General features: G+C 41.2%; 1 protein-coding gene across 1 annotated transcript; it reads right to left on the bottom strand.

The window, feature by feature from the left end:
* Nucleotides 1–11,606: 11,606 nt before the first annotated feature.
* PDC (phosducin) lies at nucleotides 11,607–56,502 on the bottom strand. Its single transcript, XM_073591424.1, has 4 exons — nucleotides 56,376–56,502; nucleotides 22,905–22,986; nucleotides 13,974–14,134; nucleotides 11,607–12,916 (listed from the first exon to the last, which is right to left on the bottom strand). The coding sequence occupies exons 2-4, from the start codon at nucleotides 22,969–22,971 to the stop codon at nucleotides 12,395–12,397; spliced, it is 750 nt and encodes a 249-aa protein (XP_073447525.1). The 5' UTR covers nucleotides 22,972–22,986; nucleotides 56,376–56,502; the 3' UTR covers nucleotides 11,607–12,394.
* Nucleotides 56,503–72,089: the final 15,587 nt, after the last annotated feature.

The following is a 72,089-nucleotide window of genomic DNA, read 5'->3' as shown; positions in this document are numbered from 1 at the left end:
GTTCATAAACAGATCATAATGTCTTGGGGCGGTTTTCTAGTTAATTATGCTTTTTATAACTTTTTCCCTGTGATCCTAAGGGTTACAAACATGTCGTGACACTAGGGATTATATAGAGGGCATTATATATGGAATCTTATTTTTCCATATATTCAGGGCTTCAAATCTCCAGATGATGTATGCGTCAGCTATTTTATTGGTTATGATACTGAGAGCTCAATTTTCATATGTTTATTTTTAATTTTATATTTGTTTTTGCGTTTTTATTCTTTCCTATATGGGATGTTTATCCAGTTCTTCCAGCCTATTTTTGGCTCTATATATGCATTTACAGCGTAAATGTCAGGAGTGTATGTATAAATGCACCATATAGCCAAAAGTTGCTTTACATCTACACTTCTATAGACACTAGTGTGGGACTTCTCTTATGCTCACATTCCGTTCGATGCCCAAATACATCGTTTTTGTTTCAATGTTCCTCTCACCACGGTTGCAGTAGCGCTGTATACACACTTCCGTAGACACAGCAGGTTGCTAGGATACGAGCGCTTCGTTCTGGCACGCAATGATGCCTAGTTATGGTGAGTGGGTGTGGTTATCTCACTCCCAGCCGCATAATCACACTAGCTCCTTCCTGTAATGGTAACGAGGCTTGGAGCGCTTATGCCGATGCGCAATGACATCATCCATTACAGCGCTAGCATGTGACTTCGATGTGGAGGTCCTGATTGGCTAATACTATCACATGTTTCAATGATGCGGTTTGTGAGCAGACAAGTTGTCCCTGATTGGCTGTTGTGTCTGCCCAGCGGCGGCACACACAGCTGATCGTTACTTCTTGTAATTTCAATGTGTTTTTATGCAGCGTGGTGCCACACACAAGGCTGTATGCCCCAGTTGAAGGACCATTGTCTGAAACATGTCGGGTTGCTGAGCTGTCTGTGCCTTGTCACCACACAATTTTTTTATATCTATTTGTGATCACTGCTATTACCTATCAAACCTGGTGTTTGTATATTTTTTCTCCTGGCGTTTTTTAATAAACCCCTTTTTTACTGGATTCCATATGTTCTAGTCCATATGTTCTAGCTGTTCGCTCCCCGTAAATGCGAATCCATCTATCCACTGGAGGTCTAAGCATCATCATCCATCCTTGGTCGCTTTTGATGGAGCCATTGAAATACACCACCATTGCCTTCTATCAAGTACCTTCAGGATCGATTAATCCACAAGCGTGATTGACATACCGCTGTATGGTGAGTGTGTCCACTCGTTTTGGTAAGCGTATTCATTTCTTTTACCATTGTAATCTGTACGAGGACCCTGAATGCATGAGGACTACTGTTCCGTTCACCTATTGATTGAAAGGCACCATTTGCTTATACCCCTTTCTTTATGGAAACAGCTGCGTTTCATTTACTGATGAACTTTCATTCCACTATGGACACCTTTCTGATTATTGGAGAGTGTTTTCTAATTACCACCACTATTAATTCTTCATTATATTGAGGATGTTCTGTTGTCACCCTGTTTTTTTGTATCATTTTGCGCTGCATTTATATATATTCGTATTTCTGTGTATAACCCTGCCATGCATTATGTGTGGCATTCAGATTTAAAGGGCTTTATTTCTTTTTTTTTTTATGTATAATAAGCAGAGATATGTCTTGCTGTATTTGTTATGTTTAAAAACTGAAATTGGGAAAAGTAAATCATATTTATATACTGGAGGCATTCATCCTTAAATCTCAGTCTGTTTTGTGTGTTTGTTCTGTGTAGTAATCCAGTGTAAAACATTGTCTCTGTGCAGGAGCCTCCTGTATTAAAAAATGGTCACTGATGCTCTGGTCTTGTCGCCGCCCCCTCCTGTAGATTTCTGCAAGCAGCCTGTAGCGGGTGGGGCCTTCTAGGTCCCTCCCACAGCTCTTTATAGGATATTTGCAGCACAGTGATGTCACTATGACATTTACAATGCAATAAATGGGCTTGCAAGATACTTGGTGCTCACAAAGTAAGTTTATATACTTTTTGGCTATTGCGAAATATAGTTTGATGAAAGTTTTTGTTCCTGATGTGTATCTTTAAACAAGTAAATGTGTGTTCTATCTGAAAATGTTCTAAACAAACAAGAGAAAACAGGAGAAACAGCATTTTAGAATAGTGTTTATTAACCTATGCACAGCCTGTACATTTTTCATACATTCCAATGATCTTTCAATCTAAACCAGAACTCCCAGGGAATATTAATAAAGTGTTTCCTTCATGATGAAGGGAATTGAATGAAAGCTCATTATTTGAAAATCCATACATTTTTGACATTTTTAATATGCTGTGCAGTTCCCTTCTTATCCATTCCACTTCTTGTGACATGATCTTGCTATTTACAGGTTTGAAATGTAGGATTTACACATAAAATGACAGGACTTATTAGCACTTTGAAAATAGGCCAGTCAGCCCTCCAAAAATCTTCAAAGCTATTTTCAGACATTACTGCGAATGAGACCTTTAGCACTGGAATTTTATGATATGAATCAATTGTAACAGAAATTAAAAAAAAAGTAAATAAAACATGTAAAGATGAAAACGAATGTTTAAGAACAGAATATTTGTCAAAATCAGAATAACTGTGTGACAAGCCTCGGGTAGGCGCTGCTGTTCAGTCAGTCCTAAGTATTATGGGAAACATATGCTGTTTGAATTCAATAGGTTTTATTTACTAAATGAAAATAGGTGGTTTATGTTGAAAGAGAATGTGCACTTTGTCAGGGAATCTGACCCAGAGTTTATTGAATGTGGTGAAGTATCACAAAGAATACCCAATTATGTCCAAAGGAAATTTTTAAAAATCTGCATTTTTGCTTGCACATTATTGGATGATGAAAGTCAGCAGCATTTCACCTCATTCATTAAGCACTGCAGAAAATTATCTTGCAAAAGTGTAACTTTCCTTGCAAAATGAACAATCTACCGTATTTGCTTTTAGTAAATCAACCCCAATGTCTCATAATGGATGCAGCAGCTTTGAAAGGGGGAAAATTAATTAAAAGTCATTAATACAATGCAAGAACCTCTGCGCTATTAAAATTAAGAATATAGAGCTGCTGCAAAACATAGTGGTGTTCACAAATCAACCAAAAAACAAAGTATATGAATAGAATGATTTTGCGCAAAAAATCAGTGTAAATGTTGTTTTTTCACTCCTCTCATTTAATTGTCTTAAGAGCCATCATTTAGCTATTCAGCACTGGGACTTTTTTCACTGTTTTATTTATATATATATATATATATATATATATATATATATATATATATATATATATATATATATATATTTTATACTATTTTTTTGACCGTCACTATTTTTATGACTTTATTATTTGTGTTTTGATGCACCCACTTTGAGGGATTTATTTACACTGTTTTTTTGGCGAAATCATTCTATTCATATACTTAATTAAAAGTCATTATCGTGAGCACTCAAACCCCCAGGGGAAACCTCAGTGACAAAAGGCAAGCAAATCTGTCTTGGTTATGGAAAACTGCATTGTTCATAGTAGTTGTGAAAGCATTTTGGGCTATTGCAATGTCCACAGTATTAAAGTGGTTGTAAAGGCTTACATATACCTGCTGAAGTGACTATTAGAAAATGAATAATCGCGTCACCGCAGGATGGTACTGCGGATGCAAGATTAGTAAAGATGTGCTGTGTCCTAATAAATTGGAATCCTAAATGGAGCAAAAAAACACTGGACTTTATAGGTACCAAAATACACATTATTAAAAGTTAATATCTTTATTCCAAAAAATAAGAATGTAGACAAACATTGTTAAAAACTTAGCAACAAAGATATTGCTTAGTGAATATAGATCATGTCATTAGTTACACCAAAATAATATTGTTTCCTGAATTGTTAGGAGACTGTCTTGATTCTGACAGAGGCTTCTTACCACGTGATCAGCTGTGACCAATCACAGCTGATCATCGCGAGAACCAGGAAGTGCCAGTAAACGGCATTCCTCGGTTCGCGCTGACAGGGAGAGCTGATCAGCAGCTCTCCCTGTCAGAGGGGGGGTCTGTGCTGATAATCAGCACACTGATTATCAGCACAGCCCCCATCAAATGTACCCATAAGCTGCCAATCGGTGCCCAGTCAGTGCCCCATCATAACCCCCTGCTAGTGCCCAATAAAGTGCCAATCAGTGCCCACCGCAGTGCAAATCAGTGCCCACCATAGTGCCAATCAGTGTCCATCACAGTGCCAATCAGTGCCCAGCATTAACACCTGTCAGTACCTGCCCAATCAGTGCTGCCCATCAGTGCCATCTATTAGTGTCCATCAATACCACCTGTCAGTGCCAATCAGTGCTGCCGGTCAGTGCCCATCAGTGCCGCCTGTCAGTGCCACCAATTGGTGCCCATCAGTGTCGCCTATCAGTGCCCATCAATTCTACATATCAGTGCCTCCTCATCAGTGCCCATCAGTGCCACCTTATCAGTGCTAACTCATCAGTGCCCATCGGTGCTGCCTCATCAGTGCCCATCGGGTGCTGCCTCATCAGTGCCCGTCAGTGAAGGAGAAAACAAAATTTTATAACAGAAACGAACAAAAACTTTTTTTTTTTCAAAAATGTCGGTATTTTTTAGTTTATGTAGCAAAAAATAAAAACCACAGTGGTGATCAAATACCAATTTAATTTAGTTTGGGTACAGTGTTGTATGAGCGCAATTGTCATTTAAAGCACTGAAAGCTCAAAATTGTCCTGGGCAGGAAGGGTCGAAAGTGTCTGATATTGAAGTGGTTAAAGAAGTGGTTAGTGGTTAAAGAGACACTGTTATTTCCCCCAAAATGCATCGCTATACACTCAACAAACAAAAAGCACATCAGTAATTAGGGGTGATCAGTCCGCCTTTTGTCATTGAGGATTTCCCCTCTAATATAGAGTTGAGTGCTTACTAATGATTTTTTTAATGTTGTTTCCTCACGCTTTTTGCATTGTCTATGTACTGGTGTGCTAATGTGCAAAGCAAATTACTCCTTTGCTTTTCATTATGTTAATTTCTGTACTTTTTTGCACCTAAATATATCATTACCATTATTTGAAACCAACTAAGTGCAGCTGCTGTCTTGGATTTTTCCACAGATACATAGCCATCTTTAAAAAAGAAAACTCCTTATGTGTTGAAAGTGTTGAAAAGGGTTACACAAACTCTTTACCACATATTATATGTATATATCATTATTACATCTATGTAATGTGCAGTTACATGCTGAATTGGCTGGAAACACATGGGTTAACTGATGAAATAATCTAAAGATTTCAAACTGCAAATTCCTGCCCAGTTAGAACAAAATCCTGCTTGAACTGATCTCATCCACTTGTGATCCACTTATGACGAGCAGCTGAACTAATTGCATCAGTGGTGGAAAGGATTTGCATCAAGCTATATATTTAGACCTGGTAGATGAGCATGAACAAATGGGTGAACATGAATAAAGTTCACAGTATGTTTTAATTCCACTGCTTCATGATAAATAATTGTATGTCCATCTTGCATGGCACGGATGGAGGATTTTGTAAGTAAGAAATTGCATTTAGAGCAGGTGGTCTCTCTTGTGGAAACTTTTTATTTTAATAGTCAGAATGGAGCTTTACATGTCAAATAAACAAAGCCATGGGGGTTATTTACTAAAGTTGGATAGTGTAGAATCTGGTGCAACTCCGCATGTCCAATCAGCTTCCAGGTTTTATTGTCAAAGCCTAATTGAATAAGCTGAAGTTAGATGGTAATTGGCTACCATGCACTGCTTCACCAGATTCTGAGTGCACCAGTTTTAGTAAATCTCCCCCCAAGTCCTTTAAAAGGGGTTGGGGAAAGCAGGAGCCATTTGTAGTATTATACAAAGGTGATCCTGTCAAATAGTGTGTACATTATACTTAAAAAAAACCCATTAAAACCCAAATGAACTTTCAGCTTAAATCAGTTAGATACAGTGCCTTGAAGTATTCATACCTCTTGAAATTCTCCACATTTTGTCATGTTACAACCAAAAATGTAAATGTATTTTATTGAGATTTTATGTGATAGACCAACTCAAAGTGGCACATAATTGTGAAGTGGAAGGAAAATGATAAATGGGTTTCTACATTTTATACAAATATGTGAAAAGTGTGGCGTGCATTTGTATTCAGTCCCCTGAGTCAATACTTTGTAGAACCACCTTTCGCTGCAATTACAGCTGCAAGTCTTTTTGGGTATGTCTCTACCAGCTTTGCACATCTAGAGAGTGACATTTTGCCCTTGGATTTAGGTCTGGGCCATTCTGACACATGAATATGCTTTGATCTAAACCATTTGATTGTAGCTCTGGCTGTATGTTTAAGGTCGTTGTCCTGCTGGAAGGTGAACCTCCGCCCCAGTCTCAAGTTTTTTGCAGACTCTAGCAGGTTTTTTTTCTAAGATTGCCCTGTATTTGGCTCCATCCATTTTCCCATCAACTCTGACCAGCTTCCCTATCCCTGTTGAAAAAAGCCTCTTTTACTCTGATACCCCTAACTAAAACCTAGTGGAACCAATTGCCTTCAGAAGTCACCCAATTAGTAAATAGAGTCCACCTGTGTGTAATTTAATCTCAGTATAAATTAAGCTGTTCTGTGAAGCCCTCAGAGAACAGCATCATGAAGGCCAAGGAACACACCAGACAGGTCAGGGATAAAGTTGTTGAGATGTTTAAAGCAGGGTTAGGTTATAAAAATTATCCCAAGCTTTGAACATCTCAAGGGGAGCACTGTTCAATCCATCATCCAAAAATGGAAAGAGTATGGCACAACTGCAAACCTACCAAGACATGGCCGTCCACCTAAACTGACAATCCAGGCAAGGAGAGCATTAATCAGAGAAGCAGCCAAGAGGCCCATGGTAACCCTGGAGGAGCTGCAGAGATTCACAGCTCAGGTGGGAGAATCTGATCACAGGACAACTATTAGTTGTGCACTCCACAAATAAGGCCTTTATGGAAGAGTGGCAAGAAGAAAGCCATTGTTGAAAGAAAGCCATAAGAAGTCCAGTTTCCAGTTTGAGAGAAGCCATGTGGGGGACACAGCAAACATGTGGAAGAAGGTGATCTGGTCAAATGAGACCAAAATTTTACTTTTTGGCCTAAAAACAAAACGCTGTGTGTAGCAGAAAACTAAATCTGCACATCACCCTGAATACACCATCTCCACCGTGAAACATCGTGGAGGCAGCATCATGTTATGGGGATGCTTTTCTTCAGCAGGGATAGGGAAGCTGGTCAGAGTTGATGGGAAGATGAACGGAGCCAAATACAGGGCAATCTTAGAAAAAAACCTGTTATGCCCCGTACACACGGTCAGATTTTCCGACGGAAAATGTGTGATAGGACCTTGTTGTCGGAAATTCCGACTGTGTGTAGGCTCCATCACACATTTTCCGACAACAAAGTCTGTGTACACAAATCCGACGGACAAAGTGCCACGCATGCTCAGAATAAATAAAGAGATGAAAAAAATAAAAATTAAAAAAAAACTCTGTTCCTGGATGCTCTGGCGGTGTTTTCTTTTTCTGCCTGTAAATGCCCCTACCTCTAAAAACATCTCTGTGAATGGAAATATAGGCTAACATGCAGGGACATTTAGAAGCTGGAAAAAAAAGCCAAATGCCCCTAGGAGCAGCGTAAAAAAACATCCAGTGTGCATGAGGCCTAAGCAGTGGTCTCTCGGCAGAAATAAAACATGCCCCTGCTGAGTCAGACCTATAGATCTCTAGTCAACAGGAAGTATGAGCTTTGCTGATTTCAGAACTATAGGCCTGACTTAGTTGGGAGAGGTGTCAGACCTCTGCAGGAGATGACTGTTTGCACAAAGAGAACAAGGATCCTTCTCCACAGAAATCTGGCTTTTTTACTTAGGATGTGGGTTTCTTAAGAAAACAGAATGTAAGATCTTGCTCACATGGGCTTTAGCTTGTATGAGAGTAATGTGTACAACAAACTTTGGCAAAGTATTTCCAAAGCTTTGTTGAAGACTTTAAAGAACTCTTCAGTTCCAGTGTTAAAAACTATACTTGCCTTCTATCCAGCTCTGCTGTCTCCTGGAGCTACCCGTCAGCCACTGTTATCTTTGGCCAGATCAGCTTCCAGGTACCAATCTTCGGTCATTTTCATTGGCCCAGCTGAGATGACATCACTCCCGTGCATGCACGGGAGTTCATTAATTGCATTGCCAAAATTTGTACACTGACCTGCACGTACACAGGTCGATGTACAGGGCATACAGACAGGTAATGGAATTTTAATGCAGGAAAGACATAGTATGTCTTTTAAGCATTAAAACCCTGTCTGCTTAAGTAATTCATACTGGTAGCATAGGAATGAGGCAGCAGACAGAAATGACACTTAGTGCTCTTAATTGGGAAAAGTACACACTGTAGAGGGATATGCTTTGTGCATATTTCATGTCTGAGGTTTATAATCACTTTAATAAAAAAAAATGTTACTTTAACCAGTTCCCGACCTGCTCACGTCTATATACTGCAGCAGAATGGCACCGCTGGGCGAAACCTCGTATAGGTACGTCGTACCCTTTAGGAGTTGCTAGGGGGCAGGTGCGTGCCGCTGCATGGTAAGGGGGTCCCGATGCACGTGATCGGTGGGCGCGATTGCCGCCAGCTACCCGAAATCGCATGCGCAAGTGCCACCACGGGGATTTGTGTGTGTAAACACACAAATCCCTGTTCTGTCAGGGGAGAGGAGACATATCGTTGTTCCTACTAAGTAGGAACAACGATATGTCTCCTCCCCCAGTCAGTCCTATCCCGATACTGTTAGAAACACTAACGAGGGAACACATTTAACTCCTTGATCACCCCCTAGTGTTAACCCCTTCCCAGCCAGTGACATTTACACAGTAATCTGTGCATTTTTATAGCTCTGATCGCTGTATAAATGTTAATGGTCCCAAAAATGTGTCAAAATCTGTCCGCCGCAATGTCGCAGTCCCAATACAAATCGCAGATTGCACCATTAATTTTTTTATTTAATTTGTGGATATTTATTATAGTAAAAAATATTGTTTTTACCAAGGCCCATATCCCGAAAATACCATCGCTCTCCTAAATGACAATTTGCCCAGGTTCCCGAAGCTTACCCGCAAACTTATCCATTTTATTTTCCTGGGCGCTAAGCTCACCATAGCCAAGGCATGGAAGAAACCCAGAGTATCCCTTAAGGCGACGATCCGGAAAATTTCCTGGATCATGGCCCAAGAGAAGCTCGCTAGCATTCTCGACAACCCAAAAGACCAATTTGAAGCTACTTGGGAACCCTGGGCAAATTTCATTGGCATCTCCCTGATTCCGGGCGTACAACCATAACTCAGCTTGATGTTACGGGGTTGTGGGACATCTCCCCGCGGGCTGGCTCCCTTTCCTCTCTTCCTTCTCCTTCCCCTTCCCCTCTCCTTTTCACACTCTTCTCTTTCTTGCTTATTACTTGTCTTAAAGTTTCGAATCACAGACAGTTTGTTGATCTTAGTGTCACACTTGATCCCTGTAGGTTCCTGTTATAAGGGGTTAAAGTAATATGATGTTGTTTCACTATATGGATATTCACTTTTCAGCAATGTTTACTGGGCGGTTGGGGGGGCTGTGGGAGGTTTCGCCGGTCACAGTGAGTTCCCTTTTGGGGTGCCGACGGAATCCCTCTGGCCTCCTACTCCTACCCCAGGGAAAGCCTAGGGTTTTATCCTCTCTATAGCTCTTTTCTTATGGTAAACGGTGTTGTTCTTTCGGATTTTCTGTTAAAACCACAGGCCGGAACCTAACCCCTCACACCTATTATTGTTTTATTTTATTTTCTGGGTTTCGTTTGTGATTCCTCCTCTTTTTGAAATACCTACCCCACTGGGGTCTAACTGTATGTGTTATGTCCAATGTACATTTATGATTCATTGACTGTACAACTTATTGTTGAAAAATCCAATAAATACTTTGAAAGAAAAAAATATTGTTTTTTTTCAAAATTGTCGCTCTTTTTTTGTTTATAGCGCAAAAAATAAAAACCACAGAGGTGATCAAATACCACCAAAAGAAAGCTCTATTTGTGGGAAAAAAAGGACTGTTTGGGTACAATATCGCACGGCCACCCAATTGTCAGTTAAAGTGATGTAGTGCCAAATTGTAAAAAGTGCTCTGGTCAGGAAGGGGGTAAAATCTTCCGGGGCTAAAGTGGTTAAAGTGGAACTTTAATTTTAAAGAATGTGAACACATAGGCTTTTTAATACAGAAGAGACTTACTATGTATATTCTGCATTAAAGTCTTGACTTGAAAAATGACTTGTACACGCAGCTTGGTTCACAATTCCAACCACTACTGTGATGAATAAATAAGGGGAAGTGACGTCATCTTGGCCCAACCGATCAAAACAGCCAAAGATGAAAACCTGGAAGAAGACCAGCCAAAGATGTCAATGGCCAGCAGGAAGCATCTGGACCCCATATTGAGTATAATTCTACTTTAAAAAGCAGTTCACTTAAAAAAAATGCACATCATTTTGTAGGTAAAAAAATGAACATTTATTATTTTTCATCTCAGGAGCCTAGAGAGCATTGCACCCATGATCAATAGATCGCAGGTGCAATGTTAGGTTCCTGTAGACACTGCCTACAGCTTTCTGCCCACATCTGTGCACAGGCTTTCTGTTTAAGCCCAGGTACACACTATAGCGAGCACAGACATTGCATGTGATTCGCACCCATACTGCGGTACTGATCGTATGCAATGTCTGTGCAATGCGAGTTGGATTTGCACAAAAAAAGGTGCAGGGACTTTTTTCCCCGCACTGGAATTGGATCGCATGGGTGTTCTCATCCATGCGATCTGATTCCAGTCTGAATCCACAGTTCGCACTGCGATCTGTGAACTTTTCTGGGGGTGTCATTTAACATTGTATTGACACTTGCAGCGGTTCGCAGAGGGCAGTGTGAACTGCCTGCAGGAGAGATGCTATGCGGAAACCGGTGCTGGAATCATGCTGGTTCCCGCATCGCTACAGTGTGAACCTAGGCTAAAGCTGTAGGAAGTGTCAATGAACTACAAGAGCACTCTTCAGCACCCTTGCAGTTCATTGAGAACTACAAGCTTTCTGCTGCAATAGAAGACAGGACTTGTAGTTCATTCATTCAAAGATTTACTGTTTTTAGATTTTGATGGGGAGGAACCCCCTACCACTGTCACGGGGGGGGGGGGGGTGCAGGGACTGGTAGCATTCTATGTGAACCTAGCCTTTAAGGCTTCAAAGGCTTGCTGAAAGCTCTGCAAATGCTTTGTGTTATGCCCCGTACACACTATGAGAAAATCTGAAAAATTCTGTATGAGGCACATTTTTGTATTTTCGTATAGTGTGTACACAACTTTCCACATCTGATTCAGAGTTTGCAAGTGAAAAGGGACAGACTCCAAAATATTTATTGTATGTGAACAGAACAAATGATTTCCATTTAATATGTACCATTTTGTATGATTTTCAGATAGGAAAGACTGCGCATAATCAGAAACAAGAGAACCTAGGAGAACTTTTGTTTATTATTTCTATCCTCCGTACTGACTTGCTTTGAAACATCGGGGAAAACCAGCTGATTGTTTGCCCGATTTTTTGTATAGTGTATACCCCTTGCTGTACACTCTGCTCTTATACAAGCTAAACCTAAAATGTATTTTGTTGATTGAACCTGAAGGTGCAGTATACTATGTGAATTTCACATACTGGTACTGCTTGTGAGAAAAAGGTTCCTGCATGCAGCCAGAAATCAGAATACAGTCTTACATATATTATTCATTTCAGGTCATGAAGCAAGTTGGTCATACTGTGACCAAGAATCAACAGTTTATATTTTAATGCTATTTTCTCTCATTTACATTCACCTTGGTCAGTGCTAAGCAGAACTCACGCAGAGTACTGTAATGGAAGCATTTAAAAGCATATGTGGGCATTGAGAGTCAAGGCAATAGGGCATGTTCACTCTGTAGTAACAGTTTATGGGTCCCAAAAATCATCCATTTACAAAAGTCATTCAGCAGTGTAATAACATGAGGAATGGCAAAGCACATTATTAAAATGCATGTTTAGTAAAAGATATCCTTTGCTAGATATAGTTAATGTTTTAATATGTTTTATTGGTAAATCTATTCTACAGGATATATAGTTTTAAAAACCTTACAATCATTACAATCTAAATCCATAATAATAGCATGTTTATTAGGTTAACATAACCATAAACATGCTTCAGAAGACTCCAAAAATATCCTATTGTATTCCCATTTAATGTGAGGGGGAAAACATACTTTTTTAAGGTACATATTTGCAAAATTTTCAGTTATTCAATGTCACCTTCTCCATCATCACATACGAGGCCTTGAATTTCTTTCTCGGGCAAAAGGCCATACTCATTAAAAAAGGCCTCCACATCCACAGCAAAAAACTCCTCACTCAGATTTTCGGTAACATTGATGAAGTTACTGATAAGTTCACCTGCCTTGTAGACTAATATGGTAGGGAGGACATCTTTAGAAAACCTTTCTCCAGCTCCTGTATCAGCTGACTTTATTTTACAGAACTTCACTGTTGGATACTCTAAAGCAAGACAGGTTAAACAGTTATTCAGTGATTCACAAGCCTTGATTTCATCAGAGAAAATATGAACTATAACTGTAGTGCTCTTACGTTCCTTTTCTATTGCTTCTAAAAATTCATCCCCACTTTTTAGCTCATATAAGTACCCATATTTGGGACCAAAGCTCAGCCTCTGGTGCATGTCCTGCATACATTGCTTGCGGTATTTCTGTAAACAGTTTTCATCTTCTTTGTCATGCATTAATTCATATTCTTGCATACTCATCTGGAGAAGAAGATATAACACAGAGCATGTCATTCTAAAATTAATCACTTTGATAATTTTTGTAAAGCCCTACCCCAGTGATATTAAAAAAAAAAACACAGTGACTTTCCATGTCGTATGTATACAGATGTTTTTTGGTTTAAATAAGAGGGGGCAATGGGGTGCTTAACCACTTGACCTCCGGAAGGTTTCACTCCCTTCATGACAGGACCATTTTTGCTATTAAGTACTGTGCTATTTAAAATGGCTATTGCACGGTCATGCAACACTGTACACAAATGAAATTTGTATAATTTGTATAATTTTTTTTTTACATAAATAGAGATTTCTTTTGGTGCTAACTGCTAACACTGCATTTTTGGGGATACTATACTATTGGGGACACTAGTATAGTTCTGACTGTGACTAGGATATGGACTTGGATAGACACTATACTAGTAATGGCAGTGATCAGCGGCTTATAGTGTGACTACAATATTGTGGTGGGCATTCAGGGACTGGTACTAACTCACACTGGCTGGGATGCTAACTAACTCTGATGCTATCTGACATCACTAGTGACACTAATACAGTGATCAGTGATAATACTGTGCACTGTCACTGTACTAATGGCGCTGGTTGGGTAACAGGCGTGACCAGATGGCAATCAATTATTAGTTGCGTGCCTAACAAGTGTATGTGTGCTGCTTTTACTTGCTTACAGACTGGCTGGCTTTTCTCCCTGATTTCAAATCTGAATGGTAAGTGAAATTAGGGGAAAAAACAGCCAGATCTGGGTTGTTTTTAGTAATAGAGATGGGTCGAACACCTCCTGGTTTGGTTTGCATTGCTAAAGTTTGGACCCAAACCACGAACCCTATTAAAGTCTACGGGACCCTAATTTACGACATACGACAGGAAGTGTGGTATTCCTAGGAATGCCTGGTAAAAATAAATAAAAGAGCCTGAAAAAAAGGAAACAAATACAGCCAACTTATCTAAGGACTAGTAAGCTGCCATATACTACTTTTTTTGTTTTTTTATTTAGATATACTTAAGCTTATGCAATGTCTATTACCTTACGAGTGAATTTTTCTCTTGTGTCCTTCTCTTCTTTGCTTGGTGATTTGTACGGAGAAGACATTTGTCGAAGGATTTCTTTTTTATTTACAGGTATTGCTTCTTGGTCCTCACTGACAAGTTTGAATTTCCTCCAATCATGTATGACACCTTTAGGCCCTATGTGAACAATAAAGAATAGCCTTGAAAAACACTTTACACTTAAAGATGAAATTTCACAGCAGATAGCCCATCACTCTAGCAAGGTACACTAACTGATCCATGCTCACTCGCCATGTCCTTACTGCAGAAGCCCAACCTATGAATTTATAGCACCCTCCCCCCCCAGAGATAGTGTTCAGATCTGATGATTGCCCACTTGGACAACAGCACTAGAAGGTGTACTTTGATGAAGCAATGGAGTAAGGTTACTGCCCCCATCTGTAAGCCTTCCTTTTAGTTAGTGAGGCTTTACTTTATAATAAAGGACCAAACAGAGAATTGGGTGAGAGAAAAGAAAAAAGTTGAGATATTTATTTTATCATATGCTTCATTTTGAAATGGTTAGGTTTGTATACTTTAATAATTAATTAATTTGCGTAGTGTGTGCTACAAGCAATATGTTAGAATTTAGATTAGTCATTCAACTCCTGAGCATTAAACTTTATTAAAGTTCACAGAAAGATGAACACAGGTTAATGATTGTAAAACCAATGTTAGTAGCTTGCCGAGTATGAAATATCCAGCCAGATTGTGGTAAAGAGCTCTGGAGGATGGGAAAGGTCCTGGAGGCAAGCATGGAAGGGGAGCTAAAGAATTGGAGGTCTTGGGAGTAGCAATTTGGGCGATATTTCAAGATGAGGTTGATGATATACCTGAGCTAAAGTTGTGGATAACTGTGTATGTTGTAGCTAGTATTTTGAAGTTTATATGTTGAGCTAGAGGAAGCCAATGTAGGGATACACAAAGAGGGGTGGAGGGTAGACATGTGCAATTCGTTTATTCGTTTCATTCTGAATTAGTTTTTTAACGAATTTGGACAAATTCATTCATTCGGAAATATCCAAATTAATTAAAAATCCGTTTAACACATTTTTCAGAATATTCATAAATTCATAAATTCGTAAATTAATAAATTCGAAGTTCGAAAATCTGAAAACCCGAAAAATTTGAAAATCTGAGATATCAACTAACTATTAATAACTTAACTATTACTAACTATTAAATTATAGGTATTGGAATTTCCTTTCAAATTTGGCTGTTAGTGAATGTAATGAATACAAATCTAAAGTTACGAATTATCTGAAATAACGAATGCCGTAGCTAAACGAATGGAACGTAACAAATTAATAATAATAAATAACATCACTAATAATTAAAAAAAATTATTATTTTTATTTATTATTAATTTGTTCCGTTCCATTTGTTTAGATGCAGCATTCATTATTTCAGATAATTTGTAACTTCGGATAAATTCATATTCGTTACCTTCACTAAACAGCCAAATTTGAAAGGAAATTCCAATACCTATAATTTAATGGTTAGTTATTATTGGTTAGTTATTCTTTTGAATTTTAGAATTTACAAATTTTCGAATTGCGATCATAATGAATGACCAGAAAAATGAAAACAAAATAAAAACGAATGAAACGAAAATGAAAACTAACACATTTTTTGGCAGTGCACATGTCTACTGGAGGGCACAGATTGGTGAGTACAGTGACAAGTGTAGCATCAGCATTCATTATAAACTAAAAGGGGCTAACATGTGTGAAGATTAGGGATGAGCTTCGAGTTCGAGTCGAACAGCGAACAATTTGGGGTGTTCGCGGCAAATTCGAAAGCCGTGGAACACCCTTTAAAAGTCTATGGGAGAAATCAAAAGTGCTAATTTTAAAGGCTTATATGTATGGTATTGTCATAAAAAGTGTTTGGGGACCTGGGTCCTGCCCCAGGGGACATGTATCAATGTAAAAAGAAGTTTTGAAAACCGGTCGTTTTTTCGGGAGCAGTGATTTTAATAATGCTTAAAGTGAAACAATAAAAGTGTAATATTCCTTTAAATTTCATACCTGGGGGGGTGTCTATAGTATGCCTGTAAAGGGGCACATGTTTTCCGTGTTTAGAACAGTCTGACAGCAAAATAACATTTCAAAGGAAAAAAAGTCATTTAAAACTACTTGCGGCTATTAATGAATTGTAGGTCCGACAATACACATAAAAGTTCATTGATAAAAACGGCATAGGATTTCCCCACAGGAGAACCCCGAACCAAAATTAAAAAAAAAAAAAATGACGTGGGGGTCCCCCTAAATTCCATACCAGGCCCTTCAGGTCTGCTATGGATTTTAAGGGGAACCCCGTGCCAAAATTAAAAAAAAAAAGGGTCCCCCCAAAAATCCATACCAGACCCTTATCAGAGCACGCAACCTGGCAGGCCACAGGAAAAGAGGGGGGATGAGAGAGCGCTCCCCTCCTGAACCATACCAGGCCACATGCCCTCAACTTTGGGAGGGTGCTTTGAGGTAACCAACCCAAAGCACCTTGTCCCCATGTTGATGAGGACAAGGGCCTCATCCCCACAACCCTTGGCCGGTGTTTGTGGGGGTATGCAGGCGGAGGCTTATCGGAATCTGGAAGCCCCCTTTAACAAGGGGACCCCCAGATCCAGGCCCCCATGTGTGAAATGGTAATGGAGTACAAAAGTACCACTACCATTTCACAAAAAAGTGTCAAAAATGTTAAAAATGACAAGAGACAGTTTTTGACAATTCCTTTAGTTAAAGTCTTCTTCTTTCCATCTTCCTCGGGTCTTCTTCCTTCTTCCTTCGGTTTCTTCCTCCATCTTCTTCTTCCTCCGATCCTCTGCTTCTTGCTCCGGTGTTCTCGTCCGGCATCTTCCTCCACGGCGTCTTCTTCCCCGCTTCGTTCTCGGGCCGCTCCGCATTCATGGGAGGCTCCCGCTGTGTGACGCTTCTCTTCTTCTGACACTTCTTAAATAACGGAGGGTGGGGCCACCTGGTGACCCCGCCCCCTCTGACGCACGGGGACTTGACGGGGACTTCCCCTATGGCTTTCCCCGTGATGGCAGATGGGGACGGGGTCACCCGTTATGTAAGGAAGATGCCAGACGAGAACACCGGAGCAAGAAGCAGAGGAGCAGAGGAAGAAGAAGATGGAGGAAGAAACCGAAGGAAGAAGGAAGGATGAAGGAAGAAGACCCGAAGAAGATGGAAAGAAGAAGACTTTAAATAAAGGAATTGTCAAAAACTGTCTCTTGTCATTTTTAGCATTCTTGACACTTTTTTTGTGAAATGGTAGGGGTACTTTTGTACCCCATTACCATTTCACACAGGGGGGTCGGGATCCCCTTGTTAAAGGGGGCTTCCAGATTCCAATAAGCCCCCTGCCCACAGACCCCCACAACCACTGGCCAAGGCTTGTGGGCATGAGGCCCTTGTCCTCATCAACATGGGGACAAGGTGCTTTGGGGGCTACCTCAAAGCACCCTCCCAATGTTGAGAGCATGTGGCTTAGTACGGTTCAGGAGGGGGGGGGGCTCTCTCGTCCCCCCTCTTTTCCTGTGGCCTGCCAGGTTGCATGCTTGGATAAGGGTCTGGTATGGATTTTTGGGGGGACCCCATGCCATTTTTAAAAAAAATTTTGGAGCAGGGTTACCCTTAAAATCCATACCAGACCCGAAGTCTGGTATGGATTTTGAGGGGGACTCCCATGCCATTTTTTTTTTATTTTGGTGCGGGGTTCCCTCTAATGTCCATACCAGACCTGAAGGGCCTGGTATGGAATTTAGGGGGACCCCCACGCCATTTTTTTTTTAAACTTTGGTTCAGGGTTCCCCTGTGGGAAAATTCCATGCCATTTTTATCAATGAACTTTTATGTGTATTGTCGGACCGACAATTCATTAATAGCCGCGAGTAGTTTTAAATGACTTTTTTTCCTTTGAAATGTCATTTTGCTGTCAGACTGTTCTAAACACGGGAAACATGCGCCCCTTTACAGGTATACTATAGACACCCCCCAGGTACGAAAATTAAAGGAATATTACACTTTTATTTTTTCACTTTGAGCATTATTAAAATCACTGCTCCCCAAAAAACGGCTGTTTTTAAAACTTTTTTTTTGCATTGATACATGTCCGCTTTGGCAGGACCCAGGTCCCCAAACACTTTTTATGACAATACCATGCATATAAGCCTTTAAAATTAGCACTTTTGATTATTCATGTTCAAGTCCCATAGACTTTAACGGTGTTCGCGTGTTTGAACAAATTTTTTGCCTGTTTGCATGTTCTGGTGCGAACAGAACAGGGGGGTGTTGGGCTTATCCCTAGTGAAGATAGGCCGGTGAGAAAGGAGTTGCAATACTTGAGGTGGGAACCAGGAAGTGGATTCATTGCTTTGTGGGGTCATTAGTTAAGAAGGGGCAAATTCTGGAAATGTTACAGAGGTTAAAGGGGCAGTATTAATAAGATATGAAAAGCTCAGTTTTTGACAGAATGAGCTTAAAGACGTATTGTGACATCAATACTGATATGTAAGTTAGTGATAAGCGAGAAGGTAGAAGGGGTGAGCTGAGGAGTAGAGAGATAGATTTAGGTTTTACTGGCATACATATGATATTGGAAGCCATGGTAGGTTAGCAACTGCTCCAGAGAAAAGTGTAGAAAAAGAATAGAAGGGACTCAAGATTAGAGCTTTGGAGGACCCCAACCAAAAGAGGAAGAGGTGAGGAGTAGATAGAGTTGTAGGTGACACTGAAAGTACAATGACATAGGTAAGAGGAGAACCAGAAAATAGCAGAGTGATGGAGGTCAAGGTAATGGAGTCTTTTTGAGGAGGAGTGGGTGATCAACTGTATCAAAAGCAGTGTAAAGGTCTATTAGTATGAGTATGGAGCAGTCCCCATTCGTTCAGCAATTAAGAATTCAGCGAGTTTTAGTAGGGCAGTTTCAGTGGAATTTTGCAGGCGGTAGCTAGACTGTAGGGGGTCAAGAAGGCTGTTATCATTGGGGTAGAAGCTCAGATAGTTGCAGACAAGGCATTCAAAAAGTTTGGAGGCTAATGGGAACAGAGAGATGGGTCTTAAGTTGTTCAAACCGGTGAGGTATTTTAAGTATGGGGGTGACTAGTGAATGTTTGAGAGGGGTAGGGAATGTGTGATTGAAAGATGTGAGTTAGAGAGTATAGAATTGAGCTGGAGGGTGGCTGTAGTAGTTGTGCGGGAAGGGGGTCCAGGGAGAAGATAGAGAGGTGAGCCTTAGAATGGAGTTTAGCAACTTCCTCAGTAGTAAGCTGATCAGCAGGAAAGTATTGAGTTTGGTTGTAGACATAATGGGGGAGATTTCATAAAACTGGTGCACACAGAACTTGGTGCAGCTGTAAAAAGTAACCAATTAGCTTCTAGGTTTTAGAGCCCATTCACACAGGGGCAACATGACTTCCAGCGCGACTTTGGGAGGCAACTTGGACACAACTTGAGTATGAATCGCAGCACGACTTGGGGCGACTTCAGCGTGACTTGGGACGGCTTACAACACGACTTGAAGTCGCCTCCAGGATAGGGAACTTACAATTGGCCAATCAGAGCTTATCAGCTCTTGTGACATCATTCTTGTTCCTGTAAAGTTCCTGTAAAGCTTCCTGTAAAGTTGCCTCACTACGAACGGCGATCCAACTTGGAGGCGACTTCCATTGAAATCAAGTCGCCTAGAAGTCGGATTGAAGTAGTACAGGAACCTTTTCTGAAGTCGGAGCGACTTCAGTAGTGTGCATTAAGATGGCTCTCATTCACTTACATTGATTTTATCATGACGCGCGACTTGAGGCGACTAGGGGCGACTTCAAGTCTGATCCAAAATCGCCCCTGTGTGAATGGGCTCTTATTGTCAAAGCCTAATTGATCACGCTGATATTAGAAGCTGATCGGTTACTATGCATAGCTGCACTACATTCTGTGTGCACCAGTTTTAGTAAATCTTTCCAAATATATTGGTTGGGGATGAGAGCTCAACAGTATAAAACTCAATACAAATTGTATTAATCTTGTTTTTGAAATGATTGTCAATCTCCTGAGCAATGAGTAAGATAGTGGGTGGCGGCAGAAGGGGGTGAAGTACAGTGTTATAGGTAATAAATAGTTGATGAAGCCTGGAATTTACTGAGAGTGGTAATGTAGGTTTGTTTAGCAGCAGTTATATAAAACAAAGCTGATTTCTTGCTTGTTTCCAGAATGGCAGGCATGATATAGGTATTAAAAAGAAGAATGACTACTGAGTTGTGGGTGGGTGCAGCATGGTGCGGCAGCAATAACACACACTTGGGCCAGATGCAATTGAAAGAACTTGTATTGAAGACAAAGTAAAACTGTTCACAACAAGCCCCAAACGGGAACACTCACAGGTGACAGCAGCGTTTTAGCAGAACAAGTCAGGTTTTCTCTGAACAGTCCCTCTAGGGGTGTAATGATTTGCACCAGCATGGACTGGTACTCTTCTGGCAGAGCCTTTACCACTTTTTTTGGTGTCATCCTCCAAGGGGTTAATAGCTAGCGCCGCGATCAGCCGGGCAGGAACCTGGTACAGGCGCGCAGAGCTTTCTAGTCTCTCTTCCCACTCCGCCAGGGGCATAATGGAGGCTTTAAACTTGGGTGCCAGGGCTGATCTTAACGGTACCATAATGGTGCCTACACTCACTTCCTAACTCACTGCAAGAAGTGACATATCTTGCTGACTGTCGCCAAGTGTAGGTAGGTGCAGCGTGGTGCAGCGCCAATAACACAAACTCGTTGAAAGAACTTGTATTGAAGTCAAAGTGAAACAGTTCACAACAAGCCCATTGGAAGGCAACCCAACCGGGAATACTCAGGGATGACAGCAGCATGTAGCCGAGCTGACAACCTTTGTCTTGAGGGGCAGAATGCAGCCTAGCCAGTTGGAGCTTAAGTGGGGAGGTTTCCAGGAAGAGTGGTGGATCCCCATGGTTTCCTTACTCATCTGGAATGTCTTTCCCCGCTGCTTAAACTGTCCCTGAGAGACGGGTGACTCATACTATCTACATGCTAAATGTGCACCAAACCCAGGAGCCAGGGTCTTAAGTAGACTCTGCCTGATCCAAGATGGCCACCAGAGTCATAAGGGCTGTCAGCATTCAACCGCATTGCTGCCTTAGTGGTTAAGGCAACCATAGAGGAACCATGTTCTCCCTAACTTCCTCTCCCTCTGCACTGCCGCTGTGGTTTAGTGCCACATGCAGTGAAGAAAATAGACTGCACCTGCCTACAGAGTAGCAATGATTTGAAACCCTTGGTTTATAGATACTGTATAATATGATTTTTTTTTAGTCATGGAGAAAGGGATGATAAATGGTTATATTTTCAAACTAAACTACCAGCGTGTGCTATCTTTAATCAAGCAGACATCTACCAGTAATGCTTGTGTCAGAGAGCCTGCCTCGGTGGTCATGGTGCTGCTCGCTTTGGTGTGTGTCGGGGTGCGCTTGCGTGCGCGTTCCTGCTGGTCCTGTTGTGCGTGCTCCTGCAGGCACTGGTGTGTGCGACTCGGCTGGCCTTGGAGTGCGTGCTGGTGTTCGGGCGCGGGCACGCGCGCTCCTTTGGGCACTAGTTTGCATCATCCGGCGGGGCCTGACGTGCACGCTGGTGTGCGGGTGCACGGGCTGCCTGATCAACAGCTCTGCCGTTCCCTTGTACCTGTTTCCTGTGCCTGTAACCAGATCTCCTGACTAACCCGGCTTGTTTCCTGGACTCCTCTGAACTCTGCCTGCACCTGACCTCTGGCCTGTCTGACTATTCTTCTGCCTGCTCCGTAGTACCTCATTGCCCGCCTGTTGCCGAACCCAGCCTGCCTCCAGACCTTCCTGTTCAGTCTTTGTTTGCCTGTGTTCCAGCCTGCAACTTGCTGTTAAGGACTGCTCATCCATCAGCATCTGGACTCCATTACCACGCTCCCATACCACTCCGTACTCCTGCGCTTCCTGTATACTCTACCAGGGGCTGCGAGTCGGACGCGTAAGGGAGCCTACCCTCTGCCCAAGCAGACTCACCGGTCTGGTAAGTGAGAAGTCTGATAGCTTGTGAATATTAAGCCCTTTTCCAGTCCTTAGTGCATTATTACACCACCAACCAGCACCTGTTAATTCAGTGTATTTGGTGCAGCCAGCAGCATTATCATTGCATTAAAAGAGTAAAGGTTGCCAAAATTAAATCATATGGATTACATGACAAGTTTCAACCACCACTGCCTTGCTGCTTCATCAAGCAATTAGCACTTTGGTGGGTTTTTTGACCCAGTGTTTTGCACCAAGCAATGCTACTGCTGTTGTGTGGGAAATCAAAGATGTGGCCATGGTATTTGGCATGGTAACTGGCCAAAAGTTTCCATATACTGCCCTTAAATTGCCTGTAGTTCATATTTAACAGTTCACAAACTTTTGAAACAATGAATGGCCTTCCATACCTACAGGCTGCAAGTAATGCTACTTTTTATTCTGAAGAACACCCCTTTCACCTCCTTGCTAATTGCTAACCCTTGAAGTGCTGACAAATGTTGCTTCTCCAAATGGAACAGTGCCTGTGTGCCAGGATGGCTGCACTCCTGCATAACGTCATCCCCATGCTGGCCAATCAAGATGCATGAAGACCGGCACAGGGAAGAAGCCGGGGAGAAGATGCTGGGACCTCGCGGATATCAGACCATTGGTGCAAAGGTAAGTATAGCAGAGTTTATTTGTGCTTTAAATGAAAAATATGGTTGAAGATTACATAATATATATGTAATTATATATATATATATATATATATATATATATATATATATATATATATATATATATATATATATATATATATATATATATATATATATATATATGTATATATATATAAATATGTAAAAAAAACAAAAAACATTTTACCTGTGTTCGTAGCAGATCCTTCAAAATCAGTTTCCTCTTCGAGGCTTTGGGTGTCAATATCCCCCATAACTAATTTTGGATTCTGTAAACATTAAAAATGCTTTCAAATTATTTGAAATGCTCAAAGTGGCTATGTATGCATTGCGCTGATATTTATGAACGTTTGTTACTGTAATCTACAGAATTTGTATAAAGCAGTAGTTTGTAAGCCGCATATCCACCAATGCAACGTTAAAAACAAACTCAAACAATACTAAGAGCTTCATAAATATTCTTACACAGTTCACACAACTTTCACACAGTTTACACATTTTCCATTTTTTTTCCAATTAGATAAAATGTTGAATCTTGGGTAAGAGTTGAGCTAGTTGAGCTAGCCTTACATGGATCACAATTCAAATAGTTCAGCAGGGACTGGCCGAAATGCAATCCATGTATGGGCACCCTGGTTGGCTTTTTCCTGAATGGCTACCTGCACCCCCCACCAGAATAACACAATAGCACTGTGGGGAGGACAGTGGTGGACCTGTGGTGGAAGGAAAGAAAATTACATAACCTTTGGCCTGCCTTAGGGGAATCTTGTGTGAAAATAATTAAAATAGACTCCTTAGTAGGGATGGTCTTGATGTTCGAATCGAATGCAAGTTTGACTCGAACATCAGGTGTTCGTTTGTTCACAAAAGAACTGAAAATATGGGGCGTTCGCGGCAAGTTCGAGCACCCCATAATGCACTTGCATATAAGCCTTTAAAACGAGCACTTTTTTATTTATTTTTTTTTGTTCGTGTCCCATAGACTTTAATGGGTTTGCATGTTCATTAGAACTTTTTGCCTGTTCGCGTATTCTGGTGCGAACTGAACCGGGAAGTGTTCGGCCCATCCCTACTCCTTAGTGTTTACAGTTTTTTGTCAAATAAATTAATGTGTGCCTTGGTAGCTACCATGAGTTGTCCAGTACCTCAGTTTACTATAGTTTAAAGTACATTTTTACTTTTGCAGCCAAACTGGAATACCACCTACTTTGTATTTGTTGCCTGTTTTCATTGACATAGCATAACATATAAACAAAAAAAAAAAAAAAAAAAAAAAAGCTGGTTACCTTTTCAAAGCAAAGTTCCAGCTTGTAAAAAAAAAAAAAAATTAAAAGTCAGCAGCTACCAATACTGTAGCTGCTAATTTTTATATATAAATACATTTACCTGTCCAGGGATCCCGCAAGGTCGGCACCCCAAGCCGATTCATTCATTGGCTTGGGTGCAGGCAATGGCATTGCAAGTAAGGGAAACCAGTTTATTACTATGCATGCATGAGTCGCACTGCACTTTCTGAATGGTCCCGTCGTCTTCTGGGACACACACAGGTCCCTGAAGGTAGCAGGGGGGAGGGGCCGGACATGACGCAGATCACAGTACGGCAATATTACCAGGAAGTGGGAGCGAGTACCCGCTCCCCCCAAAAAAGTGCCAAATGTGGCAGTGGAGGGTGCAAACAAGCAAGGCTTCCCTCTTTGGTGGAGCTCCGCTTTAAGTGCGTTCTACTTGCTTAAAAAACAGTACATGGTCTCCTTGCATTTCAGTGTTTACACAGTTCACAGTTCTTTATTGGCAGCTTCAAACTAGATTTGAATGCTGTCTGTCCTAACAAAGGGTTAAAAACTTAGAAACTGCCCTCCTGCATTGTATGTTAACGAGGCATAGCTTAGTCTGTGTGGGGACAAAGACACTGTAAAAGCTGGTACAATAGTATTGTTAGCGAACATTAAGGATGCTGCTTCAGTTAAATGTAGAGCCCATTGGAATACTGACATAGGAGATATGGATGGTGACCAATGGGATATGGCCCTGGAGTCTCTTCCAGTTGTGTCGGTATCAGCTTCCCATAAACTTTCACAACTATTCTATTCTATTCCTGCACAGAACTTATCGTACGCCTGCCAAACTATGTGATTGGGGTCAGAGGGATCCCCCCTTATGTCTGAAATACAGTCCACAGAGGAGACTTTATACACATGATCTGGAGATGCCTGAAACTTACTCGATATTGGGCGGAGGTTATGCAGATTATCTCTGATTTAGCACAAACATCTATACCTCTCACTCCGTTGGTGTGTCTGTTGGGTGAGATTGATACTGAAATGCATCCTAAAGGTATCTACATCTTGGTAACTAGATTATTATATCTCTCTAGGAAGCTAATTGTCTAATTTTGGATGGCACCTAATGTGCCTACCAAGGCCCAATGGGTTACTTATGTTAAACCTATTCTACTTAGAGTACAACTGGCTTATCGCAATCGTAATGCGGTCAAAAAGTTCAACTTCATCTGGCAGAGCCGGCTTGACAACCCGAGTCTAGCTCCCGCACAGTTAGTGCTGGATAGATTGTTACGATTCTAAAACCCACCAAGAGTTTTACCGTTATTTACCTTGGGACTTTTCTTATGTTTTCTTTACCATTGTAGCTAATTTGACATTCTGTGCAGATGACCATTAACAAGTTCTGGTGGTTATGTTAGTTTTTTGTTCTATATTTGTTTACAAAAACCCTATATTTGTGCTAAATAACAGGTGACTGTCCTTTATTTCTATTTTTACATATGTATACATTATGTACAATAATTGTGTTTTGATGGATCCACACACTTTTTTTTTTTTTTTACTGTACTGTCACTCATTATCTTTGTCAATAAAAAAAGTTTTGATTAAAAAAAAAAAAGCTGGTACAAACATTGGCTGGTTCAATAGAAACCGATCGGCTTTCAGCTAGTGTATACCGCAGCCTGTCCGACAGAAGCTGGCCTAAAATCCAGCTTTCTGTTGAATGGCCGTGCTGGAAAACCAGCAGCCAATCAACATTCGATCAGCACATGCAGTCCTCTTGTGAGAACACAATAGCTCAGCGGGGAGATCGCTGTACTAATATTGCATAGTTAGTACAGCAAGATCCTCAGCTGTTTTTTTGTACAGCCCACTAGGTTGAACAGAAATTTTTAAAATCAGCTAGGACACCTTCCCCTTAGAAACATCTAAAAGGTAAGTATGTATTCTTAAGTATGTTGTGTGAGTGGGAACACATAACAATTTGACTGCAAAACTCAATATCCCATGGTGCCTTGCTGCCTGCAAGAAGTGATTCTTGTACTGACTGTACCCCCTGAAACTCCTTCTCTCAGCACCCCTGTAGTTCAGAAGGTAGGCTCTCATCTCATTGCACAACATCCAGTTACATAAAACTCTTGTGCTTTTAACTGGATGCTGCGCAATGAGGTGTGTTTCCTCTTCTTCCTGACTAATGGCTTAATCTGAGGCTTGTGGGAGATCGATAGACACAATATTGGCATTGGCTGAGCTGGATATACCTGTAGTGGGGAGTAACAACTCACTGATGCACATATCGTCCTTGAAAGGTCATAATATCCGGTGAGAGGATATCTTTACTTTAATTACCTCCTGGGGAGCATGAGGTTTAACACCTACAGTTGATTTGGAAATACATCACTATTTTTCCTTCACAACAAGGACTTTTTGGTGTTTTGGATCTCCTTTTTCACTTTAATTATCACTAAGTTTTGTGATCACATGAATGGATTTTTATTGTTTATAATTATCTGTTTATTTGCATATTGATTTTCATTATCACAATAATACCAGCACAACATTTTGGTTATTTCATACTGACTACAAGTCACAGAATTCAAGGAAGTAACTGTCTGGGGTTTTCAGAAAGTAAGTCTACAAACTTCAAGGACATTCAGATTAATAGAAGTCAGCTAGAAATATCTGAAATGCAATTTTGAAATGAATATATGATTTTATTTTTTGACCTTTAATAAGCTTTAAGTTCATTTTCATGCAGCAAAGAGACTAGAATCCCAGGGTGGGCTCAAATGACCCAATATCATCCTCAATATTTTGCCAATGTGACTTTTGGGCAAGGACTGCAACATTTAGACCAGCCTAGAGATCTATTACAAATGCCTTCAAACATAACAAAAGCTTGTGTTCAGTCACAGGTATTTCAAACTGCATGTGCACTAATTTAGTCTGGTAAATCAAAACACAAACATTCATGCTTTAGGCTCAGTTCACATCTTGGCGTATGGTGGCGGAACTCGCAGTAAAATTGTGCATATAGAATCGCAGGACACCTGTCGCCCTAAAGAAGCTCATGTACTTCTTTTGGGCGTCAGGCATCCCGCGATTCTGTTTGTGCAATTTTACTGCGATTGTCGACCAACGGGAAATTGCACCGCTTTTCGGGTGCTATTGAAATTGATGGGCAACGCACAGGGAATGCACGGCATCCTGCGTTTTGCTGCTATTGTGAATCACGGGCAGAATCGCGGCAATTCCGCCCATGATTCGGAACGCTGAGATGTTAACAGAGCCTTAGATTATAGGGAGTTGTCTTCCTATTCATTGTTTTCAGTTAATTAAAAGAAGACAAAAAAATGACAATGTCATTGATTGAATATGGACATGTGTCTATATATAAATGCACTGATGTCACCAGCAACCTGCCTCTTTATTTACGTGTTCTAGCTTTGGTATCATAGTCACAAGACACCTAGTGGCAAAGCTACAATATTGCATATTGCTACATGCTTTCTCTTTAAAAATTAAAAAAAAAAAAAAAAACAATGAGGAAACAGCACACATACTGTATAAAGAAAAATATAGAACTACCACTAGGACTCTTATGCCCCATACACATGATGGAAAATGTTCGATGGGAGCCTTTTGTCAGAAATTCCGACCGTATGTAGGCTCCATCGGACATTTTCCATCGGAATTTCCATCGCACAAAATTTGAGATCTGGATCTCAAATTTTCTGACAACAAAATCCGTTCGCATAAATTCCGATGGTGTGTACACAATTCCGACGCACAAAGTTCCACACATGTTTGGAATCAAGCAGAAGAGCCGCACTGGCTATTTTCTTGGCTCGTCGTATGTGTTGTACGTCACCGCGTTCTTGACGTTCACAATTTCCGACCAACTTTGTGTGACCTTGTGTATGCAAGACAAGTTTGAGCCAACATCCATCGAAAAAAAATCCATGGATTTTGTTGTCGGAATGTCCATCAATGTCCGATCGTGTGTACGGGGCATTACGCTGTAATGAGCTAGGAGAGTTTGTAAACGAATCACTTCAGGATCAGAATGTTTCATCCCCTTCCTGTCTAGGCCATTTTTTAACTCCATGTCTTTAACTAATGCTCTCTGCTGCCTAATCGCAGTGGCTTTAACAGCAGATGGACCAATGTAAACAAAAAGACATAGGGGTACATGAACCCGCCGTAATAAGAGTTTAGTTACAATGATCAGATGTAAAGAGGTGAAATATAATCTTTAAGATGCGTTTGCCTGCCCACTTTGCCTGCCCACACCTGCATGTTGTATTTCTGTTGATACTGACAGACCATTGCCCTTTGTAGTCACTTCATTTTTTTTATTTACTGTCAGTATCTGCAGATGAAAGGTGCATCAAAATCTTGTTCATTTGCCCTTAACCTAACCTTTTCTTCTGTTTTCTTTGATGCCCTAGATTTCTTCTCAGCTTCCTTTCTTATTCTGTTATCACCTCATAGGATGGTGTCCTAGTTTCTGCACAATTATTGCCCTTTGCCATTGCTTGTTGTATTTTTCTATTGGCTGAACATGTTTAGGATCAATTCTCTGGAGCTTTTTTAAAGTGATAAGTTCACCTTTAGTAACATGTTACATCCTTATTTAACATGTTACTAAATCACCTGCTGCCACCCCAATCCAATTTTCCATTGTGACAGCAGGCAAGGGATCTTCATCCCACACCCACTGTCACAATTCAAATACAGAGCAGCTGTGTGAGGCTCCGCCCACACAGCCACATCATTCATTAACAGGGTTCTGTGAATAAATGAACTGTGGGGGCGCTGGTGAGCACTCTTGTAGTTCATTGATCTTCCTGGACTTCAGTAACTGCCTGCCTATATCAAAGGAATGGGAAGATAGCTCTACTGACAATCTGCAGGAGCCTGGCATTACACTCAGGATTAGCTGATCGTGGGTGCAATGCTTTGCAGACTCCTAAGAAAAAAAATTATAAATGCACATTTGTTACCAGCACAAAAATGTGCATTTAATACTTTTTTTAAGGAGAACTTAGCCTTTAACTCCTTGGCTTCATTATTATTATTGTAAAATGCTTGTTGGTTTTAAATATTCTGTACACTGGCTTTACCATTATTCACAAGCTTTGGTTTCAACACAAGGCCCATAGTTGGTAATAATGACATTCTTTAAAATGTTCTGTTTTGTTATTCTTTTTCAGTACAGCTCTGTATTTATTTTATTCATTTATACAGCTAAGTATTTACCCATATTAATGTTCTCAATGTCTCTTTCTCTTTCTTTTAGGCTCTGTTCACATCTAGGAGTTGCCATTTTACAGGCGTTTTTGCAGAGTTTATGCAGCGTTTTTAACAGGCATTTTGAAGTTCAAAGATCACCAATGTAAAAGTAGTAAAACGCCTGTAATCTGCCAAAAAAGAAGCTCTTGTACTTTTTTGAGCGACGGGCGTTTTGCTTTAGGCGACAGAGCGCTCAGATGTGAATAGGGGCCATTGAAATGAATGGCCCCCTTTGTCTTTTGTGGGGTGTTTGTAGAGCTGAGGCTTAGAGTAAAAAACGCCCAAAAACACCTAGATGTGAACAGAGCCTTAAAGTGTTTAATTAAGCTCTACCCAGAGCAGAAGCAATAATAAATGTATCCCTTGTATAGTAGCTGATATAAAAGCCACACATCTGGACTCATTTTGGTGCATTTAACAGTGGTTTCTTTGTAATACTCTTCGAAGGTTTATGATTTAAATACATGCTATCCATAGGGATACTGGTGGAATTTTACAATCTCAAATCTCTGAAGCAGCACATCCTACTACAACTGCTTCATCTTAGTTTAAGTATTTGAGGGTGTCTGTGTTTTTAACACCCTTTTTTAATGCCTGGAATACTGCCTCCTGTATATCTGTCCATCCATGTGTTAACTGTCTCATAGAATCACACATATCAGACAGATGTTTACAGAAATTGAAAAAGGTAAGTAACTACCCCCTTCAAATCACATAATTCAATATTTATCTAAGGCATCTCTTGTATAGATCACACTTTTTCTGGATCTAGTTTAACTATTTGAAGTTAGCAAATGTCTAATATAAGGAGCCCCAGTCATTTTGTATAGAATTTATCCAGGTTTAGTTTGATTTGCTTTACTCTTCATCTGTGCAAAAATTGTTACATCAAGATCTTTTGTTGTTGTCACCTTCTCTGACTATCAGTAAACCGTTATTATATTTTTTCCAGAGAGTCCTTCTAGAGTTTGATTTAGCATTTACTGCAAAACTTCTGTAGCAGGACTTGCTCCTATGGGTAGTCTAAACCACCAATAATGCCTAAAAGCAATAAAAAATGTTGTCAAACAACTTGATCATCTAGTTTCATGAACCTGAATCTATATTTTACATCACAACCTGAAAAGATTATAGCTTTTGACAAATCGGGCAAAATTACTTTTGTTGTAGGCATGGGGTAAATGTTCCTTTTCAGAGGTTTATTCAGTGGTTTGAGGTTCATTCCTAGTCTTAGTTTGCCCAATATTTTTTTTTTTTTTTTGCTATCACTAAACTGCTTTTCCAGTCTGTGCATTTGTGTACTGGTGCTGGTTATACATCTGGCCTGTAGATCCTTCAGTTAACCTTTTAGCCCCAGTTCACACGAAATGCGGCTTTGAAATCACGCTACTTTCATGCGATTTCAAAGCCACTGGTCAGTGCAATTTCATGTGCGGCTTGCTGACATCTGTGCGACTTCATGCACAGATGTCAATGTATGTCGCACATGAACTTGCCAGAAATAGTGCAGGAATGTTTTCAAAGTCGGTGCAAGTCGGAGTGGCACCGATTTGATCGATTCCATAGCCAGAAATAGAATGTGAACGGGGGCTTAGTGGTTGCAATAAGAATTTGTTTTCAATGAACTGGAGGCAATTCTGGTAAGCATGTGTTTTCTGTCACCGGGGTTGATTTACTAAAGGCTAATAGATTGTGCCTTTTGCAAGTGCAGTTGCTCCAGAGCTTAGTAAATGAGGTACGGCTTCACTTTGCAAAGAGTACCCAATCACGTGCAAGGAAAATTTAAAAAAATGCATTTTTGCTTGCACATGATTGGATGTTGGAAGTCAGCAGAGCTCCCCCTCATTTACTAAGCTCTGGAGCAACTGCTCTTGTAGAATGCAACTGCTTTGCACTTTGCAAAGTGCACAGTCTTTTTGCCTTTAGGAAATCAACTCCACTGTGTCTACTTGTCTGTTTCCTACATTAAGCTGCAAAATGAGCCCTCTTGCCACAAATTCTGCATATCTGATTATATGCTGGGCATTTATCTTTAACTTCCGGCATACAGCTAAGCACACAGATGAAATATAATAATAAGCGAGCTGTTTAACCTGCCAAATATGATTTGCACTTCTGTTCATTTATAGGCCTTTCACACTGAGGCAGTTTTCAGGAGTTTTAGCGCTAGAGCACCTGAAAACTGCCTCCCATGCCACCCGAATGTGAAAGCCTGAGTGCTTTCACACTGGGGCGATGCGCTTGTAGGACTAGAAAAAGTCCTGCAAGCAGCATCTTTGGGGCGGTTTGGGAGCACTGCATATGGTGCTCCCAAAATGCCCCTGTCCATTGCATTGAATGAGCACTGCAATACAGGCATTTTTAACCCCTTTTTGCCACTAGCAGGGGTTAAAAGTGCCCCGCTAGTGGCCAAAAAGTGCCCCTTACACAGCGGTACAGCGCCGCTAAAATGAGCGGCGCTTTATTGCTAATGCACGGGCGGCCCCAGTGTGGAAGGGGTCTTAGTCCAGAGCCCTGTCTGGCAGAGCAGAAGACCTGATTCATGCTGAAGTTAATTAACACTTAAAGGTCTTATCCATCTCCCAGCCTGCAACTGGATAGCAAAAGGAGAAACAGCATACTGATGAGTTCACTCTGTTTTCTCCCTATCAGAAAGCTTCTGGTTAACACGTAAGCACTGAAGTACAACTGACCAGGTCTTTGTGCTGATTTTCCCTCTTACAGTTTAAGCTCTTTTGGACAAAGACTCCAAATTTTGATAGTGCCAACATTATTATATTTATTCCTGAACTTACCTACTCTAATTAATCAGATAGCTATGAACAGAATAAAGTGAGAATTAGTCTATGGTTCCACTAGTGCGACTTGTCAAGCGACTTTGGACAAACAAATTTGCATGACAAATCACAGCCCACTGATTTCAATGGCACCCGTTCCAATCTATTTGACTTTAAAAAACAGTGACTTTGAATAGGTACCTGCACTACTTTGATGGGACTTTTGTTGCGCCTTTGATCCAGAGAGTGTAAAGTCCCACTCCAAAGTCGCACTCTAAATTGCGTGACTTTGAGGTCGCAATAGTGGAAAGGTAGACTTAAGTAGATTTACGTATATTAATACATTTTCAGTATTTTATTTTTGCATACCATAAGCACAATATTATTTATGTATATATAAAAACATAATAAGAGCAGTAGATCATAACACAAATGGATAAAGCAGCTCAGAAAGCAAGTTCATTTTTAAGCGTGTCTGGTAGACTGGGATAAGATATCCAATGGATTTGTGGAAGAGTGGGGGTGAAAACAAGAATGTCCAAAGGAGAAACATAAAAGACAAAAAAACAAATAAAATATAATAAAATATACCCCCCAGCACCTTCCCGGTGCTTGTGCTATCAGACAACTGAGCGTGTAGAAGAGCCCATAGTACTGCAATAGCAAAGGGAGACAAAAGAGAGAAATAGGAAGAGCTCAGGGGAGAGAAAAATCTAGATGAAAGGTAAAGAAAAAAAAAAGTAGCAGAGAGGGTGGGGAAAGGAAAGGAAGCGGTGAGGACCTGGCCAGGAGTGAGTGATCACATATTTGACGGAGTCCCAGATTTTCAGTGAATGATGTAATGTAGGGTGGACAATAGGAGGTCAGAAGAATAGGGAAGGGGGGCCCAAAACAAGTTATTAATCAGTACAGGCGAGCAATACAAAATGTGAACAGAGAACCATAGCTGGAGTTCCGAGGTAGCATGGAGCTTTGTTAATGGCGCAATTTGTACTGCCTTATAATTTCTAGACCGGTTAGGTGAGTTTGCCATGATGTATAGGACAGAGGCCTCAACGTGATGTCTATGGCGTCCCCAAATAAATGTTTGTATTTTCCTCTGTTCAATACTGACTATATGTGCTGGAATGGGGATCAGAAGGACTTTGAAAAGATAGAGCATTTTAGGAAGATAGGATATTCTGAGAGCATGATGAAAAAAAAAAAAGGTTACTCAATCACAAAAAAATAAATAGTAAATAAAATGGGATGTATAAAAAAAACAATTCATTCATACATTCATACGCACGTCGCAGCTGTCCCATGCCAACTTTAACACTGAGAACTGATTAATTACATGACCACTACATGCTCAGTTATTGGTCTGCTCCGAGCGGAGAGCAGTAACTTTAAGTTACCCCTCTTCCCTGTGTACCTCCAGCTCTTACTAGAGTGCTGGGCTAAGGAGGGGGTGGGCGTAACTGGCTCTGTCTCTCAGCTGTGTGCTGAAAGGTGGAGCCAGCTGTCAGTCAAGCAATAGGGTGGATCCTGATGACATTGTTAGAATCCTTTCTGAGCCTGGTGCAGCTCTGCCCCATCAGCTGATAGTGGGCAATAGCCTGCTATCAGCTGACTTTGGTTTACAGGAGTACAAAAGTAAATGTACTCCTATGACAAATATTGCCCAAAAAGCTTTGGCCATACTTCTCTTGTAGGAAAACAAGTGAGAATATGATTTAGACCTATTTACTCTTAACTGGATCATTAGACAGAAAACATGACTTTCATTCTTATTATCATCCATTTTCCAAAAACACACTGGTTGTATTATATACAGATTTTTAAAACAGTATTCAAGAGCTTATAAATCCCCCAATCTCTCCCACTCATTACTATTTTAGATTATTTGTATATATACTGAGGAATAAAATCCATGTTTACATTTCTTTGATCTTTAATTGCTTAATCAGCAATATGGGTCTATCTGCATTTGGCAAGGCAATGGAAAGGTGAAGAAAGAACTCTGTATCTTTACTCAGGGAGATCTTTAAAGCATGTTACAATTAATATATTATGTCATATATATTTGAATACATTACAGAAAGAGCTTTTCAGAAAGAAAATGGGTTTCCCAAACAGTAGCAAAGCAGGCAGAGACAGAATCTTTGATCTATTTAGCGAATTTCTAAATTTGGTGGCTAAATTAATTTTCTTTTTTTTTTTAGGCTTTCTCATAATGATCTGGCCAGCAACAAACCAAGCTGTCCAGCATAAGTAATATAGGGTCACTAACAGGAGTATCATATTAACCAGTTCTGGACCGCCCACAGCACGTTTACTGCGGCAGGGCTGCCGGGCTGCACGAAACAACGTACCTGTACATTGTGGCTTCTTCCGGGTCTGGGGCACGTGCACGCACCGCCAGCGACCGGCTCCCACTGTGATTGGAAACTCATCCAGTGGACACGATGTCCACTAGGACACGCCAATCGTTGACAGGAGAGGCAGAATAAAAATAAAAATGCCATAAAAATATCCCACAGTTTGTAGACACGATAACTTTTGCGCAAATATCAATATACGCTTATTGGGATTTTTTTTACCAAAAACATGTAGCAGAATACATATTGGCCTAAGTTGATGAAGAAATTTGAGTTTTAAATTTTTTATTGGATATGTTTAATAGCAGAAAGTAAAAAATATTGTTTTGTTTTTTTTAAATTCTGTCTTTTTTCATTTATAGTGCAAAAAATAGAAAACCACAGAGTGATCAAATACCACCAAAAGAAATCTCTATTTGTGGGAAAAAAAGGACATCAATTTTGTTTGGGTACAGCGTTGCATGAATACGCAATTTTCAGTTAAGGCAATGTAGTGCAGTATCTAAAAAATGGCCTGGTCATGAAGGGGTAAAACCTTCTAGGGCTGAAGTGGTTAAGTAAATAAAAACATGTTGCGCTGTCTTATAACGGATTACTTGAAACTCATAAATACTTCATATCTGTGCATAATAAATAATTCAAAACATAAGAAAGTGAATACTGTATCATAAATTCATAAAGTGCAAAGCACAAATAAATAAATAAAAAATCCAATTTTGATAAAGTCCAACTTAGCAACTCTAAACAAATAAAAGTGCTGATAAATTCCAAATAAATTGTGCAATCAAAGAGATGACCCAAGTGATCTTCACACATTATGTATTTAAAAATGGACATCTACTCACATAAATTCTCAAGAAAAAAGCTTATCGTATAGATCGTATCTAGCACCACGGTGAGCGTGATGACATCACCGCTAAAGCTCCGCCCAACACATTTCATCTGAAGGGATGTCATCACTGGGGCAACAGAGAATGTTTCTGCAGGAAGTATTCCTTCAGTCTCTCTTTACATCAGTCATTATTAGAGACTCCTATAATAAGTACTCAGTAACATGCCAGGTCCATTACTTTTCAGGGAGACATACAGGTTTAGGACTGGTGGGGGTGAGAAAAGAGCATGAAATCCTTAGTGGTCAGATAGAGGAGATGCAGATATCTTTTAGTTTTTTAAAAGTTGCATAGACCAACTCGGAGGATGATTTAAACACATCTAAAGTAGGGTGTAGAACAATATTAAAATTGCCATCAATTACAATAGTGCCCTCTGCAAACGGCAGACTTGATTATTCGATAGGTAAAGATTTGCATTTGCATTCCGACCTTTCCTTTCACAAACAATGCCCTGCCCTCACAATGATTTCAGGTATCTGGGAGCTGCCCTAGAACTGTTTTATGGATTAGAACCAGCCACAGTGATAAGCAACTGGATAGTAGCAATTGTGGAACTGAAAGTGAAAAGACACATAATATCAAAGCAGCGCTCCTGTCAAATTGCTGAGAATTGACACAATTGCATATAGGATAAATGCACATATAATCGTTAAACAGTAAATCGCAGATCTGACAAGTGGATAAACGTGAAGGTAAAGTTTGTGGCTAACTTTATAAGTGAATAAGGAAGTGGAGATGGTCGGATAGTGCACCAATCACTGTATTCAAACCCGTGCTCCACACGCCCCTCTGGGGTTCAAACTCACCACAAAGTTGCAGATAATAAGCATTCACAATCTCCCACTGATTCACTGCTGGGCCGGCTTGGAAATCCACATCATCAGCATATATAAGGAAAAAAGATAGGCTCCACATAGAGTAGAACTATTTTCCAAAGATTTTATTAAAGATGTGTGTTGTCCAAGTTGTATAAAAAAAGCCTTATTGTTTCACATAACTGCCGTCAATGTCCTCTCATCCAGTGACCTGATGTCAAGTTTCAAAGCTGACAGTGTTCAGCCAAAGGAACGGAACTGGAAATGCCCAAAAGCCGTGCAAGAGACACTGTGAACCAGTGAGCCGCTCAGTGCAAATCCTTCCAAGAGTGTATGCTGGTTATTACAGCGCAGTATATGTAGGTCTATTCAATACACCATGAGATCATTCCCTGATCGATTTCGTCTTTCCGACTTTATCAAAGGGGTTTGATTTCATGGCATGGCGTGTCAGAATAAATAGTGTTGTGTGAAGGCAATTAGTGTTAACTCCTTGTGTCCCTCTCAGTTGCCATATTAAACAGGTGCACTCCACAACCTGAGAGTTCCAAAGGAAACAAGGAGGTCAAATAGATTGCTAAATTGGACCGACATTATGTCAGAGGATCGCAAACTCTACAAAAATCATATACATCATTATGAATAACACCTCTCTCACACAACACTCTATACACAAAAAGCAAATTCATTAAAATGCATTAAAATAGATGGTACTCTTTACTTTTAATATTCTTAGACTAAAATATAATGTATATTCACTAGGATCATTCACAGTAAACCTTATAACAAAAATAGAAGTGAAAAATAAAAACCTCTCTTGTTATTTCTGAATAATTAAAAAAATTGGATTTGCTCGGAATAAAAAAATACAGTGTCCAAAATGTTAAACAAAAACAGCTCCATGTCAAAAAATAAATAAATAAAAAAATTAATAGTCGCTAATAAAACAGTTCAAATCAAGATCCACATTTAATCCTCTAGGAGTAAGGCTATCTGTTAAATAAATCCACTCCGTTTCCTTTTTAGATAATTCTCTCACCAAATTGGTACCCCTCCATGAGTGTTTAATGTGGTCTATACCCCAAAATTTAAGACCAGCAGGGTTCTGATTATGGTAGATTTTAAAATGTAAAGATAAATTATGATCTTTAAAACCAATGCGTAGATTGTGAATGTGCTCTGCTACCCGTATTCTCAAAAGGCGTTTGGTTCTTCCAATATATAATAGGTCACAAGGGCAAGTTAGGGTATACACTACATGTGTCGTATTGCATGTCATAAACTGTTTAATCCTGAACTCTTTATTATTGGAAGGGGAAACAAAAGTCTTTACCCCTCTAAGTGGTCTGCTCACTTCCATGCAGGCTTTACATCTCCTGCAGGCAAAGAACCCCACCTGATCCCAAAAGGTGGGAAGATGGCTGGGGGGTCACGGACCTTTTTTACTACAGCATCTCCGTAACTACGACCTCTATGGTATATAAACTTTGGTTTAGCTGGTAGAACCGTAGCCAGAGATCTATTCAAAAACAAGACATGCCAGTGTGTATTAAAAATATTTTCAACTTCTCTGAACTGAGAGTGAAACAAAGAAATAAATGCCCATTCATGTTCTGTATTTTTAGGACCTGAGGTATCTTCTTTCAAACACTCATCCCTAGGGATCAGTCCAATTTCTTCTACTACTGCTTCTAAATGTTGTTTTTTATATCCTTTCTCCAAAAATCTATTTTTTAACACTTTAGACTGTGTTAAATAATCCTCAGGTGTTGAACAGTTCTTCCTCACCCTCATCATCTGGCCCTTGGGAATATTCCTGAGCCATAAGGGGTGATGCCCACTGTGTGTATGGAGGAAACTGTTCCTGTCAGTGGGTTTGAAAAAGACTCTAGTCTGTAATTTATCCCCGGCGCGGTAAATAGTCACATCGGGGAAGTTGATTTCTTCCTTACTCCACTGGCTCATGAGTTTTATATTGTTTACATTTTTGTTCAGATAATCCAAAAACGCACATAATGAAGGTTCAAGGCCAGACCATATCAGTAGGAGGTCATTGATATACCGTCTGTAGAAGAGGAGTTCACTCCTTCTATTATGAAAGACGGTTTTGTCCTCCCACTCTCCCATAAAGAGGTTGGCAATCCTGGGCGCAAATTTTGCGCCCATAGCCACACCTCTTTTCTGGGTATAGAACTTACTATCGAACCAGAAATAGTTATGACTCAAACAGAAGTCCAACGCATTTCTCAGAAAAACTTTTTGGGAGTGTGGAAGATCATCCCTCTTACTAAGGGCCCAATTCAGAGCCAAGAGGGCATCTTCGTGTTGAATAATTGTATACAGACTTGTCACGTCAGCTGCTACCAAATACACTTCCTCCTGTCCTGTTAGTGTTATCTCCTGTAATGAGTGGAGCAAATTTTTTGTATCCTTAAGATAAGCCCTAGTTTCCACCACGCTTTTCTGTAAGAACATATCTAAATATTCACCCAACCTCGAAGTAACAGACCCTATCCCATTCACAATGGGTCTTGGGGGGGGGGGGGGATTTTGGGGGTCTTTATGAATTTTGGGAAGGGTATAGATGGTAGGTATACGGGAGTTACTAGGTAATAAATATCTTTTCTCCCTCACATTCAAAACATGTGACTGATAGCCCATTGTGATAAGTGCCTTCAATTCTAATCTATACTGCGTGGTGGGGTCACAATTTAATTTCTGGTAGGTGTTATTATCCGATAATAATTCAGACAACTGGTCATTATAGTATTGTTTGGCCATGATAACCACCCCACCCCCCTTGTCCGCAGGTCTGATCAATATATCCTTCCTGGATTCAAGGAATTCTATTAATTCTTTGATCTATCTAGGGTTTACATTTTTCTTGGGATTAAGTGCCTCCAAATCTCGTAATACCAGCCCCTTGAAAACCTCAAGTTGTTGTGTAGTTGTATTCGGTGAGTTGAACAGTGACTTATTTCTCAGTCTACTGTCAACCGCAACCGACATATTGCCATCTCTGCTTACAGGGTTTGAAGTTTTATTAAGGAAGTGTTTTTTAATACTCATTTTTCTCATAAACTTTTGTACATTAATATATGCATCAAACTTACACAGAGGTCTCCTCAGACCACATTTAAGGCCTTAGTGCAAAATATTCATTTCTTTATGAGAGAGTATGGCTCCACTGATGTTAAAAATGCCACCTAATCTGTTATCCCCCTTCTTTTTCTGGACTCGGGATCCTGCTCTGCAACCCCTTCTTCTCTCCTTGGACCTTGGGTTTGGAGGTATTGTCCTGTCCTTTGTGAATAATTTCTTCCTTGGGTTTCCCTGTACCCCGCATTCATTGTGGGGTAAGACTGGGGTGGCCGGCCCCTGTAAGATGAAGGACCCCGACCCCTCCGTTGTGTTCCCCTGCCCCTCCCTAAAAAAGGACGAGGAGAGTAAATTCCATTCCCACTGTAGTGGTCACCCAAGGGTTCATACCTATTAGCAGTGGGTATATGATAAGGATCACAGTTATAGGGAGGGGTGCTGCTATTTGGTCTAGCCTTCCCTCTAGTCCCTCTATTTTGATTTTTATTTCCTCTGTTAGGGGTCCTTGGGTTTCCTTGATGTTGGGGATTAATCCTGTTATACGGGATTTGAACTTGACCCTGATGTTGATATTGGGGACCAGCAGGAGTTATTTGAGGGCCTACTACCTGAGTCTAACAAAGTCTAAAGTGTTAAAAAATAGATTTTTGGAGAAAGGATATAAAAAACAACATTTAGAAGCAGTAGTAGAAGAAATTGGACTGATCCCTAGGGATGAGTGTTTGAAAGAAGATACCTCCGGTCCTAAAAATACGGAACATGAATGGGCGTTTATTTCTTTGTTTCACTCTCAGTTCTGAGAAGTTGAAAATATTTTTAATACACACTGGCATGTCTTGTTTTTGAATAGATCTCTGGCTACGGTTCTCCCAGCTAAACCAAAGTTTATATACCATAGAGGTCGTAGTTACGGAGATGCTGTAGTAAAAAAGGTCCGTGACCCCCCAGCCATCTTCCCACCTTTTGGGATCAGGAGGGGTTCTTTGCCTGCAGGAGATGTAAAGCCTGCATGGAAGTGAGCAGACCACTTAGAGGGGTAAAGACTTTTGTTTCCCCTTCCAATAATAAAGAGTTCCGGATTAAACAGTTTGACATGCAATATGACACATGTAGTGTATACCCTAACTTGCCCTTGTGGCCTATTATATATTGGAAGAACCAAACACCTTTTGAGAATACGGGTAGCAGAGCACATTCACAATCTATGCATTGGTTTTAAAGATCATAATTTATCTTTACATTTTAAAATCTACCATAATCAGAACCCTGCTGGTCTTAAATTTTGGGTTATAGACCACATAAAAACCCTCATGGAGGGGTACCAATTTGGTGAGAGAATTATCTAAAAAGGAAACGGAGTGGATTTATTTAACAGATGGCCTTACTCCTAGAGGGTTAAATGTGGATCTTGATTTGAACTGTTTTATTAGCGACTATTAATTAATTTATTTATTTATTTTTTGACATGGAGCTGTTTTTGTTTAACGTTTTAGACACTGCATTTTTTTCTTACGAGCAAATCCAATTTTTTTAATTATTCAGAAATAACAAGAAAGGTTTTTATTTTTCACTACTATTTTTGATATAAGGTTTACTGTGAATGGTCCTAGTGAATATACACTATATTTTAGTCTAGGAATATTAAAACTAAAGAGTACCATCTATTTTAATGCATTTTAATGAATTTGCTTTTTGTGTATAGAGTGCTGTGTGAGAGAGGTGTTATCCATAATGATGTATATGATTTTTGTAGAGTTTGCGATCCTCTGACTTAATGTCAGTCCAATTTAGCAATCTATTTGACCTCCTTGTTTCCTTTGGAACTCTCAGGTTGTGGAGTGCACCCGTTTAATATGGCAGCTGAGAGGGACGCAAGGAGTTAACACTAATTGCCTTTACACAACACTATTTATTCTGACACGCCATGCCATGAGGTCAAACCCCTTTGATAAAGTCGGAAAGACGAAATCGACAAGGCAATGATATCATGGTGTATTGAATAGACCTACATATACTGCGCTGTAATAATCAGCATACACTCTTGGAAGGATTTGCACTGAGCGGCTCACTGGTTCACAGTGTCTCCCACATGGCTTTTGGGCATTTCCGATCCAGTTCCGTTCCTTTGACTGAACACTGTCAGCTTTGAAACTTGACATCAGGTCACTGGATGAGAGGACATTGACGGCAGTTATGTGAAACAATAAGGCTTTTTTTATACAACTTGGACAACACACATCTTTAATAAAATCTTTGGAAAATAGTACTACTCTATGTGGAGCCTATCTTTTTTCCTTATATATGCTGATGATGTGGATTTCCAAGCCGGCCCAGCAGTGAATCAGTGGGAGATTGTGAATGCTTATTATCTGCAACTTTGTGGTGAGTTTGAACCCCAGAGGGGCGTGTAGAGCATGGGTTTGAATACGGTGACTGGTGCACTATCCGATCATCTCCACTTCCTTATTCACTTATAAAGATTATATGTGCATTTATCCTATATGCAATTGTGTCAACTCTCAGCAATTTGACAGGAGCGCCGCTTTGATATTATGTGTCTTTTCACATTTGTTTGTTTAATGTGACAGACTGTTTTATCTCATAATCATTTATCTTTAAGTTTAAGTGGCAGGCAGATTATATATTTCTCTTATATTGTGATTAATCACAGTGCCAACATGTGTTAATCTGTTTGGAAACTCATTGCGCTGGGTTGGAAGGAGATAAGTGAGCGCAATTTTAGTTCTTTCCACTTTTTTTTAACAAACATGTTATACTTACCTCCTGTCTGCAGTTGATTTTGCACAGAGCAGCCTGAATCCTCCTCTTCTCGGGTCCATGTTCGCTGCTCCTAGCCCCTCCCTCCTTTGAGTGCCCCTCAGCCAGCAGCTTGCTACAGGGGGCACCCAAGCTGAGTCCGAGGCTCCGCGTCTGAACAGATACTCAGAGCTCTACCTGGTCCCACCCCCTCTCTCCCCTGATTGACTGACTGACTGACTTTGATTGACAGCCACGTAAGCCAAGGGCGCTGCTGCTCTGTCTCAGCCAATCAGGAGGAGTGGATGGCTGAGTGGACAACGCTGAAGAGAAGAGGCTTAGATAGGTATTTAGGGAGGTGCTGGCAGGGGGGCTGCTACACACAGAAGGTTTTTTCTTTGAATGCATTAAGATAAAAAACTTTCTGCCTTTACAACTCCTTTAAGTATGTTCACGGTTCTGAAATGAGTCTTTCAAGGAAAAAAAACACCTAGAAGAAGAGGTACGAAGGAGTTAAGGCAAAAAGAAAAGAGAAGGAAGAAAATGAGCAGAGTGGTACAGAACAGGAAGAGAACTTTAGAGAAAAAATTTAAGGAAAGAAGGTAAGCAAGCAGAACTCAACAGGTCACAAAAACAAAACATGCAAAAAGTACAAAAACCCTTGCATCTTTCAAAAGGCTCTTTGAGGAAACCTAAAAATGGGGTGCATAGTATGCTATCGATTCAAGTTTTTGCTGCTGACAATTCTATATACTGGTAATACAGTCATAGCCCGGTGCGTAGCCTCCATTCATGAGATACAGCTGACAACATTAAGAGAACAAACAGTTTTGTACATTCAGTGTAAAATACTTCACAAAATTCTTCTGTACATTATTAAGTGCCTAGCAAGTGCAAGATGAGTGTAACCTGCTCAAGATTCAAGATCAAGTAGTAACAGATGAGGGTAAATGCCTCAAAGTACGTAGGGAAGCCCAGAACATGTGCTAGGATTTAGTGACTCATTGAGGTTGATTAACTAAAAGCATATAAACTTTTCACTTTACCCGGGAAGTTACATTTTGTAAGAGAATTTGCCTTGCAATGGAATTTCCCCCAGAGCTTAGTGAGTAAAGTGAAGCTCTGCTGACTTCATCCAATCACGCACAAGCAATAATGCAATTTTTTAATTTTCTTTGAACACGATTGAGCCATTTTTGCAAAGTGAAATTGCACCATATTCATTAAGTCGCACAGTGCAGCCTATAGTGTAGCCTATTTGTCTTTAGTAAATCAACCCCATTGTGTTTTAACCCCTTGCCTCCCACAGATTCCCACACTCCCAATGACAAGGTTGGTGGAGAGTCAGCTATTGTGGCCTACTCAAAATGCCAACTGGATTAAAGTGACTGTAAAGCTTAAAATGGTTGTAAAGGCAAAAGGTTTTTTATCTTCATGCATTGTATGCATGAAGATAAAAAACCTTCTGTGTGCAGCAGCCCCCTTCAGCTCCCCCAATGCTTACCTGAGCCCCATCTTGATCCAGCGATGTCCACGAGTGCCTCCGCCTGGCTGAGACACAGCAGCGGTGCCATTCTCTCCAGCTGCTGTCAATCAAAATCAGTTAGCCAATGAGGAGAGAGAGGGGGCGAGGCCAAACCGAATAGACACAGGGAGCTGCGGCTCGGGTGCCCCCATAGCAAGTTGCTTGCTGTGGGGACACTCAACAGGAGGGAGGGGCGGGCCTGGAACACTGCTGGGGGACCCAAGAAGAGGAGCATCTGGGCTGCTCTGTGCAAAACCACTGCACAGAGCAGGTAAGTATAAGACTCCTTTCACACTAAGGTGCTTTTCAGGTGCTTTCACACTAAAAAAAGCACCTGAAAAGCTCACGAAAATCTATTTCCATTAAAATCAATGAATGCTTTTACACTGGGGTAGTGTGCCGGAAGGGCAGTGAAAAAACGCCCCTCTCCATTGAAATTAATGGAAAGCTCTTCAAAAGCGTCTGAAAAGCTCTTCAAAAGCGCTCAGTTTTTTTACTGGCAGTTTAGAAGCACCTCAGTGTAAAAGGGGTCTAACATGTTTGTTGTTTTTAAAGAAAAAAAATGAAACTTTAGGTTACTTTCACAATGGGGCAGGGGTTCGCTGGCGGTAAAGCGCTGCTAAAACAAGTTTTAGCGGCGCTTTACCGTCATTTTAGCAGCACTTTTCAGGTGCTAGCGGGGCACTTTTAACCCCCCGCTAGCGGATGAAGAAAGGGTTAAAAGCACCCGTGTTTTGGCGCTGATGAAGCGCTGTGCAGGCGCTTCCGTAGCAATGCCCATTAATTTCATGGGAAGGGCTCCCTAACTGCCCCAAAGATGCTCCTTACAGGAGTTTTTTCCCCATCCCGCAAGCGCACCGCCCCAGTGTGAAAGCACTTGGGCTTTCACACTGGGGAGGCATAAGTGGCGCATTTCAGGCGCTATTTTTAGTGATAAAATGCCTGAAATGCACCTGAGTGTGAAAGGGGTCTTAGTATCAGTTAGTTTTTAAAAAACATGTTATACTTACATGCTCTTTGCAATGGTTGGGGCTGGCAGGCATTGGTCTCTCTGTTATGGTGTGTGCAAGACAAACTAGTTTCCGTCTGTCCAGATCACCAGGTGGAAAGGATGGCCCCACTTTTAAGTTACAAGCCAGAAAGGAGATGTACGAATGTCCTGTTGAAGTCTACCTCTCCCAAATGCAAGACATTCTGCCTATTATCTTCCAAAGCCTAGAAATAGTGTATCTTGCAGAGAACCTCCCAGAGTTGATCTGCTGCTTCCTCCCTAGGTCCGAGGACCTGATGTACTCTGACCAGCTCCAGAGGCTTAGTTGGTTGCTTTTCCAAGATTGAGTTCAAGATACTGTAAATCAGCATGAGAGGTGGAATGCCCTGCATTTTGATGGTATAGCTGTGTCTTTGATTCTTCCCATCTTAGACCTTCACCTGAAGGCTATAAACTGGTGGTGTTGCAGTCAAGTGCAGAGAGTCTAGCCTCATGCTGATCAGATGCTTGCAGCAAAGTGATTGCATTAGAGTCCGTTAGCAAGACTTGCTGTTGGAAGTCATCATCAAGAGATTACTTCAGGTCATCCCATGTCAGTATAGGTGTGCACATCGCTGCACAGTACTGGAAAGCCACAATCCTTCTGAGCTTTCCGAAAAGGCAGATAAGTTAGGAACAGGAAGGACCAGGTAGGAATTGGAGAGCTCGGCCATGGGTCCTCTGGTGCCATCACTTGGGAGTTCTGTACTGGAGTCACTGGCAGATCTATGTGCTGAGTAGCCTTGTCACTTGAGTTCATTTGTGCCATCTTAGATCTGGACTCCGTCACTCCAGACTGGAACAACATTGTCTGTGGTGTGCCTTGAACCTTTAGCACCTTAGGTATGGGTGGCTAATGAAGCTTCAGACCAAAAGATCCCCCCAGTCGCTTTAGTGTTGTGGTCATTCTCCTCAATAGCCAGCCATGCTCCCCTGAAAATGGTCATTTTTTTTCTGCACAATGAATAAGAGTGATTAGGAAAAACAACTTAAGCCACACAACAGGTATGAGGCTTTAAGCGTGGCTTGTTTAGGTGTAGGACTAAATCACCAGAATTTTAGTTCCTTCAGGCTCCCATGATGTTAATACACCCCTGCCAACTTCCTTGTTAGTTTGCTGCAGTGTATTTTAACTAAGGAGAGAGTGACATTCAGCAGCATACCCATGCTGCTTTATAATCCTCCTAATTTAACTGCCTTGTCTCTGCCTTGTCTCTCAGCCAGTCAAGAAGGGTTTAACAACATTCTCCAAGTTCCACTGCTTCTTGGTAAATTTGCAGCTGGACAGATTCAGACATTTCCTAGTTAACTGACAGTGCTAGCTGTTGCTTAATCTTGCACAATAGGCTGGCCCAATTCCACAGTACCATGTTTTCAATAGTTTGCAATGATAATTATCAACAAAGCTAGAAAAAGCCATATTGATGTCAGAATAAATGATGCAAAGAAATATTTTTTTGGTTCTGTACATTCTTTCTAAAAAAGGAAAAATAAACCCCTTGTTTTTTTTATAATGTATATAAGTTATCCCATTTAAATTCCATCTGTTTTAAGAAGGCAATGATGTGTTAACTTTTATTGGTGTCAGGCAGGCTTAATATTTTTTACTTTATATGAACTTTATTTATTGTTTTGTTGGTAATGTGGAACTTTTATTGTGAATATCCTTCTGACACAAACTGAAAATGATCTCTTCACATATATTAGACTGCCATGACAAAAACTACAATTCTTGTTGTGTCACTCTCAGCCAGACACACGAACTTGCTCACAAGCTCAGTACGACTAAACTTTAATAATTGCTATTATATATTAAGATCATTATTTACAGCTATGGGAATTAAAAAAATATACAACTGAAAATAAAGACAGCTATAAACTAATGAATGAAGACATTTCTTTTAAAAATATATATATTGTCATTAATTTTTCTATTTTGTTGACAAATACAAAATTATTCATTTTTTTCTATTTCATGTAACACAGCGCAGCAACAACCTTCAGACAATTGTCTTTGACATTCAGTTTCCTACCAAAAAAAGTCAATAACATACCAACACCAATATTATACTATATCCTTGCTGTCAGGTTTGAGTAATATGTATTATAAAGAAAACTTTCAGGGACATCACCTATAACGAAGCACGTGGGAATGGGAAAAAAACATTCATGTCATTATCTCTACCAGTACTACTTGTTATGAAAAGTCTGACAATGAGTCAGGTGGTGATGATATAACAGTTGCCAGGACTTAGGAACCAGCTCAAGGTATCAAGTAGGAGACATCAGAGGAAGATAGGCAGTGGAAACCTATTACATATAAATAATTATATTGTTTGGATGCAGAGCTACTTTTAAGCGGGCTGCTCTGAAGTCTGTGATGCTGATGTTAGTTTTTGTTTGTATTTGTATTGTATTAGACCCAGGACAATTTTAGCCAAACAAATTCTAACAAAGCTTAGTTATGGGATGTATTTTTGAACTGTAGGTTTTCTGCAAAATAAAAAGGCCAACACACAGTTCTGTACAAAAAGCACAGTGGAAAAATCTGAAACTACATCATTATTATTCACTGCTCTTGGCCAAAGTACTTTCTACTGCTCTTATAGCAAGGAATGTTCTGTTGTCTACTGCAGTGCTAATGAAAAGGAGGGAAACGAAGGAACCTATCTGGTATAAACTGTCTACATTATTATTTAAAGTCAGCCTTACTTCCACCAATATCTGATGTATCTTCTGCCTCCTCTACCAGTACTACAGGCATACCCCATGCTTAAGTACACAATGGAGTTTATTTACTAGAGCTGGAAAGTTCAAAATAAGGCTCACTTCTGCATAGAAACCAATGAGCTTCTAACCTCAGTTTGTTCAATTAAGCTTTGGTAATAAAACCTGGAAGCTCATTGGTTTCTGTGCAGAAGTGAGCCTGATTGTGCACTTTCCAGCTTTAGTAAATAAACCCCATTGTGTACCTAAATGTGGAGTATGCCTGTATTTTGTGGAATGTCTGGGAAGATAACTAAAATCTTACATCTTCAAAATACTGGTGGCATAATCACTGTCCATTCTCTACACTGAGGTCTCCAGGAATTGATTCTGTGGGGTTAATTTACTAAAGGCAAATTGACTGTGCACTTTGCAAAGTGCAGTTGCTCCAGAGCTTAGTAAATGAGCAGAAGCTCTGCTGACTTCCACCATCCAATCACGTGCAAGCAGACATGCTGTTTTTTTTTATTTTCCTGTGCATGTGATTGGGTGTTATTTGTAAAGTGAAGCTTTACCTCATTTACTAAGCTCTGGAGCATTTGCACCTGCAGAGTGTGACTGAACTTTGCAAAGTGCCCAGTCTAGTTGCCTTTAGTAAATCAACCCCTGTGTGTCAAGGTACAGACTCTTGGGCAGGGATGGCACTTGTATTCCATGTCTTTTTTGGAACAATTTGGTAACCAGTAGTGACAGTGATTGTCAGGGATCCACCAGCACCAGTCCAGGACACTTGCGTTCGCCTATGCGTCGGCGCGCTTCCATTCGGACACAGCATCAAACTGCTGTGCATCAGCGCGGCGCTCGGGCGCGCGCGGGTGCGCGCGCGCGGGCGCGTGCGCGTTCGCGTTAGCGCCGGTTTGGCGCCATCTTAGCACATAAAAGTTCCCCTGTTCCATGAGGACGTCGCTGCTTCGTCTCAGCTCTGTGAATCTGTTGACCCGTATCCTGATTGTCTGCTACCTAATCTTGACCCGGCTTGTTTGACCATCCGACCTGCTCCTATCCCGATCCGGCTTGTCTGACTACTCTTCTGTCCGTATTTGCTACCGTTGCCGAACCCTGCCTGTTCACCGACTCTGCCTAGTCTGCCGTTATTACCTGTGCCAGCTACCTGCCGACCCGGACTGTCTGACTCTGCTTGTGCCTACTGTTCACTTGCTGTTGCACCTTCAGCTTCAGCTTCAGTGATCTCTCCCTCCAGCGTGTCAAGCCTGCTGCCGCTCCAGTCTGCTCTCACCTGCAACTCAGCCATCCAGTGTGTCAAGCCTGCTGCCGTTCCAGTCTCCTCTCACCTGCAACCCAGTGAGTCAAGTTACTGCTATTCCAGTCTCCACTCACCTGCAGCTCGGCCATCCCAGGAGGGATCTCTGCCTCCACATCAGAGACTATACAGGCACTCCTACCCCACTGCGCTCAGGAGACCACTGTCCCCACTCCAGTGGCTCCTGAACCAGCGTTGTATGAGAGGTCTTCTCCTACAGTCAGGCTCTCCTACCAGGTACCTTACAGTACGAAGCAGCCATGACTGAGCCTGCAGGAGATACCTCTCCTTTGAAAGAAATATGCACCCACCTTGCGGCCCTCACTCAAGCCGTACAATCCCTTCAGGATAACTACAACAGATTGGAGGGACAAGTCCAGAACCTAGCAGGCCCTAACCCCTTGGCCTCCTCTTCAGCCACAACCCCAGCACAGACGGCTCCTGGACCTTCTGTTGTAATGCTTCCACCTGAACCAAAGGTTCCTACTCCTGATAGATTCTCTGGAGACCGGTCCAAGTTCCGGGCCTTTCGCAACGCCTGCAAGCTCTTCTTTGCGTTACAGCCCCGAACCTTTTCACTGGAGGCCACCAAAGTGGGGTTTGTGATCTCCCTCCTACAAGGGGAACCTCAGATCTGGGCTCATCGGCTACTTGAGGGGGACTCCGTCCTAACCCAGTCTTTATCCTCTTTCTTTGAAGCCATGGCACAAATTTATGAGGACCCTCAACAGACTGCAACAGCTGAATCAGCACTGCTCACGCTCCAGCAAGGTCGCAGACCTGCGGAAGATTATGTCATGAACTTTAGACGTTGGAGTGCAGACACTCAGTGGAATGACGCGGCCCTGCGTCATCAGTTCCGCTTAGGTCTGTCTGAAGGTTTAAAGGACGAACTTGCCCGAGTGGGTGTACCAGACACTCTTGAAGCATTAATTAATCTGACTATCCAAATTGACCGGCGAATCCGGGAACGTCGTTCTGAACGATCCACTTTACAATCCCGCCCGATGTGGATGACAGCCAGAGCACCTCTTCCGGCAGCACGCTACTTACCCCCATCCAGCTCTAATCCAGCTAATGCTATGCCTGATCCTGTGGAGCCTATGCAATTGGGACTGATGCGACCCGCCTTATCGCCTGAAGAACGGGCCCGGCGCCGGCAACTCAATCTGTGCCTCTACTGTGGTGGGACTGGGCACTATGTCCTGAACTGTCCAGTCAAATTAAGTAAGTGCCCATTCTCTGTGTATACCAGTCTTTCTGCTCTGTCTGCGAACTCTACCCACATTGCCATTCCTCTGTCTTTACAGCTGCAAGAAGGGACAATAACGACCAACGCCATCATTGATTCCGGAGCATGCAGCTGCTTTATTGACTCAAACTTTGCCAGCCAGCATAACATTCCATTACAAACCAAGACCCATGGACTCGCTGTGTTTCTAGCTGATGGTTCCCGCATCAGATCGGGACAAGTAACCCAAGAAACCCTGCCTCTGCCTGCTTCTACTTCCTCCCTACACAAGGAACTGCTGGTTCTTGATGTCATCTCCTCCCCTATGTTTTCCATCATCCTGGGCATTCCTTGGCTGCAGGCCCACAACCCTTACATTCATTGGACATCTGGAGAAGTGAAATTCTCATCTTCTTACTGTCTTGAACACTGTGTAAAGGAAGATTCGGATTCTTCATCTACTCTACTTTGTCTAGACACCGACCAGAAACTCTGCCAGGTCATACCTAAACAATATCATGAATTCATCGATGTTTTTAGTAAAAAGGGGGCAGACTCTCTTCCACCTCATCGGCCCTACGATTGCCCCATTGATTTGCTGCCTGGATCCGAGATACCATTCGGACGCATTTTTCCTTTATCCGAGAAGGAACAGGAAGTACTAAAAACATATATAGATGAGAATCTGGCCAAAGGTTTTATACGTCACTCTACCTCTCCAGCTGGTGCCGGAATATTTTTTGTGACCAAAAAGGACAAGTCGCTCCGGCCGTGTATCGATTATCGTGAGCTAAACAAAATCACGGTCAAAAATCGGTATCCCCTACCCTTGATACCTGAACTTTTTCAAAAATTAAGGACTGCCGTCATCTTCACCAAGCTTGACCTAAGAGGGGCATATAATCTAGTCCGCATCCGGGCTGGACATGAGTGGAAGACAGCATTCCGAACCCGATTCGGGCATTATGAATACCGGGTCATGCCCTTTGGGCTCTGCAACGCCCCTGCAACTTTTCAACACCTGATTAACGACGTCCTCAGGGACTTTCTAGATGTGTTTGTAATTGCATACCTGGACGATATCTTGATTTTTTCGGAGTCCCGTGAATTGCATCAGGAACATGTCCGCAGGGTGTTGGGTCGTCTTCGCTTACACAGTCTGTACGCGAAAGCGGAGAAATGTGAGTTTGAACAACAGAGCATCCAATTCTTGGGGTTAATCATCTCCGCAACAGGCATCAAGATGGACCCACAAAAAGTGTCCGCTGTGCTGGACTGGCCGGTACCCTTGGACAAGAAAGGAGTTCAACGGTTTGTGGGGTTTGCAAACTTCTACAGGAAATTCATCAGGGGGTTCTCAGCCATAATTGCACCCATCACGCAGTTAACCAAACAAAATATCAGTTTTTCCTGGAACCAACTTGCCCAAGATGCCTTCGAAAATCTCAAGAAGCTGTTTACTTCAGCACCTATCCTCAGTCATCCTGAACCATCCCTACCGTTTATTTTAGAGGTTGATGCCTCCGAGATTGCGGTAGGTGCGATTCTTTCACAGCGCAAAGGTAGCAAAGAGATAATGCATCCTGTAGGGTTCTTCTCCCGTAAACTCTCCCCCGCGGAGAAGAATTATGACGTCGGTGACCGTGAACTTCTCGCTATAAAAGCTGCTCTAGAAGAATGGAGGTACCTGTTGGAAGGGGCTATGCATCCAGTACTAATTTATACTGACCATAAAAACCTAGAGTACTTACGATCTGCCAAACGTCTGAAGCCTCGACAAGCCCGCTGGGCTCTGTTTTTCTCACGTTTCTCCTTCCACATCACGTACCGTCCAGGCTCTAAAAATATCAAACCAGACGCATTATCACGTATGCATGACAATCCTAAGGACTTATCCACTCCGGACACCATATTACCCTCAAACAGTTTTTTACTGCTGCAAAAAGATTTACTTTCCCTGATTAAGGAAGCATCCTCTGAATCAGCCAGGCCTACTGGAATTTCTTTAGTAAGTAGAGATGGTCTGTTCTGGAAAGGAAGCCAAATTTTTGTTCCTGAAGACATTCGGGTCAGGGTTTTAACACTTCTCCACGACCACCCATTGGCAGGCCACTTTGGGGTCCGCAAGACCTTGGAACTAGTGCAGCGTACTTTCTGGTGGCCCAATCTGAAAGACTTTTGCGAAAAGTATGTTAGTTCCTGTCCCATCTGTATCCAGAATAAGTCGTCCAGGAATCGAGCTTGGGGTCTATTGAAACCATTGCCCGTACCCGACAGACCGTGGAAAATGATTTCTATGGACTTTATTGTGGAACTTCCATGTTCCGAAGGATGTTCAGCTATCTTTGTAGTTGTAGACCGTTTAACCAAAATGGCTCATTTTCTACCTTTAAGGGGAACCCCGTCTGCCTCCGAAACTGCTCGCATATTTATCAAGGAGATCATCAGACTTCATGGAGTACCGGCAAACATAGTTTCTGATAGAGGGGTTCAATTCACTTCACGTTTCTGGAGATCCCTGTGTGAAACCTTAAAGATTGAATTGGCTTTGTCCTCGGCATACCATCCTCAGACAAACGGTCAGACAGAGAGGACTAATCAGACCCTGGAACAATACATCAGATGCTTCACATCATTCACACAAGATGATTGGGTATCTCTATTACCCTTAGCAGAATTTGCCTATAACAATGCCAAACATTCTGCCACCGGTCAATCTCCCTTTTACGCCAATTATGGCTTTCACCTAACCTTTCTTCCTGATTTCCTTTCAGAGTCTTCGGTTCCAGCAGTACAAAGTACGGTGGAGTTCCTCAGTCACAACAGCCGGTTGCTACAGGAAACGGTATCCAAGGCTCAGGCTGATGGTAAGAGAATCTTCGACAGGAAAAGAAGGGGGGAGCTGAACTTGCAAATTGGCGACCAGGTATGGCTTTCTACTGTTAACATCAAATTAGCATGTCCTTCCAAGAAGTTGGCACCTAGATTCATGGGACCTTTTCCAGTCAGAAGGAAAATCAATGAGGTATCTTATGAGTTGACGTTACCTGATTCATTTAAAATTCATCCAGTATTCCATGTATCTCTGCTTAAACCTGCTGTACCTGATCCCTTTCCTGCTAGGGGCACAAGACCCCCTGAACCTGTTGTAGTTGATGGCAGTGAGGAATTTGAGGTCGAGGCTATCCTTGATTGTAGAAGAAGGCAAGGGCAAAACCAGTTCTTAATCAAGTGGAAGGGCTACGGCCCAGAAAGTAACTCATGGGAACCAGACAGTAATGTGCATGCCAGGCGTCTAGTGCGCGCTTATTTTTCTACTCATCCTGAGAAGAAGAGGTTGTTGGGCATCCGGAGGCTGCCCCTTGGGGGGGGGCAATGTCAGGGATCCACCAGCACCAGTCCAGGACACTTGCGTTCGCCTATGCGTCGGCGCGCTTCCATTCGGACACAGCATCAAACTGCTGTGCATCAGCGCGGCGCTCGGGCGCGCGCGGGCGCGCGGCGCGGGTGCGCGCGTGCACGCGCGCGGGCGCGTGCGCGTTCGCGTTAGCGCTGGTTTGGCGCCATCTTAGCACATAAAAGTTCCCCTGTTCCATGAGGACGTCGCTGCTTCGTCTCAGCTCTGTGAATCTGTTGACCCGTATCCTGATTGTCTGCTACCTAATCTTGACCCGGCTTGTTTGACCATCCGACCTGCTCCTATCCCGATCCGGCTTGTCTGACTACTCTTCTGTCCGTATTTGCTACCGTTGCCGAACCCTGCCTGTTCACCGACTCTGCCTAGTCTGCCGTTATTACCTGTGCCAGCTACCTGCCGACCCGGACTGTCTGACTCTGCTTGTGCCTACTGTTCACTTGCTGTTGCACCTTCAGCTTCAGCTTCAGTGATCTCTCCCTCCAGCGTGTCAAGCCTGCTGCCGCTCCAGTCTGCTCTCACCTGCAACTCAGCCATCCAGTGTGTCAAGCCTGCTGCCGTTCCAGTCTCCTCTCACCTGCAACCCAGTGAGTCAAGTTACTGCTATTCCAGTCTCCACTCACCTGCAGCTCGGCCATCCCAGGAGGGATCTCTGCCTCCACATCAGAGACTATACAGGCACTCCTACCCCACTGCGCTCAGGAGACCACTGTCCCCACTCCAGTGGCTCCTGAACCAGCGTTGTATGAGAGGTCTTCTCCTACAGTCAGGCTCTCCTACCAGGTACCTTACAGTGATGCAGCAATGATAAGAAGTTGTAACACTGCCATGTGCGGACAGGTAGACAGCCAAGACTTGATAACTGTTGTTCTCCCTATGTCCTCCACATAGCAATACTCCCCATTTTTAAATGTCTCTACTCAACCTATCACACATGTAATGCAAAATACTGCCATGCCATATTGAATCGCATAATCCTTGGGGAAAAACACAAAGCAAATCATTTTCAGATACTTTTGCAGGCCAAACATTTAAAAACATATCCATGATTTTAACATGTTAAATTTTTAGCAGGTCCTGTGTTATTAAAACATTAAAATGCATTAAGAGGTCCTTCCAATCTGTGATCAGATTTTGAATAGCAAAAATTGAGGCATCGAACAGGGCATCACTCTAATATTTATAATATAGCAAGCACAGGTGAAAGTAGAATAAGCTGAGGAGGATCTACAATACATCCTGAATACTGAAGAGGGGATGTTGATGACACCGCTGTCACTGCAATGAGTCTGCTGTTTAACAATTGTTCTATTGGTGATCTTGATTATATATCGATTTTGGTAAAAAAAATTGTAGTTGGGCATGGAGAACAACACAATGCTAGCTTCAGAATCTCACAGCTCTTTCCCAGCTTTAATTGTCTTATGAGAAAAAGTTTTTGCCTAACTCCAATCGATTTTATAGTTGTGGATAAATTGGTTAAGAGTTAACATTTCTGTTTAGTTTTTATTACTGTATGTGATCCAATTGGGGAGATTCTCCCTTTCTTCTAACCTCTTTGATGCCCATTTAAAAAATGGGGGGGGGGGGGGGCAGTTGCCCCCAGGACAGGAAGGCACCAAAAGCAATTAAAACATTGTCAGAATTTCTATATCTTTTTCATCTTACTAAAAGTTTGCTTATGTTGTTGTTGTTGTTGTTGTTGTTGTTGTTGTTGTCTTGTCCCCAATGAAGAGATTTACTTTCACTTCCTGTCCTGCCTAATATAAAATAAAACATCTACCATGAACAGAAAATACTATGACCCTCCCTCTAAATTCCTGTATGCCTCTCTGAAGCATATACAGCATAAGTATATATATATATATATATAATGTATATAGCCCCTCCCATCAGCTTCCATTGTGCTTTTGCTGCTTCAGCTTAAATGAGCATATACTGAAATCATACCAAATGGTAAAAGAAGTACCTTTCCTGAAATAGTTCTCTTGGCTCCCTACAATCACAATCACAAAACCAAATGGCAGAAATGGGGTCTTGTGATCTTTGACAAAGGGGTTTAAGAGATTGACGTTCAGGCAGATTTGGCCAGTCAATAGCATTGCCTGAATTCTAATCCTCACCTTCAGCAAAAATCATGTGACCAAAAGTTTGCCATTTGGATAGATGTCTGGAAGTGGGCTGAACTAAGAACATTTTTTTTGCAAGAGAAATAAGCCAGATAGCATATTTTTGATTTTCTGTAACTTTAAGGGAGCAGGATAGACTGAATAGGGGGGGAGGTTGAATAATTTTAGAATAGTCCCCCTAAAAGCTTACATTAGTATACTAGCTGCTGATGGTGTGGCTGCTGCACTGCACATACCCCCCACCCCCTTCCCAAAAAAATATTCTTTTTCTTTTTCACTGTGGGATTAAAAAAATAAATCTTCTTTCTATTCTTTCTACTGTAAATTCAAGCTTTTCCAATTACCTTAGTATAGCCTCAAAATTAAAACAATGCAAATATTGTCTGGTAATACCTTCAGCAAAGAGCATTTTTGCTTATATTATTTTAAGCTATTAAACGTATATAGGAAATGGATCTTGTGAATCCTTGGCAATTTTTTTCTAGAAAAATTGCTGATCTTTTAAAAGCAAAAAAGACTATTTAAGTACAAAACCATATCAAGCAAAGTTACTATAAATTATCTTCACTACAGCATTTCACTATTGTCATGTTATTATAAAGTAATAATCTACTGACATCAATGTAACATGATTAATTAGCTAACCAGAATACTTTAATAAAGGGCATAGTTATTAATGAGGCAACATTCTTTGACATTCAACAAAATCATTAAATAGAGCATGATTATAAGTGCCATTCTATACATGCTATGAAATTAATATTTTATTATAAAACATATATCTGTGTTTAAAGGCGACTACGTCTAAAAACAGAATTAAATGTACTTTGAATATGAGCTACTTCATCTGATACTAGTGTCTGCTTTGTATGTCACTATGCTAGCAAACTTATTCATATTTATGGAGGCCTTGCAAAACAAGCATCTAGGTGATTGCAGCTAAACTAAATATCCAGCAAAATATATATATTTTTAAACATTTAAACTCAATTTCCAGTGACCTATTTGTAAAAAATATTTACCTTTGCTGATGCTCAGCTTCAGTTTTGTGTGATGGCCAATGTCCTTGAGAAACAAGGGATTAGCCAGCTCCAGAGCAGCACTTGAGAGCAGGTGGACAGATTAGGAATGAGGTTTAGCTCTCTGGATAATAATGATGACACTTGCAGAAATAGCTCTGTGTAAGTAATAGGATTATGATGGAGGATTTAGAAAATGTTCTTTATTAGTGTAGACCAATAGGGAAGCTGCTGATATCCAGTTTCTAAAGGAGAGAACCTTTCCCCAGTGCTGCTTCAAAATTACATTTTTCTGCCTACAGGAAAGTGAAACTTTGTAGCAATTGCTGTTTGCTCAATATTAAATTAAATGTAGAAATATAATTAGTTGACCTTATACTCTACAAAACCATGTTAGTGCAACTATGTCAAAGCTACTAGTTCTGAAGTGCCAAGGTGTTCTGTCATAAGAAGTAAGAAAAAACTAGCACATCACTAATTTGCTGCAGTTTTCTCAGCCGAATACCAATAAATCACATATACACTGTCCACACACAGTTTTAGACTGTTAAATGGTCCTTATTCATAACTGTCCTAACGTAAACCTACATCTTTAGATGCATTCTCCACTCCTGTTCCCAGCATTATGACATCACTGAATGCTTAAAACCATTATGTAATATGTTTAGCCCTGGAAACAAGAAATCACTAGCTTCAGTTGCCAAGAACTTGGCACAGGACTGTGTGCTTTCAGTGCTGGCTGCTCAAATGCCTCATAAGGTATGAAACTCTAGGAGTCAAGTTAGAGTTAGTAGTTGCGTTATAGGGTAAGTAAGGAATAATGTTTCCTGTAGGTCAGGGATAGCTGACTAGGGTAAAGTGATGTGGTAATACTTAGGGTAAGGATTTAGGCTTTCTTAATTTAATATGAGGGATTACATTTATGGGTTAAGGTTAGGTAGGGTTGAAACTCAACTGTGCTACAGCTTTCTATGAATGACAAAGAATCTCTGAATGGGGGATGGTCAGATGATTGATAACTATGCCCCCCCCCATTCACAGCTCCCTTGTCATTCATAGAAGCTTTCAGGTAGTATGATGTGCCCCTTATGTTGATTCTTCTTATTTTAGTAGTAATCCACTCGATCCTGCACCCCCAATCCTTCCTCCATAATCTTCTGGTGCAGCGGGTAATAAAACAGCTAAGGGGTGGTCAGGAATCATACCCTAAAAAAATCCACTTGATACCAGTAGTAAAATAAAATTTGAAAGAGTGCACAGGATTAGAAAGCCTGAAGAAATAAGTGGGGACGCCCCAAGAGACGTTATTGTAAGATTCCACAACTACCAAGATAAGGAGCAGATCAATTCCAGCTTGAAAAAGAACCATCAGTGAGGTTTGGTGAGACAAATCTGCAGATTTTCCCGGACCTGGCAGTGGAGACGCTATCCAGGAGAAGAATCCTGAAACCATTACTGGCTCTGCTTAAAACTCACGACGTTCAAGCAGGTGGAGGTAAGCATTCACCTCATCGTCTTCCATTCCTTAGGTCAGCAAGGATATGCAAATCTTCCCCTACTGTAAACAAAAAGATGTCTAGGTTAAATATAATTTCATATAATGTAAGAGGCCTGAATTCCCCCATAAAATGTGCAAACATAATGGGTGAATTGAAATTTCTGAAAGCAGATGTGGCTCTGTTACAGGAGACGCACCTCTTTCTTGGTAAGTGCCGGAGCATTTTCTCCAGGGATTACCCGGTTTGGTTCTATGGAGACTCCCCGATTAGGGGCGCAAAAGGAGTGGCAATTGGGTTTGCTAAGGAAGTAAGGTTTAAGCTAGAGGAGAGAATGACCGACCCAAAGGGGCGCTTTCTGTTCCTAAGAGGTAAACTAAACGGGTCAGACTGTTCATTAGCAAACGTATATGGCCCGAATAAGAACTCTAGTAGATATTTACTGGGAGTCCTAGCAAAGTTCGAGGAATTTAAGAAGGGGGGGCCATAATAGTAGGAGATTTCAATCTGTGCTTGGAGAGAGGGAAAGATAGTACCTCGCATGCACGGGGGATGGGGGGGGTATGGATGAACAAACTGAAAAAGAAGCTGCGCCAATGTCAACTTGTAGACGTATGGAGGATGCAACACTACAATGTAAAAGACTACACATTCTACTCCCCCGTCCATGCGACGTACTCTAGATTGGATTTTTCCGTTGTGGAGCATTGGCTCCTCGAGGAGGTTGAGGGTACAAATATTGGAACAACGACCTTCTCAGACCATGCGCCTGTGAGACTACAGTTGAAAATAGGTGAGCGTAAAAATTTGTGCAACAGTTGGAGACTAAATGAGGATCTCCTCCATGATAGAGTAATCGATAAGCGAATCAAAGAAGAGCTAGAACTTTATTTTAAAATGAATGTGCCAGGTGAGACGTCAGAAGACACAGTCTGGGAGGCTCATAAAGCGTATATCAGAGGTATCTTAATGATGGTGGGCTCTGAAGAAAAGAGAAGAAAGGAGAAAGACAAACTTGCCCTGCAAAAAGAAATCTATGACCTAGAACAACAACACAAGAAAATGGGGGATGGGGAGGTCTTGGCAGGCCTATTTAGGAAGAGAGAGGCTATCCGGGACCTAATTGAACAAGAAACCCGAAAGTTATACAACCTTATGAAAAAAGAAAGATATTTAGGCGGCAACAGACCTGGTAGATTTCTGGCAAAGGCCCTGAGAAAAAAGAAAAATACCAATTATATCGATAAAATAAAAACAAGGACAGGGGACATCAGATATAAAGATAAAGATATCGCGACAACTTTTCAAGAATACTATGGGGGGTTGTACGCAATCAACAAAAATGACACCCAGGAGGGGAAGGAACAAAAATGAGAGAAAATTAAAAATTATCTAAAAGATATCGGACTGGTCAAAATTACGGAAATTGAACAAAGCACTTTAGAGGCCCCCATAACAGAGGAGGAAGTAAGAAAGGCACTTAAGGAAACGCCAGTAGGCAAAAGCCCTGGTCCTGATGGGCTGACAGTCCTATACTAGAAAAAATACCAGGATTATCTAATCCCCAAAATGTGCTCTTACATGAATGAAATTGGGGACAAAGGGGAAATGAGGAGAGAAGCATTGGAAGCCAACATAGCCATCATCCTGAAAGATGATAAAGACAGTACACTTTGCTCCAGCTATAGACCCATCTCGCTCTTAAATGTAGATACAAAACTATTTGCCAAAGTGCTTGTAGAAAGATTGAAACAAATAATAATTAAGATCATACATCCAGACCAGGTCGTGTTTATACCGGGAAGAGAGGGACGTGATAATGGTATTAAAACACTCTTAGTTGTTCAGAAAATCAAAGAGAGCGGAGCCCCAGGTCTACTTCTGTCAATCGACGCTGAAAAAGCGTTTGACAGAGTAGACTGGGGCTTCATGATGTGCATATTGGAGGGGATTGGACTTGGGGATAAAACCCTTAGATGGATAAATGCATTATACTCCCGACCTACAGCGAGAGTGAGGGTAAACGGTTTACTCTCGGAGCCATTTGAAATGTTCAATGGCACAAGACAGGGGTGCCCACTCTCCCCATTGCTATTTGTGTTGGCTCTCGAACCCCTTCTCCCTAGGATTAGGCAAAACCCGGACATTAGTGGGTTAAAGATTAGTAAAGACGAGTATAAACTGGCTGCCTTCGCGGATGATTTTCTGCTCTATGTCACGCGCCCGAGGATCACTCTCCTGAATATTATATCTACACTAACAGAATACGGGAAGCTTTCCAATTTTAAGGTTAATCCAACCAAATCGGAAATGCTAGATATTAACAAAAGCAAAGAGATTATTCATATCAAAAACACTTTCCATTTATTTGGGGGAAAAAAGAACTTAATTATTTAGGAGTCAAAATAACTACATCAAACAGAAGGAGGGTGACCAACTCGTTTTAGGAGGAAAGCCGTGCCACGTCCAATAATGCATAAACACAAGACAATGGATTCCCCTAGGTGGACTTTCCCGGCACTTGCATAGAAAAAGAAAAAATATAGAAGTAGAAACTATTGTACATAGTAAAAGCATATAAATTTTATTCAGTTGGAAAATACAAATGTTAAAAACAAAGTGGATATCTAGAGTAACATAATAGTACTACATAGTAAACATGATGACCATCAAGCAATAGGCAATGATGAAAGGAACCAGAAGACTCTTTTCAAGTCCTTTCATCATTGCCTATTGCTTGATGGTCATCATGTTTACTATGTAGTACTATTATGTTACTCTAGATATCCACTTTGTTTTTAACATTTGTATTTTCCAACCGAATAAAATTTATATGCTTTTACTATGTACAATAGTTTCTACTTCTATATTTTTTCTTTTTCTATGCAAGTGCCGGGAAAGTCCACCTAGGGGAATCCATTGTCTTGTGAAATAACTACATCAAAAGAGACTCTGTTCCAGGCAAATTTTATGCCCCTCCTTAATGAAATAAAGCAAGAGCTGAACAGAATTTCACGAGGTCAGCTATCCTGGGGAGGTAGAATCAACATATATAAAATGGTAATATTACCCAAAATTACATATAAAATGCAGATGCTTCCAATATCACTTTCACAAGCGTACCTCAAAAGTCTACACACAATGCTTTTAAGATTCACCTGGAGAGGGAAAAAACCTTGTTTAAATTTCACACAGTTAACTAAAGATAAGGGTAAGGGAGGGTGGGGAGCCCCAGATATTTGTAAGTATTATGAGGCAATTGCTTTAGCACGAGTAATAGACTGGGTTAAAAAGAATAAAGAAAAACAATGGGTAAAAATGGAAAATAAAATTAGTGAAACCACGTTGAATAGGATAGTATGGATTCCACCACACTTAAGAAAATGTAGTGCTGAAACACAGGACATTACAAGACATACACTTAAAGTTTGGGATACTTTGCACAAAAGGGAGCATTGGGAGTTCAATTAACCCTTAATTTCACTTAAGGATACAGAATACTTTGCACCAGGGATGGAGGACTGGTTTGGGAAGTGGATTTTAGAGGAAGATGCCCAATTAAAGGATGTAATGAGTCAGGATAAAATTTGCATATTCCAAGAACTGGGGCTTCATGATGTGCACATTGGAGGGGATTAGACTTGGAGGTAGAACCCTTAGATGGATAAAGACATTATACTCCCACCCCATAGCGAGAGTGAGGGTAAACGGTTTACTCTCTGAGCCATTTGAAATGTTCAATGGCACAAGACAGGGGTGCCCACTCTCGCCGTTGCTATTTGTGTTGGCTCTCGAACCCCTTCTCCCCAGAATTAGGCAAAACCTGGACATTAGTGGGTTAAACATCAGTAAAGGGAGGGGGTGGGAGGGTTGGGAGTGCCCCAGGATGTGCTGAAAGAGGGAAGTTTATTGTAATAAGGGTCTTTCTGTGATATATTTGTTTGGTAAAAAGTTAATAAAAATTGCCAAAATGATGTGACGATGTGAAGGGACGAGTTTGAACTTTAATAACTGAAACATGACTCCCGGAAATATACCTCACTGATGTGGCAAAAAAAAAAAAAAAAAAGTCAAAGCTACTAGTGCTGAAGTGCCAAGGTGTTCTGTCATAAGAAGTAAGAAAAAACTAGCACATCACTAATTTGCTGCAGTTTGTTCAGCCTAATACCAATAAATCACATATACACTGTCCAAACACAGTTTTAGACCGTTACATGGTCCTTATTCATAACTGTCCTAACGTAAACCTACACCTTTAGATTAATTCTCCACTCTTGTTCCCGGCATTATGACATCACTGAATGCTTAAAACCATTATGTAATATGTTTAGCCCTGGAAACAAGAAATCACTAGCTTCAGTTGCCAAGAACTTGGCACAGGACTGTGTGCTTTCAGTGCTGGCTGCTCAAATGCCTCATAAGGTATGAAACTCTAGGAGTCAAGCTAGAGTTAGTAGTTGCGTTATAGGGTAAGTAGGAAATAATGTTTCCAGTGGGTCAGGGATAGCTGACTAGGGTAATGTGATGTGGTTATACTTAGGGTAAGGATTTAGGCTTTCTAAATGTGAGGGATTACATTTATGGGTTGAGGTTAGGTAGGGTTGAAACTCAACTGTGCCTTCAAAAGCATGAGCTTTGCTATGATTGGTGACTTCTAACTCTTACTAAGCAGGGATGCGTGCAATCAAAAACACAATTAAAAAAATCTGCACAGGGGTCATAACTGTCAGGTAGCGATGTGTCACTTCTGTTGATTCTTCTTTTTTTGTAGTAATCCACTTGGTCCTGCACCCCCCCCAACCCAGACACCATAATCTTCCAGTACAGCAGGGATTAATACAGCTAAGGGGTAGTCCGGAGCTCTCATCAAGACAGCTTGTTTATGGCCGCACTTTCCTGCCTAGTCAACCATTTATAGACACCATGCTACAGTTTTTTATGAATGACAAAGAATCTCTGAATAGGGGATGGTCAGATGATTGATAACTATGCCCCCCCCCATTCTCAGCTCCCTTGTCATTCATAGAAGCTTTCAGGTAGTATGATGTGCCCCTTATGTTGATTCTTCTTATTTTGGTAGTAATCCACTCGATCCTGCACCCCAATCCTTCCTCCATAATCTTCTGGTGCAGCGGGGATTAAAACAGCTGAGGGGTGGTCAGGAGCTCTCATCAAGAGAGCTTGACTATGCTCTTTCGCTTCCCGCCTGGTCCGCCATTCACAGAAGTCATACTAAAGCTTTCTATGAATAACACTGGATCTTTGAATGGTGGACAGATGGATGATTGATAGCTCCTCCCCCTCCAGTCACAGCTCCCTTGTCATTCATAGAAGCTGTAGAACAGCTACTATAAATAGTGGATCAGGCAGGAAAGGAAAGGGCAGGCATAGTTGAGCTCTCCTGATGAGAGCTCCTGTCAGCCCCTTATCTGTATTAACCCTCTACCACACCAGAAGATTAAGGCGGTGGGGTTGGGTGGGAGTACAAGACAGAGTGGTTTACTACTAAAAGAAGAAGAACAACAGAAGGGACACATCATACTAACTGTACAGTAAATTATGTCCCTTGTGCTGATTTTTCTATTTGTGTTTTGGCCGCATTCAGTAACCCACAGCTCCTTATCTGTATTAACCCTCCACCACACCAGAAGATTAAGGCAGCGGGGTTGGGTGGGGGTACAAGACAGAGTGGTTTACTACGAAAAGAAGAAGAACAACAGAAGGGACACATCATACTAACTGTACAGTAAATGATGTCCCTTGTGCAGATTTTTATATTTGTGTTTTGGCTGCATTCAGTAACCCACGTTCATTGCTAGGGAATAGGGATGAGCTTCGAGTTTGAGTTGAACTCACGTTCGACTCGAACATCGACTATTCGCAAGTTCGCCGAACAGCGAACAATTTGGGGTGTTCGTGGCAAATTCGAATGCCGCGGAATACCCTTTAAAAGTCTATAGGAGAAATCAAAAGTGCTCATTTTAAATGCTTCTATTCATGGTATTGTCATAAAAAGTGTTTGGGGACCTGGGTCCTGCCCCAGGGGACATGGATCAATGCAAAAAAAAGTTTTAAAAACGGCCGTTTTTTCGGGAGCAGTGATTTTAATAATGCTTAAAGTGAAACAATAAAAGTGTACTATACCTTTAAATGTCGTACCTGGGGGGTGTCTATGGTATGCCTGTAAAGGGGGGCATGTTTCCCGTGTTAAGAACAGTCTGACAGCAAAATGACATTTCAAAGGAAAAAAATCATTTAAAACTACTCGCGGCTATTAATGAATTGCCAGTCCGACAATACACATAGAAGTTCATTGATAAAAACAGCATAGGAATTCCCCACAGGGGAACCCCGAACCAAAATTAAAAAAAAAATGACGTGGGGGGTCCCCCTAAATTCCATACCAGGCCCTTCAGGTCTGGTATGGATATTAAGGGGAACCCCGGCCAAAATAAAAAAAAAAAAATGGCGTGGGGTCCCCCAAAAATCCATACCAGATCCTTATCTGAGCATGCAACCTGGCAGGCTGCAGGAAAAGAGGGGGGGATGAGAGAGCGCCCCCCCTCCTGAACCGTACCAGGCCACATGGCCTCAACATTGGGAGGGTGCTTTGGGGTAGCCCCCCAAAACACCTTGTCCCCATGTTGATAAGGACAAGGGCCTCATCCCCACAACCCTGGCCGGTGGTTGAGGGGGTCTGCGGGCGGGGGCCTTATTGGAATCTGGAAGCCCCCTTTAACAAGGGGACCCCCAGATCCCAGCCCCCCCATGTGAAATGGTAAGGGGGAACAAAAGTACCCCTACCATTTTACTAAAAAACTGTCAAAAATTTTAAAAATGACAAGAGACAGTTTTTGACAATTCCTTTATTTAAATGCTTCTTCTTTCTTCTATCTTCTATCTTTCTTCGGTTTCTTCCTCCATCTTCTTCTTCTTCTGGTTCTTCTGGTTCTTCTGGCTCTTCTGGTTCTTCCTCCGGTGTTCTCGTTCAGCATCTCCTCCGCGGCGTCGGCGTCTTCTTCCCTTCTTCTCCTCGGGTCGCTCCGCATCCATGATGGCATGGAGGGAGGCTCCCGCTCTTCTCTTCATCTTCTTCTCTTCTTCATCTTCATCTTCTTATCCGGGCCGCTCCGCATCCATTGTGGCATGGAGGGAGGCTCCCGCTGTGTGACGCTTCTCCTCTTCTGACGGTTCTTAAATAACAGGGGCGGGGCCACCCAGTGACCCCGCCCCCCCTCTGACGCACGGTGACTTGACAGGACTTCCCTGTGGCATCACAGGGAATGATGAAGAGAAGAGCGGGAGCCTCCCTCCATGCCATCATGGATGCGGCGTGGCCCGAGGAGAAGAAGGCAAGAAGACGCCAACGCCGCGGAGGAGATGCTGGACGAGAACACCGGAAGAAGAACCAGAAGAGCCAGAAGAAGAAGAAGATGGAGGAAGAAACCAAAGGAAGATAGAAGATAGAAGAAAGAAGAAGCATTTAAATAAAGGAATTGTCAAAAACTGTCTCTTGTCATTTTTAACATTCTTGACAGTTTTTGAGTGAAATGGTAGGGGTACTTTTGTACCCCCTTACCATTTCACACAGGGGGGAGGGCCGGCATCTGGGGGTTTCCAGATTCCGATAAGCCCCCCGCCCACAGACCCCCACAACCACCGGCCAGGGTTGTGGGGATGAGGCCCTTGTCCTCATCAACATGGGGATAAGGTGTTTTGGGGGGCTACCCCAAAGCACCCTCCCAATGTTGAGGGCATGTGGCCTGGTACGGTTCAGGAGGGGGGGCGCTCTCTCATCCCCCCTCTTTTCCTGCGGCCTGCCAGGTTGCATGCTCGGATAAGGGTCTGGTATGGATTTTTGGGGGGACCCCATGCCGTTTTTTTTTTTTTATTTTGGCGCGGGGTTCCCCTTAAAATCCATGGAATTTAGGGGGACCCCCACGTCATTTTTAAAAAAAAATTTGGCCGGGGTTCCCCTTAATATCCATACCAGACCTGAAGGGCCTGGTATGGAATTTAGGGGACCCCCACGTCGTTTTTTTTTTAAATTTTGGTTCGGGGTTCCCCTGTGGGGAATTCCCATGCAGTTTTTATCAATGAACTTCTATGTGTATTGTCGGACCGGCAATGCATTAATAGCCACGAGTAGTTTTAAATGACTTTTTTTCCTTTTGAAATTCATTTTGCTGTCAGACTGTTCTAAACACAGGAAACATGCGCCCCTTTACAGGCATACTATAGACACCCCCCAGGTACTTATTTTAAAGGGATATTACAGTTTTATTGTTTCGCTTTAAGCATTATTAAAATCACTGCTCCCGAAAAAAACGGCCGTTTTTAAAACTTTTTTTGCATTGATCCATGTCCCCGGGGCAGGACCCAGGTCCCCAAACACTTTTTGTGACAATAACTTGCATATAAGCCTTTAAAATTAGCACTTTTGATTATTCATGTTTGTGTCCCATAGACTTTAACGGTGTTTGCGTTTTCGAACGGATTTTATGCCTGTTCACATGTTCTGGTGCGAACCGAACAGGGGGTGTTCGGCTCATCCCTACTAGGGAAAGTGAGAAGTGAGTGTGTGTGTGGGGGGGGACATGAAATGCTCATTGATCTAGGACTTGTCCATCTTATGGAACTACAACCTGTACACACCGGCTGTTCAATTTGTAGTGATTACACCATCTGCTGCACTGAAAATTCACTCAGAAATGGCACTGGAAGCTGGGCAACCAGAAGGCCCAGTGCATACTGAGTAAGCCCTGAGAATCTGCCAAATCTGGTGACCCACTAGTTCATGGTATCATCAGTGCATATTGTGTTAACCACACAGCCACCATGGACCACATGTAATTATCCACCTGCTGCTCTAGTCACTGCTGGTGATGGCCTATATCTTGTGGAGTCACTCATGTTGGACAAAATTCATTATCCATAAGAAGGCCACCACCAACCACCCTGCATGATGGTGAAACTGCTGCTTGTGCTGTCACTGTACATTCTAACTCTGGGATGGATGTGTATAAAGGGCAGGGATGCAGAAAGCCAGGTTTAAAAAGGGAGGTCGATTGCCATTTACTGATTTACTGATTTACAGAGGTAACAAAAAGGGAAGAGTTCTTCATGTTCATCCATGCAATGCCACAGAGACTAACTTGATGGCAAAATCTATTTTTCTGAAATCACTTCACTCATTCAGTTGCACTTGGTTACAGGAATTAACTATATCCCATTTGTTTTTATAGCCATAAAACTATCGGATTAAATCATACTGGGGATGAACATTTATGTAAGGGTGACTCCTTAAATTCTTTTGGAATTAAACTTCTGTCGATTGTTAAAGCTGAATTCCAGGTATGGTATGGATTAGAAAATATAAAGCGTCCTAAAAATGGCACCCATGCAGTGCAAGCACCCCCCCGTGTTCACTATGCAGCAGGGCAGCCAGTCAGACCCAAGAGATAGGGTAGCAAACACTGTAGTAGTGGTTACACAGCTATGGCATATGCATGCTTAACATGTAAGTATGCAAGAAAATCCATACTTTGAATTCAGCTTTAAATAAGTATGATCTGGCTCAATGGTAAATATATTACAGAGAAACAAATGATTTGTAGTCAACTTTGTATACTATATATACTTTAAACTTTGTTTAAAGTATATAACAATAAACATGAAAATGATCCTCCTTCTGATAGCTGGATAAAAGCATATATAATATTGATGTGAGAAATGACATCACTAAGGGAGCAAGGGAGGTGTTGGAATGCTTATGGGTAGAGCTGCAAAGAGATGGAAATAAGAGGAAAGTGGGGGCAGGAGGCGGAGCCTAGCGGAGCAGACATGCATTATTAGAGCTCCACACCGCTGAGGAGAGAAGAGAAGGACAAAGCGGAGCCTGCAGGCTCAAAAGGTATCCATTTGAACCTTTTTGCCCCAGGGAACAAACTGTGAAAGTTTGGGCAGGAAATATGGTACTGAGAGGAAACCGTTGCAGAAATAAAAATCACCTCACAAAGAGCTCACAGGCACTCACTGCAGCTGAAGCAGCTCCAGTCACCTCACAAGATACAGCATCAGGCCGCTCTCACAGACAGAAATGTCACAGCAAGACTCTCCATTTGAGTCAGATACAGAACAAATCCTCTCACAAACTTCTCCACAAGCCTCCTCAGTATCCCCAGTAATATTATTACAATTTGAAAAGATGCTTCATAAGGCTTTAAAACAAACCTCAGACCAAATAACAAACAGCCTAACCAAAGAAATAAGAGAGCTGGGAAACCGCACCGCAGCCTTAGAAATAAAAATGGATGAAATTGAAATTACAACCCAAGAAAATATAACAGAATTGGAACAATTAAAAAAAGAGAATTTAATACTTCAAACTAAGCTCGAAGATTACGAAAATAGAGCCAGACGTTCAAACTTGCGCATAAGGGGAATACCTGAAACTGTGACAGACCTGCAATCTACTATTACTGCTCTATTACAAGAACTAAAGCCAGATATCCCTATTGAACGTTTAGAACTGGACAGAGTACACAGAGCCCTCACAGCCAAAAAGAAAGATGGACCCCCACGTGATATAATCACAAAATTTCATTATTACAGAACGAAAGAACAAATACTAATTGCTGCAAGAGAAAAAAAGGAACTTAATTTTCAAGGACACAATTATCAAATTTTTGCTGACCTATCCCAACTTACTATTACTAAAAGACGATCCATGAAACCCCAACTAATGGAACTGCAACGCCACAACATTATGTATCAATGGGACTTCCCCTTTTCAGTCAGATTTAACTACCAAGGTACAATTTACAGAAGCAGATCAGCAGATGAACTACAACAAACCCTTTTAAAATTAAATCTGACAGAACCCACAAGCAGCAACACTCCCACACGCAGAAGAATGGCATCATCTTCACCTTCAGGCAGCACCCAGAAAATTCCAGAACAAAATGGGAATCATCATTCTCACAAAAGAGGCCGTTATGCCACATCATCCATGGACCAAGAAGATTCAATGGACTGACATCCTAATTCCTGATATCTCTTCATTTATTATACTAAGATATGGTTCTCTATAAAAAAACCTATATTTATAACTGAATGTAACTGCATTCTGATAGTCACACACTGTGTGGGATCATGTTACATTCCAGTTATATTTCTTATTACTTCTGATTCATATAGCCTTAGAATATATAAGTGAAATAAGGAAATTCTTGTTCAGTTATATATTATCAGGTAATAACAATAGATTTATTACTTTTTAGGACAAATATGTTCAATAGTCCAGAAGTAATGGAAGCTTTTTTTTTTTTTTTTTTTTTTTTTCTTTCTTTTCTTAAAACAAATATATTATTACCTAACTAGTTCCTAGAATTATGTTTTGGTTTATTCTAATCTGAAGCAATACAACCTCAATTTTATGAGTTAACATATCTAAACAGTTACATATGAATAAAATATGTAATTGTTTACTCTAAAAGGGTTAAAATCCCAAAATAATTCAAACTATCTTCATCAATACCAAAGTTATTAACAATACCTTTCTAACTGAATTATTTAGCCTAGGGCAAGACTAACCATATACAACCACCCTGGAATAAATAATTTCAACAAAAACTATATTCTGCACTCCAACTAATGAAACATCATTTTGATGTCTTTTGACATAGCACTTCTCTCCTGTAAGCGGAAGATCCGTGTACCCCCATTAGCCCTCCTCATTCTCCCAACCATATTATGTGGGAGTGTGACGAAGGCACTTATTCCCCTGAGAGAGATATTTATTCTCTTTCACGGGTAAATTGTGATTACTTGCAAAAAATAATTTATACAATGTATCATCTAATCTCATATGTTTTTTGTTTACTCTTTACTCCAGAATTCACTGGTTTCTTTTCTATCTATTCATCTCTTCAGTCCACACAGGTTGATCTGCGCAGTCAGCTCTGCATAACAAAAAGTAAGTCAAAACTATTTGATCTATTGCCATGGCACCACTGAATATACTTTCCCTGAATGTTCAGGGAATAAATGTCCCTCAAAAAAGGACCAAAGCCTTCCGTACATTCCATAACAAGAAGGCTCACATAGTATGCCTCCAAGAAACACACTTCACCAAAGATTCTACTCCAAAATATATTTCTCCTTTTTATCAACAAATTTACACGGCTTCTGCCTGTACCAAGCAAAGGGGAACTCTAATTGCATTTCACCGATCCACACCATTCACCTTATCATCAGAAATTAAAGACCCAGAAGGTAGATACCTGATACTCATGGGTTATATAATGGATACAGCAATCACGGTGATTTCCTACTACGCTCCTAACAAACAACCTACACCATTCCTCTCACATATATTACAAGTGATTAATACACACAAAATAGGAACAGTGATAATGTGTGGGGATTCGAACCAGGTCCTCCTCCCATTTCTAGATAAATCACCTTTTACACCATCCAAAATAACCTCTAGATTACCTTTTTCTCAACTTCTTTCCAAATACAATCTGGTAGATTCATGGAGAGAAAGTAACCCAATGAAAAAGAAATTCACTTATTTCTCGCACCCTCATCAAACCTTCACCAGAATAGATAATATTTTTCTAACAATAGGAATGATACCAGAAATTATTGCATCAGATATAATTCCGATTCCGTGGTCTGACCATAATGCAGTATACACTACTATAGCCTCAGCCATACCAAAAGCGCATGACCCAACGTGGTACTTACCGGACATAATGCTCAAACACCCACTACATCAGATGGCCATTGAACAAGCTTTAAAGGAATACATATCAATTAATAATACAACAGACATCTCCCCAATAACACTGTGGGAAGCTCATAAGCCTGTCTTGCGTGGTACAATACAAAGACAAATGGCACTATTTAAACGGGAACGCAAAAATCTAGCAAAAAAACTAGAACTCAATTTTAATGCAGCCTACATATCATTTCAAGATAATCCATCTCAGAGTACAAAATCTCATCTGGAAAAATCTAGATTGGAATACGATCTATTTCTCACTGAGTCAGTTGATAAATCCCTCAAACGCTCCAAACACAATTTCTACATGAATACAAACAAACCAGGTACATATTTGGCTCGGGCATTAAATTCAACTAACAAATCTTTCAAACCAATACGTTTGAAATTATCAAAAAATGTTTACACTTGTAATCCAGTTAAAATAGTCCATAAATTTCACTCACATCTCGCAACTTTATACAAGACAAACAATGAATTTAATCCTACAGAGGCTGAATCCTTCTTCTCAAAAATAACCTTACCTGAGTTATCTCAGAATCAAAAAAGCAGTTTGGATGAGCCTATAACTATAGATGAAGTTGCTAACGCCATAAAAGACCTAAAACTTAACAAAAGACCAGGCCCAGACGGCTACTCTGCTTTATACTATAAAACATTCTCAGAAATACTCTCTCCCATTCTCACTGAAACTTTTAACAAACTTCTAGATGGACATTCTTTTCGGCAAGAAACACTAATGGCAATTGTTTGTATGATCCCAAAACCCCTTTCTGATGATACTTCCTGTGTGAATTATCGGCCTATCTCTCTGTTAAACCTCGATATTAAATTATTAGCAAAAATAATAGCAAAACGCCTCAATAGCATTATAGGAAAATTAATACATAGAGATCAAGTAGGCTTCATGCCAAATAGACGGGCAGGCGATAATATACGCAGGGCAGTGTTATTGGCACATATTGCTAAAAAACGGAAAATCCCTTTATGTTTTCTATCTCTCGATATTAAGAGGGCATTTGACACAGTATCCTGGCAATATATGCAATATTCATTACAAAAATGGGGTTTTGGACCCCACTTTTTAACATGGATCAAAGCATTATATAATAAACCCAAAGCCTATATAAAATATGCTGGATACAAATCTGAAGCCTTTAATATCGAAAGAGGTATCCGACAGGGTTGCCCATTATCTCCCTTATTATTTGCCCTTATACTCGAACCCATGGCCCAATATATCAGAACAAACCAAACTATAACTGGCATTGAAGTAGGAGGTATTACACACAAATTATGTATATTTGCAGACGATATATTACTTTTTCTATCATCACCACAGGTCTCTGGTCCTAACTTAATACCAGCTCTTGATGGATTTGCAGCCCTATCCGGCCTTATGATTAATCCTAAGAAATGCCTAGTGCTTAA

This window comes from Aquarana catesbeiana, linkage group LG07 (assembly GCF_042186555.1).
Source record: "Aquarana catesbeiana isolate 2022-GZ linkage group LG07, ASM4218655v1, whole genome shotgun sequence".
In the NCBI taxonomy this organism is placed as follows: Eukaryota; Metazoa; Chordata; class Amphibia; order Anura; family Ranidae; genus Aquarana; species Aquarana catesbeiana.
The sequence above is the reverse complement of the archived record's forward strand: the minus strand, read 5'-3'. Positions and strand labels throughout refer to the sequence as shown.

Bases quoted from the DNA above. Each gene is read 5' to 3' on its own strand.
- PDC (XM_073591424.1), bottom strand. From the start codon at position 22,971: ATGGGGGATATTGACACCCAAAGCCTCGAAGAGGAAACTGATTTTGAA. The intron at 14,135-22,904 runs GTAAAATGTTTT...TTGTTCACATAG, and splicing joins AGGATCTGCTACGAACACAG to GGCCTAAAGGTGTCATACAT. The intron at 12,917-13,973 runs GTAATAGACATT...CTTCTTCTCCAG, and splicing joins GAGAAAAATTCACTCGTAAG to ATGAGTATGCAAGAATATGA.